A 60,948-nucleotide genomic window follows, 5' to 3' on the forward strand; every position below is an offset into this window, starting at 1 on the left:
TTTCAGGCAAAAGAAATGCTTTTAATGCAGTCTATGATGTAGGGAAATTTACTTCAACGAAAAGATGCGCTTATTGCATTAAAACAGCATCCGGATTAAGTTTGCAAATCCGGAATTTTTGCAAACTTATTTTTTTTATTTTTCACCCAATGTTTTTTATTTTTGTATTTTTAAAATGTGTTAGGTAATACTAATAAGAGATATTTTTTGTTTCCTGAAATTTAATTTAGAAATATGTTTTTTTGGCATTTAAAGTCAACTTTTCCAATGGGAGTCCCATTGGAAAATGGCCTTCCCATTGGAAAAATGGTTTTTCCAATTGGAAAATCAGCCCAACATTTTTTGTTGGAAAATTCTCCCACATTTTCAAAAAAGGAATTAGTGATTAATAACAATCATTATCATTAATGGTTATAATGTTATCTAGAAAAAGTGCGTTTATAGTACTTTTTATCATTTTTTGTAAAAAAAAATCCCGTCGACCATTTTTTCCAATTGGATATTTCCCACAATTCAATATGGGAAAAGTCAGGAAATTGGAAAACTCCAATTGGAACATTGTCCCATTGGAATCTTCCAATTGGTAACATTGGCAATGGGCTTAATCCAATTGGAGGTTCTGGCAATAAATTTTAATGGGAAAATATTTCAACTTTCCTAAATCTCTTAAAAGAACACCTATTTATTTATTTAGGAATATATTTGAAGTTTTGTTTTATTGTTTACCTGTGTCCTGACATTGTATCCATCCAATTCCAAGCTAATACTTCTGTGCTGATATCTTAGCGATAAGATTTAAGCATCTTTTAATGAATTTGAATGCAATAAATCATATCAAAAATTACCTGAAGTATTCTTACTCAACCAGTGACACAAATTCCATTTTTTAAATATCTTTACACTAGTTCATCTCCTCAGACGCCATTTTTAATCGATTAAGTTGTGGTTACAAACGACTAAGAACTTATTCATTTTTTCAAAGCTATACTCACTTTTACGCTTGAAAATGTTATTTCGGTTGTCAGTACCTTTACACAGAAAATGTACCATTTTCTTGATTTTTAATGAAGATGTAATTAATTGATGGAAATCCATATGAAATGTTTTACCTAAGATAATAGTTTATTTCATACACACTGTTCTGCAGGGGAGCAGGACCTTTCAACCCCAAGAGGCTTTTTAACCCTTCTAAAAAAGAACACTTTTCAGTTTTCAACCCTTAGACTTTTAAACCCCTATTTCAAAGACTTTTCAACCCCTACCTGTTTGGACTTTTTAACTCCTATAACAAAGACTTTTCAACCCCTAGTTGAATTATTTTAATAACCATATTAAAGACTTTTTAACTCCTAAACCAAAGACTTTCCAACCCCTATTATTTGGTTTTGAGCTGGTCCAAGCTAAACACCATTAAAAATGCTGCAAGGCATTTTAGAATGTTAACATGCATCATGTGCCAATGCCTTCCTCAAACAGTATTACTAGTATATGTTTTAGAAAAAAATATCGAACTGTACAAACATGTAAGGCTGGTGAATTTTGCATTACAAAATAAACGCTATTAATTGGTAATTAATGCCATGTTGTCACTTTACTACATACCCGGTAGTAGTATATAAGCCAGTCATCCTACAAGATAGTAGTGAAGCAAAAATACACATATGATGATTACTTGTAGATCATCTTGTATATGTGGAAAAAATGAACTTGTTATCTAGCTGATTGTAAAAACACTTTGTCATTCTTAAAGGGACTCGTACCTCATTGGCACCAAATAATCATTTTCCAGGTAATGTGTCTGAAATAATTAGTTAACTCTTTGATACTGAAATTGCAGAACAAAATACAATGAAAGTATGAAAATAAAGTCTTGTTTTAATCAGGGGTGAACCTACGCTTTTTACGTCATGGACAAATAAATAGCATAACCACTCAGCAAAAGGGACTCATACATAATTTATGGATATTTTGATCATGCATACCTTGGAAGCAACACCTTTTATTTCGTATTTAAAACAAATTTGCTAAAGAACCACATTTTACAAACTACGAGCTATAACTTATACAATAAACTCATACCTGGTTGAGCATTTTTGATGTAGAAATGAGGCACCCAAACTGCCAACAAGTACATATATGCATGCATAAATATTGAAGCAATGGTTAACATCGTCGCTTAAGTATATCCCTCACGCATCAAAATTAATTTTGCAATTGCACTAGTGGCCAGAAGGGGGGGGGGTGACCCCCCCCCCCACAACCACAACGTACCGATGTCGTCCAAGTTAACTTTTCGTTTCGAGGCAGGGGATACAGGGTAATCCAGAAGAACTGGAAAAAGGTTGTGAAATTGCGTAAATTTGTTTATTTTTTGTTTAGTGACACTGTTATTCAAAATCAATACATACACATATATAACAAACATCAATTGTGACTGATAAACCTTTAACTACATACTAAATAATGCATTTATTGAAAATATTTATTACTGATAACAAGATTGTAACCGTGTTTTTAATAGCAGAAAGCGCAAAAAATATTTAATGATTGGTAAATGCTAAAAGATTTATTGTGGTCTACTATAGTCTCATAAGGTAGAAATACCGTGTGTAATGCTCATTTCTTTCAAATTTAACTCGATATCCTTCATAAGAACCATTGTTTTCGACATTTATTCATTCTTTTAGGAATATTGAAACAACATTATTAATTGTGGTAAACCTTATCTGGCAGTACTTAAGAGTGCATCTTTGACTTTATTACTCGAGTGAATGCACCTTCAAACCGGTTTAACACCAACATGTCACAGTAATCAATACCATCTGTGTTAAGATGTCGGGAATGTGTTAGACGAATGATTTTGTTTTATGGAGCTTTGAAGAGCGATGAATGGCACTAAAGTGGTGCCAAATGGATATCTCAAACACCCATTGGTAAGTCATTTATTTTTTTCCATTTAATTTTTTGTCTTGATTTTTGAATATATAAACAGTCAATAAGTAGGACATCTCGTTAAGAACGTTCACTTGAAACAGTCCTCTTCTTATCCACACTTCGACAAGGAGTGGGGCTACTCTGCCTAAATAGCCGTCAACGAGTATTTTAAGAAATATCAAAATAATAAAAAATGGTGTCCCAGTGGTTGCACCAGTCAATTGTTACCATGCCCCCCCCCCCATAGTCCACCTAAATGACCGTCAATGGGTCTTTTGACGATTTTAAGACTATGGCAGTTACAGGGATACACATGAAATGTCAAAATAATAAAAAAAGTATCCCTAATTGCTCATTATTGTAGCTACCCCCCCCCCCCCCCCCAGTCTAAAATTATAGACGTGTAATACATTCTTCCAATCCTTACTGGTTGACACATTTCCTAACAGGGCACAAATCCTGAACACCGGCTAAAACACGCGTTTGTTTACCGTGATCGATTATTCGATGATCTAGATAAATACAGAGGCTTGCCTTGGTCACACTTGCAAAGTTTCATCTTGTTTTGTTAAGCATTTTTCTAAAAAATGCCATTTATTTAATATAGCATACTTTTTAATTATAATTGTATGACCATGTATTTTCGCTTTTCAAGTGTTCGGTATTTGTGCCCTCCATAGCGTATTTTGAAGGGTGATTTACTATCCATAAAATTGAACGATTTTCGACATAATATTGACGAGATCGTGAATCTGTACTTTGACAGCTGTTTTCACATGAACCAAAGATGTTTCATACGAAAGTTTAACTTACTACAACATAAACTCTCCAAGATAATTGTAAAAAACATCAGAAAGTGTTCGGATTTGTGACCTTAGCCAGTAACGTCTAAACGGGTTTGTGCAAAAACCGGGGGTGTTTTGAAAAATATTGAAATTGTATTAAGTGAAGTATTTTATGGTTTAAATTGATCATAAAGGTTTATATTCATACTTTACCATGTAAGTGAAAAGTTATTTTGCATTAAAACACATTATTTACCTTTCCAATAAAACAAAAGTTGACTGACACAGACAACAATTATGCCAAGCGGAACAACTCGACCCAATCGTAATAACTCGGCCACCACTGACAAGCTTCTAGATAGACCTCGAAAATACAATCGTAACAACTCAGCCATGGCCGAAATGTTCCAATTGTTTAAAAATTGTGCCCTGAAGCCTTGCAGGTGCCCTTCATGTATATATCGCTATGTTTTGACAGCAAGAAATGAAAAATAAACGTCAAACTCATAATTATTCATAGGATATGACATTTTTATGTATGGAACTGATATAAAATTACATAATCTGGTAATATTTCTTGTTTTATGATATTTTTGAGATATTAAATGCTTTAACCCAGAATCCCGATCGGAATAACTACCCACTTTTGATACTAAACAATTTGTATGTGAAGGATTTGCCATATCAAAAAAGATACAAAAATCCGTAAACGTACAATTCTTTGGCAGGGTTCGACACTAACAGTAGTCCGGTAGTCCGAGACTACCAGATTTATGGTCGGACTACAAGACATTTTAAGTCAATAGTCCGTCGGACTACTAGAAGAAAGTAAATATCACATCAGTTAATTGAGCATAAAATCTTTATTACGCTTAAACTTGCGTAAAACGTGATGTCAAGAAGCCGATTATCACCGGTAAACACTCATTGTAAAGCTTGCCGAAGATGGCCGGGCAGTTCCGGACAACATGGACTGTTAACCGAATTTCGCGCGCATTTCGTATAGCCTTTCGATTAATGTTTAAACCAGTCAGTAGAATGTCTTTATTTAGAAAGGGAAAAAAACATTTTCACACTCTATGGTGTGTTTTAATCGTCAGACATGTGCACCTCTGCTTAAATGTCAGCAAGGTAGATTTGGGTCCAAGTGGCAGATTTTCTAAATCCCTTGCATTTTCAGTCAAAAACAATGAAAGATACGATGCAGATAAACACTTGACGGTTGTAACTATTTTTAGATTTTCTGAAAATACGTCATGATTATTATGGTTTAGGGTATTGTCAAATGTCGGTGTTTATTTAAAGCAAACAGAAGGAATATTATGTCTGGCTTATGCAATCTTTTAAACTGGCTTTTAGAAGAACAGCTGATAAATTAATCATACTGCCAAAACAGGTATAATGCAGTGTAAGTGCAGACGATGACAGAGTTGTGTGCTTTAATTTTCGCGCCAAAATGTAACATTTTATACATTGAAGCTAGGGCCAATAACAATTAACACCACGCCGATAGCGATAAGGCTACACCTACAGTGTCACATGACCTCCGACAAATACCCAGAAGCAGACGATAATAATACAAAAGTTATAAATGACAATCAGATAAAAAATGCATGGAACATGGTAAAACGTAGCAATAAAACCAAGTATAACATTAAATAAGTTCATTATTATTAATTGTATGCAATGTATAATTCAGGTAGAAAAATGTCTAGACTTTAAAATAATTTATTTCTAAATAACATCGGAATTTTGTTACAGTACATTAACAGTCTCTATTTTAAAACTCAAATAAAGGGAAACAAAACATGTATTAATTTCCTATCCGAAAATCAACAAAAAAAGATGTTTGTATAGATCCATTGTCAAAACTCAATGGATTTCGCTGTTTTTCTTCCTTTTTCGATTCAGAATCACCTGTTTTATACAAGTGTAATGCATTATTATCATTATTTATATAACTACCTTATTGTTTCTCTCAATGAATAAATTTCCGTTTTAAATGACATGCAAAACTGTTCTAACAATAAGCATAGAAATTTTGAAACGACCATAGTCATTATACATGCAAAGGTTTTTACTTTGATTTGCGTCATTTTAAAATATGATTTTGTTTTATCTATACGTATATACTTTTTGTGACCTTAAGCTATATATCAGATATTTAATTAAATTTAATAAAAAAATGTAACTCACATAAATTGAGGTGTCTTTTTCACTAATATGTCAAACAAACTTAAATGCAAATGTATATGCCTCGGTTTTAAAACTTTTCGCACAATAAGGAGACAAATTTCAAAATCAAACTAAATCGCAATATATCATCAATATTGTACACTAATTCTCATAATGATATTTCTTATTTTAAGGCTATTAAAACGGAAATATACGTATATTATGTACGTTTACATTAAGACATTTTGAGAATTGAATTAGTCTACTAAACAGTCCCTTGTTATCAATTATAATTTTAGCGGCATAAAGGGAAAATGTCAGTATTTCGGATTTCTTAAACTGTCTTTACTATCTCTCAATTATGAGACATAATTTGTGTTAAATATATATAACAGCGTAATTACACTACTGTTGATATGTGAGGATTGTCGGAGGTCATGGCGGATAGCAACGGCAACTGATAAGCCCTGCCTAATTTGGACGCTAGTTTGAGTGACAGGCAGCGTCATGTTAATTGTTATCTTACTCCCATACAAAAAATAATTAATAACACTTTCGGAATTTATTTCATCATGTTTTTTTAAGTATTATATGATATGTTGTTTAGATTAACAAAGAATACTGAATAGTAGGATGCCAATAATCAAATATTGTTTATCAGTAGGATGTCTGTCATTTGTGCCATAACTTAGCAACGATCTCAGTCGAGGTGTTTTAGTGTCAAGTGATTTATTGCAACATTTTCCTGAAAGTGACAGATTATGGGGTATTTTAGCATGGTTTTTAGATTTTTAATCTGAGGTATTTTAGCATAGTTTTTAGCATTTTTTTTGGTTTTAAAATTAAATTTAATGGCCAAAAATTGTTTTGAAGAATGTGGAAATTTTAAGATTGAAACAGATAAAAATCATGACCAATCAAAGGGTTATACTGACAATGTTCTAAGAAGGCTAAGTCTCACAAAACACTGAAGGAATCCGTTGCAGGCTTGCATTTTTATGGACTACCATAGTTTTTGCTGGACTACCCAGATTTGGGATCCAGTAGTCCGAGGGACTACCTTGTGAAAAATGTTAGTGTCTAACCCTGCTTTGGTCTACTAAGATTTAGCTTGTGAATGTCATTTTACAGCGAAATCAACAAGTTAAAAAAATACTCATGACCTGTTCCTTATCAATATGAAATATCTTTAAACTTTTAGGAACATTATGCAAAAAAAAACAACAGTATGTTTTACCTTCGGTATAAGAAAATAACTATTTTCTAATAAAACTACTGTTGAAAAATGTAAGCTAATGAAATGGAAAATAAAAAGATGCTTCCAAACATGCCATATTTTCTTGAGACCATTCAGGGGGATTAATGTTCAAAAGTCTGAAAATTCAGGGGGATTTTGGTAGTATTCAGGGTTTTTTTTAGCAGGTCTAATTTGACAAAATTTCAAAGTATTTTAAGACGCAAGTACACAAAAACAAATTGCCATAATTTTGAAAGACTCCCGAGGGGATTATGTCCAGAATTTAAGGGGATTTGGGTCACATACCAGAGAATTTTCATCATCGCCATGTAGCATTACGGGCATGACACACGTGCCAATTTACCTTGTCTACCCCTTTTTCCAGCACTTCATCTATATTTTAATGAGACACAGCCATATTGCATAATAAAAGCACTCACTTGCAAAATAGAATACTTCACAGAAAAATATGTTTCAGAGACAATTTAATGGGCTTACCTTCCTCTAAAATTGGATACAAAATCTGCTCATTATGATCATAAATGATGACTTTCAGACTAATAGAGAGAATGGAATGATTTATCAATATTTTTCATTTCAATTCCCAAATAGTCAGATTTGTTTGCTTCTGATAAAAAGCAAATGCATAATTTATTGTTTAAGTTCATAAACATATCATCTTTTGGCATTCATCAAAAAATAAAAAACATCACCACCATAATATTAAAATAAATAAAAGTCATTTCATCCGAATTGTCTACTTTCAGTTTCTCTTCTGGAAGTTCTGTTATTTTCCGATATTTGAGATGAAGGTCATGTCATGTATGTAAACATATTAGTGGGTCATAACAAAGAACAGCATTGTCTATTAGTTATTTTAATCCTTTTCTTTACCAAATAATGTACTGTCACCTTTAAATCATAAATCATTTTGATGACAATGACACATGTTTAAACACTTTAATTTGTTACATCCTCTCTGATTGGATAAAACCTATAGTTTTAACCAATGAAAATCGTCCTTTTATCTGACCAGTCTAATTGACATTTCTTATGCAAATTCTGACAGTTTCAATCAAAACAATGCATGAAATGTGCCCTGCTGACTTATTAAGTGTCACCCAATTGGTGTTGTTAAAACACACCATCAGTTGATAATCCAATTAAGACAAGAAGGGCATTATAACTGCAAACAGGCATATATAATTAAACCCTGTGATAATTTTGCGTAATTTTAAACACACTTTTTTTAATTTCGGGGGATTTTCATCCCCCTCCGGGAGACCGGGGGATGGGTCGAAATTCCGGGGGATTTTTCCCCCTCCGGGGGATATGGCATGTATGTCAGCTTCTGGGTTGCTTTGAAGTTGAACTGCTCACATGAACCCACAAAAGATGTGTAGGTATGTGCTTAACAATAAAGGATAAAACATTAAAATGAAGCATTTCAAGTGGAGGTTTTCATTAGGGTAGTGCTACCTTAAACACACACTTTACAATTATTTTTTTCTCTTTTTTAATCTATTTTCTTTAACCAATGGACTATACAAACAGTAGGGTCAGTCCCAGTATACAGGACAATTATTCAATAAAATGTTTATCCTTTTGATATCATAATTGGTAAAAAAATATCAAAATGTAAAGAAAAAATAACAGAGACCGGGTTCAAACTGTGGTCGCCAAAATTGCAGTCCAGTGTTGTATCCACTGCTATGAAAGTTTACATTTATTTATTTGATTTAATATATACCTAGCTTGGTAACATTAAGTGATAACATCGACTAGCCAATCACACATAAAAATTAATTATACTAGGTATACCCACCTAGTAATCTTTTTTATGGAAAAAAAATGTGAAAAATCAATTAATTGTAAACTATGTGGTACTTCAGTTAGTTAGTTTCAATGCATTGTACACATTGATACCAAATTCATGTCAGTTTTCGACAATTTTCTCTTCTTTCGCTATTTCATCATACGGTGTATAGCCCCTGAATAAAGTTTTACTCTGTTTCATTGAGTATATTTCTTAAAAATCCTTTCTTTGTTCTAATCTGCTAAAAGGTCACAGTCATGTGAGCATCTTTGAGGCCTCTCAGTTATTATAACCAATGCACCAGTCAATTGTACCAATGCACCAGTCAATTGTAACGGTTACTAACCACGCCCCCCCCCCCCCCCCCCCGGTCCGGGGGTATACTGGGAATAGTCGGGAATTGGCCGTGTTTTTACTTTCTATGTGGCCACGCAGGGCCGGGTGACCGCAGTGGTTTTGTCTTTGAGCCAAATTTAGCCGAGATTGGGCCTTATATAGAGTCTCTGGTGTGCAGGGGCATTTGGCCGGGGTTTTACCATCAGTTCGTTCCCGCAGGGGAGGGGATTAGACCCAGGGTTGGCTGGACCGAAAGTCAAAGTCCCCGCTATTCCCTGGACCTGGGGGCGCCAGGGTTACAATTGACTGGTGCACAACATATAAGATATTTATAAAATAAATAAAAGTACAGTTAATCAATATATTTTAATTTTAATGTGGTAAATTAACAAAGAATTAGATAGATGCTTTATGCAAAATCTCACAAAGATGTAAAAAATTACTAAAGAGTTCAGGTTTGCTAGTTTGTAAAAATATTTCATGGAATCATGGTAAATTGTTATATTATATGTCCAATGACAGCCCATATATTTTTTAACTACTTGAACCTTTCTTGTTATAATTCTTATTATTATTTTTTTTAGTTGATGTGTGATGCTGATAATACAGAGACAGCTAGAGTGACAGAGTTTGATGAATAAACTTAAATTAAAAAACAGTGAGTACAATAATCTATTTTAACATGTCTTGTGTGTAAAGTGTGATTCCGAAGCAGTAAATATATATATATATGTATCTTTAAGTTTTGAATCACAAATTTAGATCAAAGATCTATTATCACACAAAACTTAAAGGATATATATGAAAAGTCATGTGAATTGTGCAAGTCATATAATATAAAATTTATATTGATCAAGTCAAGCCATGCCATGTAAAAAAAACTGACATCATATCAAAGATTGTATGAATCATTCTCAGAGCTATTGAAAATATTTAATTGGTTGTAAGCGGACCATGCACGGTAATTTTGAGTAACCCCACCAGCCAATACAATATGGCTAAAAAGGCTTTGATAATATTTTTTATCTAATGTTTATCTTTCCTAAAATATTTATATTTATAAATCTATTTACCAGTATAAATCTGTATTTATTTATTTATTAATGCATTTATTTGCTCACTAATATATACAATACACTTATCGTTGTATAATGTCTAGCTAATACATGTATACAAATATGCATAATATGCATAATTATTGGGGGGGGGGGGGTCATAATTACCTATGGTGTACTGTCTTGTTCTTACGAAGATATGATTTTGACTAAAATCCTTACTGAAAAGGCAGTGCAGACTGGCCTGTTTAAATAATTAATTAAATCTTAATGGGTTTAAATGTATTTTATTTTATTTTTAAAGATATTTTAGAGTTTAAAAGGAAGAGAGTCTGTTTTAAAGACTAAATGATTATATAGTCAGGATAAAAAATAATTATTTTTCAAAATCAAGTTCAAATAATTTTCCATTATTTGGCAAATGGAAAAAAGCTTTATATATTAAGAATGTTTTACTCGATAGAAAGTAGGCCTAGTATCTTTTGCATTGCAACACTAAGAAAGTAAATATTTATTTTTTGTCTTTTACCAATTCCATCAAAGTCTGTGAGTGGCTCATGATGCTTAGGCCTGCCAATTTAATGGTTTTCGAAATCATAAATTGAGACAACTTATAACTTTTGTATAAAATCTTCAAAGCTTTCAATAACTTAACATGTCATCCACCTTATTGTCTCAATTTAAAAATAGTTTTCACTCAACAACTTACTTATTAATCAGGATAATAATTTGATAATGACTATCACTATCATTCTGTAAGATAATGTACTGGTACATAAATTTAATCCCCAATATATCAGATGAGTGTGATAGTATATGCTCTTAATAGTTGTAGCCCAGAATTATACGTAGGAAACAATAGAGTCATTGGACTGTTACACGAATTTCAATAGCTCGAAATTCGCCTTTTATTTGTACCAGCATGGGAAAACCCTGTTATGTTAATACATATAGCCCGGAAGTAACAAATAAAAGGTGAATTTCGAGCTATTGACAGTCCAATGACTCTATTGTTTCCGAAGTAATGTGTGTATATTACAACGGTTTAATTTTGTTTGTACCGGAGGATTAGGTCGGAAAAACTAGAATAGCTATAATTCCGGGCTACAACTATTCCGGGCTATATGTATTAATATATATATATATATAAATGCACGAAATCAATGTGGGATTTTCATTAAGTTTTGGTTAAACCATCTTTGTAACAAATTACAGTTACTTCCAAATTACATCTTATTCTACATAATACAAACTGGAGGACAGTTCTTTTTATTTGGTAATGTTAAGAGACTTGAAGACAAAAAAAATGTTTAAATTCAGAAAACCTTACACAAAGTAGAAACCTTCTATTAATGTCATTATCTTGAAAAAATGAACATGCCTTTTAGCAAAATTTTTGTATCAGTCTGTGAAAATCTACATTTTGCCTTCGACATGTTATACAATTTAAGGATATTTACATGGAAATTAAGTTCAATTCTAAATTGACAGTCATGTATTTCTTCCAAAATTTTCATAGTATAAGGAACATGAATTTTTTATGAATTTAAGTGCATAACTGCAGATAATGATCATTATCTTAAATCAATTACAAGCCAATTCATAGTCATGCATATAGCCGCCTTTTCAAAATATGATAGTGATTGTCTCAAATGACCAGTCTTTCTCTGTGGGGGTGGGGGCTGTCAGTCATAAGGAAACCTTTAAAAGGCATATTCATTCAGCCAATCAGATGTCAGGTTCAGTGAAAGGGGCGATGCCAGGTCAAGTAAAAGGGGTGGAGCTAAAATAAATACTGACATTCAATGAAGATAGATCCCCCTTTGGCCTCACAAATATGTATCAGTCACACTAGGGGGTGTGACAGGGTCAAGCCATAATGGAGCCATAGGCAAGCAGACTTTTATTAACCCAACAACAGGTGTAATTTTTACCAACTGAGGAAAAAACTTTAGAGGTTTTATTATTGCTCATTTTTTTATACAAATTAAATATCTAACAATGACAAATATAAAATATGATAATTCAAGCATAATATTGACACCAAACATGACACATCTTGCAAATGGTCTTGAATAAAATTCCTACACTTTTTATAATGATAATACATGGGACCAATATCAAAACCATTATCCTGTTAAATAGGACAATGGATTTGATATTGGTAATTCGCAGACAATACAATGTAATTAAGTAAAAAAATACACAGTATGCACATCTGGCTTCAAACAAAAATTGTTGCTTAGGCCAAAAAAAAGTATTCATAGTTTCCATTTAAATATCAAAAAAGGTAGGCATACGGTAACTGTTTTTTTTTTAGGACCATGTTTCTTTGGCAAACTGACCTATATCAGGGAATTATTAAGGTCTTTACTAAAAAAGCACATATTGATCAAAACACCAAAAACAAAAAAGGATCAGAAGGATGAAAATAGGGTCAGTTGGGCGGAAACAAAGATTTTTGAATCCTTATTTTGTCAATGATGTCATGTCAGTGATCAAAATGATAACACAATTTAAGCCCTGCATTCTGGAATGTGGGGCTAAATTCTTGATTGTGTTATAGTAGGGCCAAAAATAAAATGATTCGGTTAGGGTTACATCCTTTTTAAAAACAGAAAGAGTAAAAAGTATAAAGGATTACATTTTTAAAATACATAATATATATGCGTTTTCACTTTAAAATACATGCATTGTTACAGTCTTGTTTTCAGTAAGTAACTTTTCCTTAAATGCATTCTTTGGAAAGTAATTTAAGGTTTATTATTCAAAATATATGTTAGTCAACTTGTGTATGTATTGATTTCCAACTTTTTTATTTTTTGTTTAAACTTTATGTATTAGAATTTCTTTGCGTAAATACCTGCTTATGTGATAAAAGACTGCTGACTAAAGATTAGATTTCAGATTTTGATATTTCCATTCCAAATTTAATGTTTTACAGCTTAAACTGCTACTAACAGTTTAAGAAAAATGCATAAAACATCAATTTTGGATGGAAGTATGAAAAGCTGCAATCTGATATTTTGTCAGCAGTCTTTTATCGCTGGTTTGCAGATATTTACGCAAAAATTCGCTTGTTCGAAGACAAAATTTTTAAAAAAAGTTGTCAAAACGTTCAATCTGTGAGGTTGCAGCTTTAATATAAGACTAACATAAATATTAAAAACACATGAGGCCGCTTTAATATTAACATGTCAATATCAAAAAGAAGATGAAAACTGAAAACTATGAGAAAGTGTTTTTATAATTAAAAATAAATTGCTTAAAGCAAATATCTGAAATTAATAATTGTCATGCAAAGCAGCCTGTAATGAATATGAATATTAGATTTTGGCCTTGAACACCTTTTTATGAAGAGTGTTTTGAAGTAAGGATTATCATAATGCTGAACTTAATATTGTACTGTAGCTTTGTAGCAAATCCTTATGATTAAAGTCACTGTGTCTTCCTTATGCTGTGATAAAGATCTCCATAGTAACATTTCTAAACCTAATAAATTAAGTGAAAAAGGGTGTTTATTGGGGGTAATAAAACACATCTTGATAATGGCCAATAATCTTTCAAGTGTTGGTAGGATGGGAGGGGGGTCTTAACTTTTTGAACTGCCAATATTTTCCTGGTTATTTTGTCCACCATGTCAAAATGATCTGGGTTGTTTTGTCAACCCTGTCTAAATGGGTTGGACGTGTTTTGTCCCCTTAGTCAAAAATGACATGGGATGTTTTGTCCTACATTTTTATAAAGGAGTTCAGAATAAATAACACATTAGTTTTCGTGCTTATGTAAAATAAATGCAAATGACTTTCATTATAAGTTTAAAAAATACTCTTAACGCTGCATTCTCACAGATTTACCATTTTTACAACTTTTTTATTTTTGTCTTGGAAAAAAGAGCAAAAAACAGATCTTAGATTTTCATATTTTCGAAAATGTTTTAGAGCTTAAAACCTTACTAACGGTTTAAGAAAAATGCATAAAACATCAATTTATGAACTTAAATATAAAAATCCGCGATCTAATTTTTTGTCAGCAGTCTTATTAACTGGTTTCCATGGATTGTAGCGAAAATTGGCTTGTTCCAAGACAAAAATTAAAAAGTTGTCGAAATGTTTAATCTGTGATAGTGCAGCTTTAATTATGGTAGCTTTTCAGTCATTTGCCTATATATGTCTATTTGATTCAGTAAATACTTCATAATATTAAAGCTAGGCTTATTAGGATATGCTTATTTTTCATTGGGTTCTATTTTTAGCACATAACAGCTTCATTACAAGAATATATTAATTATTATTAAAGCTGCATGCACTCTCACAAATTTACCGTTTTTACAACTTTTTTATTTTTTTTGTCTTGGAAAGAGCAAATTTTTGGGTTTAATAGTATCTGCAAACCAATGATAAAAGACTGCTGACATAGATCATATCGCAGATTTGCATATTTTCGTTTGAAAGCCAATGTTTTGTGGGTTAAACTATTACTAACAGTTAAAGAAAAATGCATGATCTAATTTTTTGTCAGCAGTTTTATATCACTGGTTTTCATGGATTCTTGAAAAAAAAAAATACTTCCTCTGTTGGCCAATTGAGAACAAAATCAAGAGGTTTGGGTTTTGCTGTTTATATGTTCTGGAATTTTTCAAAAGCATTTATTTATAGGACTTATGAATTTTATGTACAGCATTCTGTATATTGTCAAGTGTCCTTTTTTTAAATTATATACAACATGTATAAATTTAATGTTTCAGGAAATAACCACCATCTCTCTCAGAGGTCATCTTTCTCATTATTGTGGGAAACCTCAAAGGGCATCAGGAAAACCTTCATCAACCTCTTTGTGCCCAGTGGCTTGTGCAACAGTGTTTCAGAAGTATAAATACCTTTTTAATTTGTGTATATCAATTGTATAATGACTTGTTTTTATATATTAAATATATATATATATATATGATTTATTATATATATATAGATGGTTAATCTTATGACTTCCTGATAGTATTTAAGTTGTGAAATATTAAATAATCTTATCATAAAAAATGCTTGGAAATGACAATAAAAAAAAGATATTTGTCGAATAGGAAGTTTCACCTGTCCTGTTTATATTACAAATCATTTTAAATCAGACAGAAAATTCAATATACTTGTTGTATCTCACTGTTGATTTGTCTTCACATTTTGTATTGTCACATCAAGCCTGTTTGAACATCCTAGAGAAGATAAGTGTATAGAAGCGGATATGATATAATAAATATGCATATAAATGTGCTTGGGGTTATTTTCAGATTATCATTAAAATGGGGATAATGGATGACTGGCCACACATATGGGGCTATGGACAAGCTTCAGAGCAGGCTGCCAGGTGGTGGTGTTAGTAGTTTATACTCCGGGTCCAGGCGTGAGCACATTGAAGGGTCCCAGAGTGACAGTTCAACCACCCACACCTATCCTGGGCAGAACCAGTACTAGGTGCCTTCACCTCTGCAAGGAACTGACAGTTTCTGTACATGCCAGGTGCAGTGGTACAGTGCGAATGGTCGTAGAAAGGATTTCATAACCAATCACAACAGAGGTCACCTGGTCCGCCCGGGAATCGAACCCGGGATGTCCAATTCAGAGTCCAATGCTCTACCGATTGAGCTGACCGGGCGGACATATTAGCTACATTAGATGACAAGCCATCTATGCTGGACATTCTTCACAATAAAATGTGATGTCACAGGAGCTGTCTATCTCAACAGCTCACACTGTCCGTATTTGACTAAAGGAATGAATGAAGTCACTGCAGAAGTTAGATTGAGGAATGTCCATGTCACTACCCATCATTTGGAAGGAGTTGGATAAAAAAAGTGTGGCCTATGTATTGAAACAGGTCCGATTTCCAGTTACGGACAGTCTTGATTTGTCTGATTACATTTTTGACCAACATAATGGTCTAAAAGAACACTTACTGGTAACTGGTAAAATCATGGCCCAGTTGTTCCAAGAGGCAGGCGAGTGGGAAGTTACTAGACTCCATTTCTTTATGGGTTGATCTGAGGTTCCAGTTCAGTTAAAGTACTGATAGAACACCAAGTGTTTGCCATAATACAGCAACATTTCATTTGTAACTATGTATTTGTTTGAATTGTTGAAACAGTACTGTTTACTAAATAATGTGTATGTATATGAAGAATAATATTATAAATAATTTGTAAGAACCTTTTGATATTAAGTAAAATGTCGATAAGTCTAAATATGTATCTGCGAATCATTTTTGTATATCTGTAAAGATTACATTGCCTATATTCCTCAATTTATATTTTTTTTTAGCCAGTCAATAACTTTGTTAAGTTCTATCTTCAAAATTGTCGGGACAGGGATTATAGCCCTTAATTAACCCAAATATGTAACATTCAATGCAAAATTGGCTGCAATTAGGCAGTTCAGATGCAGGAACAAACATCACTTGGGTCCTTAATAATAGCTTTCCATCTGACATTGAAGATCCAGTAAAAGGAATTTGTCATGTGACTGTTTATTAACTCTCAATTTATTGAAAGTGAAATTACTTACATGATTTGTAAGAACTAAATTATAATGATATCAAATGATTGTTTAAATTAAATAAAATAGATGATTACATACATGAACTATTTTTATTTCTTGTTTGTCAATATGAAGAGTAATGCAATGGCTTTTGAATTTCATAAAAAAGGATGGAAAAATGTATGTTTATTGTTTAAGCAATTAATTAAGTAATAAAAGTTGTTTTTTTTCTTTTTTTCAAATTGTGCTATCTTATAATACAGATCGTTATTTGTTTAATTTTGGTACAAATGAAGTATATAAGGTATGTCTAATGTTACAAATAGCAAAAATTCAAATGCAAATCATGGTGACTTGACTAAATGTGAATGCTAATTGAATCAAAATAGTTAATAAATAATAATGTTCATTTGAAACAATTGAGAGTATAAGTTTGGTTTGTGTATGCCATATATTCCCAGGGGGGAAGGGGGGGGGGGGGAATGAAAAAATGAAAAGTATATTACTATGCGCAGTGCTATAATAATTAATAAGTAAATGTTTTTGTGATCACAATTTGTCCGGCGTCCGTCTGTCGTCCGTCCGTCCGTAAACTTTTACTTTAAATGACATCTCCTCATAAACCGCTTAGCCAATTTCTTCCAAACTTTACAGGAATGTTCCTTGGGTGGTCCCCTTTGAAAATTGTTCAAAGAATGGAATTCCATGCAGAACTCTGGTTGCCATGGCAACGGAAATGGCAACGGAAAGGAAAAACTTTAAAAATCTTATTTTTCAAAACCACAAGGCCTAGAGCCTTAATATTTGGTATATAGCATCATCTAGTGGTCCTCTACCAAAATTGTTAAAACTATCCCCCTGGGGTCAAAAATGGCCCTGCCCCGGGGGTCACTTGTTTTACATAGACTTATATAGGGAAAACTTTAAAAATCTTCTTCTCAAAAACCACAAGGCCTAGAACCTTGAAAATTCTCCTGGGGTCAAAAATGGCCCCGCCCCAGGGGTCACTAGTTTCATTACATAGTGTTATATAGTAAATCTTTAAAAATCTTCTCCGAAACTGTAAGGCCCAGGGCTTAGATATTTGGTATACAGCATCATCTAGTGGACCTCTACCAGATTTGTTCAAATTATTGCCACAGGGTCAAAATTGACCCCGCCTAGGGGGTCCTTGTTTTTACGTAGTGTTATATAGTAAATCTTTAAAAATATTCTTCTCCAGAACCGTAAGGCCAGGAGAATAGATATTTGGTATACAACATCATCTTGTGGACCTCTATCAAAGTTGTTCAAATTATTGCCACAGGGTCAAAATTGGCCCCGCCCTGAAAGTTATTTGTTTTTATATAGTCTTATATAATAAAACTTTAAAAATCCTCTTCTCCAAAATATAAGACCTAGAGCTTTCATATTTGGTATATAGTGTTACCTAGTGGACCTACACCAAAGGTATTCAAATTATTGTCCCGGGGTCAAATTGGCCTTGCTCAGGGGTCATTTGTTTTTACATTGTCTTGTCACTGAACATCTTTTCCTCTGAAAGTAAAGGTCAGAATGACTCCATACTTGATATGTAGCATCCTTACATGGTCCTTTCTCAACTTTGTTCAAATGGTTTTGTTTGGCCCCTTTTAGGGGTCACCAGAGCAAAAAATAGAAAAACCTTTAAACAACTTGATCTTATTAACTGCTTGATGGATCTTCAAGTCTGAAGCATCCTAGCATGGGCCTCTGTCAGGTCTTTTCAAATAATTTTGTTTGGCCCCTTTTAAGGGCCACCAGAGCTAAAATTAGTAAAAAAACATAACATTTTCTTCGCATGAACCCCTTGATAGATCTTCAGCAAATTTGGTTTGAAGTGTCCTTGCATGGACCTCTCTTAAATTTGTTCACATAATTTTGTTTGGCCCGGTTGCCATGGCAACCTAAAGGAAAATGTCAACAATTGGTTATAATCATCTTCTTCTCCTAAACCGCTTTGAAAATTTTGATGAAACTTCATAGGAATGATCCTTGGTTGGTGCTTTTTCAAAATTGTTCAAAGAAATTAATTCCATTTAGAACTCTGGTTGACATGGCAACCTAAAGGAAAAGTGTCAACAATTGGTTACAATCATCTTCTCCTAAACCGCTTGGGCAATTTTGATGAAACCAAGAATGATCCTTGGTTGGTGCTTTTTCAAAATTGTTAAAAAAATTAATTCCTTGCAGAACTCTGGTTGCCATGGCAACCTGAAGGAAATTATAGGCTGTCGTGTCCGCGCTGTGACTTTCTCTTATATGGACAGATTTTAAAATGAAAATGCCATATGTTTTCAACATACCAAGACAATGTGTCGTGTGCAAGACCCATGTCCCTACCTCTAAGGTGAAAGATACACAAAGTGTTTATTCACAATGGAATGCTGAATATGAGGACATAAAGAGTGTTGGCTGTCATTTAGTATGATTGTTGTTTTTTTTGCTCAGAGGCAATTTAATATAACTTGCATTATGTATTTGACACATAAAGGCAAGATAAACTTTTTATACGCCCGAAGGGTCGTATTATGTTATGGCCTCCATCGTCTGTCCGTCTGTCCGTCCGTCTGTCCGTCCGTTAGCAATTCCGTGTCCGGGCCATAACTTGGTAACTAATAAAGCGATTTTCAAATAACTTTATACAAATCATCACTACATTAAAAGGATGTGTCGCGCGCAATTTCCAGGTCCATACCTTAAAGACTAGAATCACCATGGGGGTGCGTTAGCAATTCCGTGTCCGGGCCACAACTTTGTAACTAATAAAGTCATTTTCAAATAACTTTATTCAAAGCATCATTACTTTAAAAGGATGTGTCGCGCGCAATTTCCAGGTCCACACCTCAAAGACTAGAATCACCATGGGGGGGGGGGCGTTACAACTTTGTCTCTAATAAAGTCATTTTCAAATAACTTTATACAAAGCATCATTACATTAAAAGGATGTGTCGCGCGCAATTTCCAGGTCCATACCTCAAAGACCTAGAATCACCATGGGGGGGGGGGTTACAACTTTGTCACTAATAAAGTCATTTTCAAATAACTTTATACAAAGCATCATTACATTAAAAGGATGTGTCGCGCGCAATTTCCAGGTCCATACCTCAAAGACTAGAATCACCATGGGGGGGGGGGTTACAACTTTGTCACTAATAAAGTCATTTTCAAATAACTTTATACAAAGCATCATTACATTAAAAGGATGTGTCGCGCGCAATTTCCAGGTCCATACCTCAAAGACTAGAATCACCATGGGGGGGGGGGTTACAACTTTGTCACTAATAAAGTCATTTTCAAATAACTTTATACAAAGCATCATTACATTAAAAGGATGTGTCGCGCGCAATTTCCAGGTCCATACCTCAAAGACTAGAATCACCATGGGGGGGGGGGGGTTACAACTTTGTCACTAATAAAGTCATTTTCAAATAACTTTATACAAAGCAATCATTACATTAAAAGGATGTGTCGCGCGCAATTTCCAGGTCCATACCTCAAAGACTAGAATCACCATGGGGGGGGTTACAACTTTGTCACTAATAAAGTCATTTTCAAATAACTTTATACAAAGCATCATTACATTAAAAGGATGTGTCGCGCGCAATTTCCAGGTCCATACCTCAAAGACTAGAATCACCATGGGGGGGGGCGTTACAACTTTGTCACTAATAAAGTCATTTTCAAATAACTTTATACAAAGCATCATTACATTAAAAGGATAGGACGCGCAATTTCCAGGTCCATACCTCAAAGACTAGAATCACCATGGGGGGCATTAGCAATTCTGTTTCCGGGCCATAACTTGGTTACTAATAAAGCGATTTTCAAATAACTTTATACAAATCATCACTACATTAAAAGGATGTGTCGCGCGCAATTTCCAGGTCCATACCTCAAAGACTAGAATCACCATGGGGGTGCGTTAGCAAATCCGTGTCCGGGCCACAACTTGGTCACTAATAAAGTCATTTTCAAATAACTTTATACAAAGCATCATTACATTAAAAGGATGTGTCGCGCGCAATTTCCAGGTCCATACCTCAAAGACTAGAATCACCATGGGGGGGGGGGCGTTAGCAATTCTGTGTCTGGGCCACATCCTTGTTACTAATAAAGTGATTTTCAAATAACTTTATACAAATCATCACTACATTAAAAGGATGTCACATGCAATTTCCAGGTCCATACCTCAAAGTCTAGAATCACCATGGGGGGGAAGTTAGCAATTCCATGTCCAGGCCATAACTCAAAGACTAGAATCACCAATGGGGGGGGGCGTTAGCAATTCTGTGTCCTGGCCACATCTTTGTTACTCGTCCGTTAGCAATGGGGGGGACGTTAGCAATTCCATGTCCAGGCCATAAATCAAAGACTAGAATCACCAATGGGGGGCGTTAGCAATTCTGTGTCCTGGCCACATCTTTGTTACTCGTCTGTTAGCAATTCCGTGTCCAAAAGGATGTGTCACGCGCAATTTCCAGGTCCATACCTCAAAGACTAGAATCACCATGGGGGGGCGTTAGCAATTCTGTTTCCGGGCCACATCTTTGTTACTCGTCCGTTAGCAATTCCGTGTCCGGGCCATAACTTGGTAACTAATAAAGCGATTTTCAAATAGCTTTATACAAATCATCACTACATTAAAAGGATGTGTCGCGCGCAATTTCCAGGTCCATACCTCAAAGACTAGAATCACCATGGGGGGGGGGGCGTTAGCATTTCTATGTCTGGGCCACATCTTTGTTACTAATAAAGTGATTTTCAAATAACTTTATACAAATCATCACTACATTAAAAGGATGTCACATGCAATTTCCAGGTCCATACCTCAAAGTCTAGAATCACCATGGGGGGACGTTAGCAATTCCATGTCCAGGCCATAACTCAAAGACTAGAATCACCATGGGGGGGGGGGGCGTTAGCAATTCTGTGTCCGGGCCACATCTTTGTAACTCGTCCGTTAGCAATTCCGTGTCCGGGCCATAACTTGGTAACTAATAAAGCGATTTTCAAATAACTTTATACAAATCATCACTACATTAAAAGGATGTGTTGCGCGCAATTTCCAGGTCCATACCTCAAAGACTAGAATCACCATGGGGGGCATTAGCAATTCTGTGTCCGGGCCACATCTTTGTTACTCGTCCGTTAGCAATTCCATGTCCGGGCCATAACTTGGTAACTAATAAAGCGATTTTCAATTAACTTTATACAAATCATCACTACATTAAAAGGACCTCAAGCCGAATCTTCTTCGGGCGTATAATGCTCCGTTTCGCGGTGCTTTTGTTATGTAGTTGTTCATAGATCAATGTCACATTGGGGGGCATTTGTCACATACTTTGACAGCTCTTGTTCAATATTCTTTGAGAAACAAGCTATATTAATAACAAAGGTTAAACTCTTTTACTCAGGTGAGCGATTTAGGGCCATCATGGCCCTCTTGTTTTATGTATTATTTATTTATCATATGCATTGACAATTGATTATAATATCATAAAATATTATTTATTCTTTTTATTGTATGTATTCTAGATCATTAAATAAATATAAGTAAATATGCATTCAAATTTCTGTATGTAGTCTTAAATAATAAATGTTGATATTGTTAAGACCAAAATCCGCTGGACTTTAGACCAATATTCCCTGGAATTCAGACTAAAATCCACTGCAAAGCCTCTCAAAAGTATGGTAGCATGTATTTGTGTCTGTCTTTTACCTTAAAGGTTGTACCCACCAGGAATACTTTTTGTATCCTCTCAAAATTCAGACTAGGAAACTGACTTGAGGTTGAATATATAAGATTATGTTTTTCATCATCTTCAGACAAATAGAAAATAGCTATCAGCTAAAATCTTATTCAACAATAAATGTTTGAGAATGCTAAATATTAGCAGTACACATGGTATAAATCTTGTGAAACACATAGCAATAACTTGCTAAATAATGCACGTGAATCTAGGTAACTTGTAGTAGTAGAAGTCAAGTATCATCTTGGTTTATTACAGCAGAAGCAGTGATTACGAACTTCGTAATCACAGCCCCAGAAACAGAAGCGTTTTTGTTAAATCTCCCAGGTTGCGGAAACATGGCACATCGCAGGTGCGGATCCAGGAATTGATGTTAGAGGGGTAGTAACTTAGGGGCGCAACTTTTGACATGTGCTCCTCCCTCAGAACCGAAAGTATATGGCATAAACTGTTTTACGGGAATTTGGGGTTACTCCCTCATGTATGTAGTCGGAAATGGTGCATTATGAGCTTATTTTATTACCTTTGTTTCTCCGATATTGATGAAAACAGTAAACTTCGATTATTTTAGAGGTGGCGCACGCCGGGCGCTTAAACCGCTAGCGCTTCGACCAAATTCCTTGAGCTACACAGTCGGTCCAAGGCCAATTCCCCGCTATTTTGGCGCGAACACAAAACCATCGACTGTCCCCCCGGACCTGGGGTGGGGGATGCTTACCATTGACTGGTGCATTACTTTAGCGACAGCGATAGGTTTTCATATTACTTTTTCCCTGTTTGAATGTAATATCTTAATTGTCTGTTAATATGTTCACTGATAAAACTTTTGCGGCCTGGCACATTGCATCTCATTAGTCATGGCAGTATTCTTCAAGTTCAGGCTTCTTTTTTTCAAAATTCAAAATGTTTATTTTCTAACCCATTCATTGATTTATCAACACCATATTCACACATTCTCATTTACAAGAGGTTTGATAGTGATAAATCAAATGTGTAACGCATGGCACCATCACTCTGGTGAACGAGAATAATTTCATATAGCACAATGTACATGAAATAATGACAGTATGGCGAGTCGTTCCTTCACTATTTTTACCCATAAATACCATAAATTAAGCCTTTTCATACAATAGATCTCCATCACCTCTCCGACTCCTTTATAATTTGTGTAAATATATGAACATAATCATGTGGTCTTTAAAAAAGATAGAAGTGTAAAAAAGTTTATATCTTCGACTTCAAAGAACTTCATTAATGCTAATTCTTGACCAAATTTTAGTTGCCTTTAACCTTGAAAATAATCGGTTAAATGGCAAGATGTTTGTAATCAAGCTTAACGACAGCGTTTTTGTGACATTGATAAAAGATGGATTTTTTTGTTTGTCTTTTTTTCAATCGGATAAAAAATTGTACTAGTATCTGATACAGGGTTAATGAAGCAATACGATGGTTAGACGTCATGCTAACCATTGTATAGTATAACAGCGATGAGGAATATGGATAAGTCGACAGTTGACAGGTAAGGACATTGTAAGAAGTGTCATTTTGCTAATTTTTGCTTTAAATATGGCAATATTTTTCTTTATTCCCATTTCCTACATGTTCCCATTACAAAATCTTACCTGTCCTTCCAATTGGAAATTTCCCATTTTAAAACTGAACTTTATTCTCCAATTGGAATTTTCCCATTAACCAAATATTCCAATTGGAATTTTCCAATGTTCATACTTTCCCACTTTGAATGTGGGAATCCTCCAATTGGAAAGATTCACTCATGGGAAGGATTCGCAAACAAATGCCTTAAATGAATCTATCGGTTCTTCATTTTTAATGAATATATTATTTTTCATGTAATGAGTGTAAAATATTCTTAATTAAACAGTCAATTTCAATTTTAAAAATTATGTTCCAAATTCTCCCACAATTTTAATAGAGGCAGTTTTCCAATTGGAAAAGCTTGAAAAAGCCATTTTCCAATGGGGAAGGCCATTTTCCAATGGGACTCCCATTGGAAAAGTTGACTTTAAATGCCAAAAAAACATATTTCTAAATTAAATTTCAGGAAACAAAAAATATCTCTAATTAGTATTACCTAACACATTTTAAAAATACAAAAATAAAAAACATTGGGTGAAAAATAAAAAAAATAAGTTTGCAAAAATTCCGGATTTGCAAACTTAATCCGGATGCTGTTTGTAGTTTTTCATATTTTTGTTAGAAAATGGATGTTTTATGGTAAAAAGTGTTATTAACGCTTAAAGTAAATGAATTTTTGGCGTTCTTTCAAACAATTGAGATTTGTTCTATTGTAATTTACCTTTATATAGATAACCGAATTTAACTGAATTTAAGGCTTTAATGCCAACATGAACTTATTCTGAGACAAAAAAACTTCATATCTGTGTCAAACTGTGAGAGTGCAGCTCTAAAGCCAAACTGATAATACAAATTGAAAGCAATTACCCTGGAAAAAACAATAGCATTATGTGCTCCGAGGCAGCTCCCTACTGAAATATTACAAAATGGTCTGAGAAACTAAACATTTACTACCCCTGTATTGAGCTTAGGAGAAAATACATACATACCTATATAGCATTATACCTATACAACATTTCATGCATTTCTAAAGATACTATTTCAGCAACTGTAAGTATCTTTTATTGACCAATGACACACAGCTGGAACAAAATACCAAGTCTTAAAAAGACGGCAGATAGTCATTATTTAAGTCATTGTTTCCAGGTTGTAGTGATATCATGTTAAAAACTGTTAACAGCGCAATGTAACATCTGCACTGAGCCCAGATCTTGGTGTAATAGGAGATAGTGCCGGTGTATCTCAGACTCACTCTGTGGAACTGTAGTCCACAAGCCTACGCTTCAATATATGACCATCACGAATACTGGTGTTGCCATCCATCACTTCCCTGTAAAGATATGAAAACTGATTTTACAGGTTTATTTTAACCTAGCTACAACTGTACATCCATTTTTAATCTATTAATTAATGCACAATGCACACATGGACATGAAGCATCTGCTTCATAATAAATGTTATGAAAATTAATTTATTGATATTCAACTTTTCAGCAAAAGCTATGGTATATGCCTGTAGACAACTCAAGTATACATGTACAGGCACATACCCTAGCTTTAGACTACCCATTTTCTAATCATTTACTTGTTTCCACGAGTAGACTCAAATCAAACTTACGATCGATCTCTTTTATTACTTATTCCCGATTTTTCTACTATTTTGATATCAAACATTGAACTATTTATGTAAATGTGATACAAGTAAAGTTAATGTTAACATAATATTATTCATTTACAGTTTTAGAAAATATTTTTTTTTTGGTATCAAAACATGACCAAGTCCCTTTAAAAGAATTTTGGCAATTGCAAAGGAAATTGAGATGACACTCATTTCTGAGAGCATGCATAAAAACAAAGCACAAACTACAAAATGTATAAAATATATAATGTTACTTAATAAATATACATGTGTAAATGAACCAAACACAAAATACATGCATGTTTCTACAATTATATAGATTATTATTTAACCGGCGTATTGGTGAACAGCTCTTTTTTTATAAATAAAACATTTTGCACTTCTTACCTGTGAACAGTTTTTGCGTCAAGATCACTGTCAAGGAAACAAGTCAATCCTGTGATGCATATTAAGCCACTTTCCGTTGTCTCATGAAATTTCATATTCGGCTTCGATGGTATGTGTAATTCCAGAACCAGCCTGACCCGAAATAAGCACGCTAAAGTCACTCTTAATGCCAAAGACTTCGCTGTGTTTAACGTTTTCGTTCCAAATGTTACAGTTGTTGACACTTGTACGCGAAACATCTCGCGGGGTTCATGAACCAATGAAATGAGCCGTTATAAAATCTTACTCTGAAACCGGAAGTCAAGGGTGGAAGAAATCTAGGAAAACAGAATAATGGGAATAAAGTAAAAAAATCGTATGATATTAGGCAAATTTCTTCGCGGGCTAAAGTGGAGTGTTTGGAAGATGGATATCATATCCCTAAATTCCGATAACTGAGTAATTAGATGATTACGTGACCCGGGTAGCAAAACGTTCAATACCATGTTAGTATATTATACAGTACAGAGTGCATATGACAAAAATATTTTTTCATATTTTCGGTATTATAACTTTTAGTTCGGAATTATAAGATTTTATTTGAAATTATAAAAAAAAATGATTGAGTTTAAAAATCCGGTGCCAGTGGTATCATTCTGGGGGAACGGTCACCGGATATAGCTCAAAAAATGATAAATCGATAAGCGTTTGATTTTGACACAAGGAAAGTTTTCTATCATATTTTGTATTTTATGGTTATATATTTATCAATATCGAAGAGTTTCAAATAACTTGACCCTGTGCAATACACGACTATGATGGAAATGTGTTTCCTCTTTTGTATAATAGCCCAATTCTCGCCGAAAGTTGCATGATCGCTCACAAATGTTCATTCATGTGGTACGATTTCAAACATTAATCAACAAATTGAAAATAAGAATAAAATTGAATCGAGCGATTTCATTGTTATTACATTATCTAGTAATGTGTAAGATTTCAATACGATATGTTTTGTTGTTACGGAGATATTCATACCTTTTGATGCCCTGGCGGTGTACTGGGGATAGATGAAGCAAATAAATAACTGCACAGGGAATAGCTATTAAGATGACTGAGGATAGTAACGATGTAATTGAAATAACGAGACTGTTATAATGATAACGGCCATTTACCTTTACGCGAGCTCGAGGGGAAATTGTTTGATGTTGTCCATATCGAGGGATGAGAGCAAAAAAAAGTTGCTGTTTTTTGTATCTGTATGCACTTAAAACTGATTCATTAATATAGATTAGTTAACCATGACGTGTTTTTCACAAGCATCAACGTTCGAGTCGCAAATATCTATATCTAAATAATTTAAAATGCCGGTAATCTGATTTATTGTGGAACACAAAACATATGGACGTAGAATTTATGTGGTGCTATTCATATATATATATATTATTGCTTTGTAAATCTAGTAGGTACGTTTTTGCACACAGAAAGTCATCAGTAGGGAATGAGATATGTGATCAAATGTGGAACACGTGAAGCTTTTTTTTAAGCTTGGGTCGATGTTGCTAATACTTAGAACAGAATAATGGTCTCTACTCGTTCACTTCAGTGAGAAAGTATGTATTGTGACCAACCCTGATATTTAAGCAGCTAGCATATACACGTTCATTTAGAAGAGCATGGATCAAACTCATTGTTAACTCAAGTTTGCTCAATAATTTCCCATCAAATTGTACTCTCACTTTGTGCAGATTATTTGAAAGTTCGAAATAGACATACATGTATATTGTATATTAACAGTGTTACTATCAATTGTTGTCCCATTTTACATGTTATCACCAAAAAAACGTTTCTCAACTTTGAAACTATCCTCAGTACATAATACGGCTATCCCCAGTACAGTACTGTGAACATTTCTAAGGCCATATCTTTAACAGTTTAAAAGTTACATTGCCAGTTCTAACAATAAAAATAGTTGAGATTATGCTTGTGAAATCCTTCGATTCGGATTTTTTATTTATTCGATATATTTCCTAAAAAGAACAATACTTGTCAAAACTCTGTAAGTTTTGAGGTGATCATCTCAGATTTGAAGAAACATTTTTCGAGGTCTGCTAAATCGTAAGCACTTTAAAGTATTACATAGGCCAAATTTAGCATTCAGCTATAAGTTCAAACACTTGTTTCATTTGTGGATATGGTAGACAAGCGTTAACACAGAAAGATCTTATCTCTGGTAAAGAGAAACTACTGCATATTTATCTGTTTACTTATCACTTTTTGAGCTATATCCGGTGTCCGTTCCTACACAGTGGGTATAGAAATGCTTCAAAATACCATAGATTCACGCTCAACTACAAACGAACTATCGTGTGTAACAGAATGGAAAGTACTAGCTTGTGAGGTTAAAGAAAACACATGTTTCAGCTGATAAGTATGCATTTTAGCAGTCAAATCCCTTATTTATTGATAAGACTTTAATATAAGAATAATGTTTATTGGAAAATAACAAATGGTTACAAAGTCCCCATAATGAAGATTTTATTTTTTGGTTTTCGAAAAAAAACCTGACATATATTTGTGCAAAATGAAGTCAATGTCAATTTACTTCACTGTTGAAATATAAGGAAATATGTGATGGTTGTATAACAATTAAAACCTGCACTGTTCTGTGATAAACGTTTATCTTCAATGGCTAAACTGACCGTATGATTATGGTCTTAGAATATACATATATTCTTTTGGTTGAGAAAATAATTCATTATGCCTTAATAATAAGAAAAATCATCGTTTTACCTTTAATTACATTAATATACTTACAACATTAAATTCTCATCAAATTCAAAAGGACCTTTTTCTGGCGTCCTAAAGCAAGTTTAGGTCGATGTAAACAGGATGACATTGAATGTACACCGAGCGAGACGTGATACCAGTTTTTAAAAAAGCGTCTAATTATAATTTTCAGTTTACTATATGACCCATTCGTTTAATTCCATATATTGATATACTTGTTGTAGTTATATTGAAACAGAAGCATTACAAATAATCGTAATTTTACAACATGAAGGTAATTGAAATGAAAATAGAATGTATCTGAAATATAATTTGAATTAAACTGTTATTCTGACAGTCAATGACAGCTCACTCAATCGTTATCGTAGTTTTTTAATGTAAAATTTGACTGATAGTATAAATCTTACACAGTCATTTAATGCCAACGTTCAAAATTATCAATATTTGACGCGTGGCAATAATTATTTTATCACTCATACTATTAACTTGAGGTCAAGGTCACAGTAAAGGTTAATCGGCAATCGGCCAAATCGTAAGAACTGTTGACTTCCTGATCCTATCATATTTCTTGAACATTGAACATTGCCGTTTTAAACGGATAGAAAAAAACACCGTTTGCACCACAATGTAGTGCTGTAATGAAATGGCTTATGTGACATGGACGCATCAGTATGATAGAGTAATAGTGTAAACGTCAGACAAGCTGGAAAAAGTCGTTCTAACGCGGCCATATTAATTATTATTAAACTGCTTAATCATTTCCAACACTCAACTGTTAGTGTAAAAGAGCAGCCTGCTTGAAATTCCCATACACTATTTATGTGTAGATTACTATGACAGTTGATGGGATTTTATTTGTATACCACAAAACATATTTATCATGTTTTTTTGAGCGGTGCGTTTTAATTGAGCTTCACTATACAGTTATATTGAACTTAACTTATGATTTGCATGGTTAAATAGACTAGTGAGCATTTTAATTTTATGGCACCCAAAGGGTGAGATATAAAAGTCGCACTGTCCGTCGGTCCCCATTTATTACTCATGTTTGCTCAGATGTAACTTACTCAATTTTATTCGAGATTTACTGAAATGTACAACAGAATAGGAATGTGGTTGTCAATAAATTTTGTGATTTCATCATGTTTTATTTCAATCAATCTTCACACAGACATGTAGAGCACAATTAGAAGTATTTTGTTGAAATATATTTAATTCCAATGAAATAAAAGTTTTTAACTTGTAACTTTTATTAGACAATATAATAATAGCTGTCCATCTAGCATCCCAATATCGGGGACATTTATTTATTTCATAAATGATGACAACCTTGTTACTTTTTACAAAGATTGTACTGATTGTGTTTACTGTGCAGTGTAAATTAGCTTCATTTCATAACACAAGCTAAGTCATCATCCCACCTAATTAATGGTATATCAATGCAAGTAATTGTTCTTATCATATATCGAATTATCAACTTATTCATTACACAAATTGACATGTAAAATTGATAACAAGGGTAAACATTTGTTTTTTTTATTACTTTCTAACAGCATCGAGTACCATAAACATTGTTGGGTGTTATTTCTCATTTCTTATTGTGAAGCATCTTAAACAAAATATAATAATCATTTTCCAGATTTACACCAACAATTGCTGAATTATTACCAGACAAAGTCTCTCACAATGAACGTTCGATTGGACATCGATGCAGCCGTAGAAGACATTTATGAAAAGCCCAAACTTATATTGAAGAACAGGGAAGACAAAGATGGTAAAGTAAAAGATAAAGAGATACCAGAAATAAATGATATGTTTCTGAACAAAAATGGCACGATGGCTAAAACAGTATTCGTGGTGGGCGAACCGGGCCAGGGCAAGTCCTCGCTCTGTAAAAAGATTGTCCATGGCTGGTGCGAACTGCACAAGAACGGAAATAAGAAGAGAAAGAAAGAGAACATCTTAGGCCAGTTTGGGTTCTTATTCTATATAAGGCTACGAGAGGCTGCTGATCATTGCAAAATCAAAGATATGATATTACTCTGTTTGATTGAACGGATTCATTCAGATGATAAAGAGTCAAGAGAATTGTTAACAGAGATTTTGAAATCAGAATGTTGCCTTCTGCTTCTTGATGGCTTAGATGAGTGGACACATTGTAGCAAATGTAACAGTGATGAACGAATTCCTCATGTTGAAACAAGTTGGGTGAACTGTACGACGTTAATAACAACACGACCATACAAACTAACGGAGCTGAAAGTGAAACGCTCACTATTTGGCAACCATGTGCAGTTGGAGGGCGTTCAGTCACCTGAGGAACTTGTTCGGAGAATACTCGAGGAGTTGGAGAAATATCAAGAAAAAAAAACGTCCAAATACCTGCGTTAAAGAGCTAATAGCAAAAGGCCTGTGGCATTTTTAGCGGTATTCCAATCGTGCTTGTTCAAATTGTTTGGCTCTGGTACAGAGACCAGCTAAAGGCAAACATGTCTCTGACTGAAGTTTACAAGAAAATTATAGAAGAAAGGTGGAGTGAAATGAACGACAAGAACAAGATAGAGGAAAACGATATTCCTGAGGAATTTCTTGATTCTTTGAGCAAATTAGCTTTCAATAAACTGTTTTCACCAAATGAGGATGATACCATTGTTTTTGGCATTCCAAAGGATCAGTTAGAGAAAAAGTACCAACGATTGTCTCTTGAATCTGGCATCATGTCCTGTAGTAGTAAAATAGGTGAAAGATTTGTGTCCTTCCAATTTTTGCACAAAACGCTTCAAGAATACTTGTCAGCATTGTATCTGGCGAAAAGCAGCAGATCAGATCTGATCAAGCATTGTCAACACGTCCAGGAAGTGTATAGCCATAGCAGAAGAGAAGGCGTGCTTAGCATGCGTCAGATGTTTCTGTTTCTATGCGGCATGAACATTACTGCTGTCGAAGTGTTTTCGAAGACATTGAATGAAGTATTCACTTACGGCTTTTCAGAAAATAAAGCAGTAGCTTTACAAGATATGATACTGCAAGGCTATGATGAAGCGGAGAGAAGCGGGCACGCCGGAGCGAAACTCTGTCTGCAGCATGTCACCCTCGGTGATTATGGTCAAATTCTTTGGGATGGACGTAAAAAAAATCGATTTAAACAACACAAGCAAATATTGAAACATTGCTTGGATAAAAATAAGCCCACTCTTGTATCATTATTTATGAGAGGCGAAAGCGACATTTCTGATGTGTTGCAGGACAAGAATGATTCAAGTGTTTTAGATTTAGAGACTTGCAAGAATCTTAAATATGTTGTATTAGAGGAGTGTCCATATACAGATATTAACTTATTGAGCTGGAATGGATTATTAAAATGCAAAATACATCTCAACGGTGGACCAGCAAATAAACTGGTAACTTCAATTCTGTCCTCAGATGTGACATGTTTGAAAATACTCTCAATAAAATGGACTGGTTGGGAGCCGAAAGCCCAGGAAATCTTCTCGAAACTTAAACACATTGAACATCTAGACGTCATATGGCGTTACCCTCTACCAAATGATTCGAAATTTGATCTTGATCTTCGACATCTCGAACAACTCAACACACTCTCCTTACAGGGACTTGCTTTCTCAGACGTTGTTATTCTACATATGCTCAATCTTCACAAGTTGAAGGTCAGCTTTAGCACACAAACAAGAGCACCACGGTTAATGGCGGCGTTATTAGCACAAAGCGACGATTCACTCAGTCCAAATCTGGTAAGCAAAGTGACTACAGTTAATATTGAAATTATTTCAAAACACCAATGGAAATAAGATAGGGAGTGACAATTTAATCTCTTACCATTATATTTATTTATTTTAATGATTGGAAATATGAAATTCAAGCATAGCATCTTAAATGAAAAACACACCACGATCAATAGTGTAAGTGATATGTCGGCCCGAGATATTGCAATAACAATCGTTTTAGTATCTGTTCACCTTGATTTAGCAGCACTGCAAGAGAACGGTTTAACATCGGTTTACAACATCAACCTGCAAAATGAAGTTGTCCCTGTAGTTGTCATTGTATTATTAGACCGAATTACTTTTTTAATGTCAAATCCGTTCTGACATAGGTTGAACATCGGTTTACAACATCAAGCCGACATCGGCATGAAGTTGTATCGAAATATTTCCAAACTGAAATTGGTGTCGCCAATATCCGTAATATCTATGGTGCTTTGGTTTGATATACCAGCAATGGATATATAGTCTAGCTGTTTCCCTTATATAATCAGAATATATTCGAAGTGTAAACTTATCATAATGAAACTTTTAAAAGAGAAAAAGTATATCCAGGGGCATGATACCCATCTGACATGGATATATCGACCGACATGATGCTATAAAAATCGGCCCGACATCGGGTAAAACATTGGCTTGAGATCGGATCGTCTTGATTTTGCACACGGTTAAGTTAAATGAAATATTTTGTCGCTGTTTTATTCCTTTTGATGTGTATATATCGATTTATCCAACAAGTCAGGTCAAATGCTATGTTTATATGACAGACATGTTGGGAGTAGATTTGCCCCTATGTAAATGGGGAATATTTTATCAGGGATTGGATAATATACGTTTTCTATTACTATAATACGTTTATATGACAATGTTATTCACTTTTACTTCATGTCACTTCTTTAACTATGAATGCGCTGGAATGATACCGATTAGGCATGTCACGAACAACCCTCATATTATACATGACTTACGCAAATATAATTTTTATAACTCGGGTTAAAAGTTCCTTTACTACTTTAATACTACATTATTTGTTTTCTGCTTTGTTGGAAGTCACAGAAGTACAGCGGTGAAATAGTGTGTTAAAACGAATTACACTACCAACCCACAGCGTCATCGCCGCGTTCATCTGCTGCTATCGCGTACGACTTGAATGCGACGTATCGCCGCCACGGGCTTACCGCGATATGCAAACATTTTAACGGGTAAAGTGGTACAAAAAGAAGATTGTACATGTAAATTTAACCGTGCTCGCTGAGTGTTTTTTCACTCGATTGCGAAGGTAAACATCGCCCAAACTTTAAGATAAAAGTGTCACCTGAATATTGAGTGTTTGTTTAAGTATTTTTAATAAATCAAGTCACTCAATATAGAATTTATTAACAATCACACAAGGTAACGAGGGCATTCGAAATTTATTTGCGACATGATTGGGACAATCTGAATTGCCTGAACTGCCTAAATCATATCATCTGAAACTAATTCAATTGGGCACATTTATAAAAGTATACTCCAAAGCAAACACACCAATATAATCGCTCAGCGGAAGAGCGTCCGCCTTTCTACCAAGAGGTCCCGGGTTCCAACCAAAGTTGGGGCATTAAGCCCTTATGACCTCTCTCATGGACATTCAACACTTGATTTACAACGTATCAACTTAATTTGTTCGGTTGTGTATCAACTTGTTTAGTTAAAACAAATTTACATGTATTACATTAAGTGGACAGTCCGGTGCCCACTTGATGCTTCCGTAAGTATGAAACGTAGTTAATTATATGAATTTGCTTGAACTGATGAGGATTATTTTAAAATATATCTGGCGATTCCATTGCTTATTCTTCTCTGAAAGTTAGCGGTGCTTGTATATCGACATCAAAACTTACAAACTCATCTTAGAAAGGAAATATGCAAGCATTTATAAATGTGATGGCGGAGTTTATCAAGTGATGGCGCTGTGGCGTTGTGGAGTAGTTGTGGTGCTGGCGAATATGATTCGGGGAAGGTTCATATCATATAAAGCCTTTGAATGGTAAAAATAGGGTGCCATTTTAACCATGCATTGTTATGATTGTTTTGCCTATTGTGGAAACAATATACTATGCAAATACCTTTTTACGATACTCAATTGGCAATTTTAATGAAAAGTCTTGCCTACTTATTTATTTGATTGCGCTTTATTGAAATGGATTATATACTTTTCATAAAACATACAATAAAATAAATAAGAAGTGGCGAATTGTTGCGCGTGACTCTTCTTCCATTGAGTTTTAAGACGGGTTTTTTCCAGCACTGGTCACATGACCGGCACCACATTTAGTACGCAAGAATATAAGTATCTTGTGTTTCCGGTATGGATAGAAAAATGTAACCCGAGGGCAGGCGCGTAAGCCGGTTACGAGGCTTACCGGGTTATCTGTAACGCTCCGTGCCCGAGGGTCGGAGTTTTCTATCCGGAACTGAAGAACATGATTGTTCCTTTTTATTATTGCATTACTGAAATTATCCATTTGTGTAAGAATTGACGTAGAAAATGCATTTTCGTATGTTTCGCCAAAAAGCCTGTGCGAATAATTTTATATCACTACTGACGTCAAACATTTCCTCTAATTTCGGGTATTTACGATGGTTTTTTTTTCGATTCTTCTTAAAAGTCTTTCCTAATTATATATTTCATTTAAGTCAGCAGCCTAGCAGCGTAAAATGGCAGCATAGCGGTGTTGCATCGGGGCAGTGTGAAGTTTGCAGCCTAACAGCATGGCAGCCTGGCAGCGTAAATTAGCAGCCTAACAGCATGGCAGCCTGGCAGCCTGGCAGCCTGGCAGCGTTAATTAGCAGCGAAACAGCATGGCAGCCTGGTAGCGTAAATTAGCAGCATGGCAACATAGCAGCCAGGAAGCATGAATTTGGCAGCATAACAGCTTGGCAGCCTGGCAGTGTGAACATAGCAGCATAGCAGCCTGACAACGAGAACATAGCAGCAAAGAAACGTGGCAGTTTGGCTGCGTGAAGTTAAAAGCCCAGCAGCATGGCAGTCTGGCAGCGTCAAAAAGCAGCATACCAGCTTGGCAGCGTGAAGTTAGCAGCCTAGCAGTATGGCAGCATAACAGCTTGGCAGCCTTGCAGTATGAACATAGCAGCATAGCAGCCTGGCAGCTTGAACATAGCAGCACAGCAGCCTGGTCGGAATTACTAGATATTAGGCACCATAAACATTTTCACGAACATCGTGTTAAACTATTGAAACTTTTTTCAATTAAAATTGTGTATATTTTTAAGACGCAGCTATCTTGATCCAACAATCATGAACACTAACTAACACACATATTCTGGTTATGACTTACCCCATTTAATCTATCGCATGCAATGCGTGTTAATGTAGAGTTAATAAAGGTATCCCCAAATCAATGGACTGCAGTATGGCTTGATCAGTTGAGAAGTCATCACGACTTGTGTAAAACGTTCCCACAACTGCAGTCAAATCTAAATATCAGAAGTATTGAAACACTGTTGTTAATATTGTTGCGATATTCGAGCTCTATTTAATAGACCCGTGTAAAGTAGCTGCCCAGTGTATAGTACCGACATGCGTGATATACTTATAACATGGGTAAATACTGAGCACTCGAAACGCACGGTCTTGTTGCGGAACCTTAGTCTTATGGTTACACACTTGACTGTCAATCCAGCGGTCGCAGGTTCAATTCCCCGTCGCACCACTGTAAAAAACTGATCGTCTTCTTGTAGGGACGTTAAAAGGGTGTATGACAGTGCTATACTTTGGTGCACGTTAAAGAAACAGGGTAGCTCTTACCATGGTTACATTTTGTATGTGCACTTTTCTCCAAAATCCTAAATGACGAACAATTTTATCAAGTTTGTACATAAGCGCATTTCACCACGTGGTAATAAATAACCCATTTTGTTTCTGTTAAAGCATTTTACACATTTTAAGCGCATTGTTATAGGTGAGTTATTGTCATCGCCCTATTTTCGGGCTATACTAGAATTAAACAATAGTTTTCATCTCTGGATCCCGAGGTCCAGACTTTTGACACTTTGTGTGAAGCTTCATGAAGTGGTCCTTTACAAAGAATGTTTAAACTATGATCCTGGGGTCAAAAATGATCCCATCAAGGTTTCCCAGGTTTTCTATGCATTTATATAGTAAAACCTTTTAATATCACCGTGTAAACAAATGGCCAAGACTGTAGGTATTTGATTAATATGAAGTTGGTATGATCCAGACTTGTTCAAATTAAGTCCCTAGGGTAAAAAAGGCCTCGCTCCTGGTGTCCGTGATTTCCTATATACTTTAATTTAAATTATATTTTTGAAAATCTTCGCTGAGAATGCATGGTCAAGATCATTTTAGTTTGGTATGTAGCCACATGAAGTGGCCCTACCCTTTTTAAAAAAAAAAAAATGCCCCTGAAATCAAAGCTACCCCCCCACACCCGGACTGATATTCATTAAACTAAGTCCCTTCAATATACAAGGGATTGCATATCACATAACAATAATGAAAAAAGTATCTAAGATATCAGTAAGTTAGTATATCGTTTGACCAGTGAGATACCTAAACTTGCAAAGTGATTTTAGTTGTTTTATGAATACTAGACTCAATGTATATTTATATAATAAAATCTTGGAAAATCTTCTCTGAAACTGCAAGGTCCAGATTCTTAATAATTGGCATATAGATCTGTGTAGTGGTTAGAAACTTCTTCGTCCATTTAAACTAAATGACTTACTTAGCAACCAGTGGCTTCCTTAGCACCCAATGACTTCCTTATCAGCCCTTCACTTACTTAGCATCCAATGATTTCCGTTGCAACCTTAGCAATAACTTTCTTTTTAGTAACCAACGACCTCCTTAGCAACCAATGAATTCCTTAGCGACAAAGGCCCCCCCCCCCGCGGTATCCTTTAACTTACTTAGCAACCACTTACTTCTTTAGCAACCGGTGACTCCCATAGGAACCAGCGACTTCCACAGCAACCACTTACTTCATTAGCATCTACCTGCATCCAAATCTACGAACGCCTTTCTAAGCAAGCAATGACTACTTTAGCAACCAGTCATTCCCGGGCAACCATGATTTACTTATCAACTACCTTCATTCATAGGAACCAATGACTTCCTTTATAAACCAATGACGATCTAAGCATCTCATGACTTACATCCATTGCAAATAATGACTGGCTAAGCAACCTACCTTAGAAACCACTTTCCTCGTTACCAACAAATGCTTTTCATGCAATCAATGTCTTCTGTACCAACTGCCTTCATACATAGCCACCAATGACTTCCTGACGATCTTGTGACTTTTTTAGCAACTAATAATTACTTTAGAAATTACCTTCATCCAGAGCAGCCAATGAGCAACCATAATTTACTGATGTGTCAATGTTAAAGAATAACGTTGACGTGGGATTATTTTAAAATTATGAATACCGACCCGGTTGGTCTCTTTACTTTTTTCAGTGTCTGACTCAATCAATTTTTACATTTGATAGCAAATTTGAAATTCTGATGTTTCATTTGAAAATTATTAAGTGATTGCCACATTTTCTAATGACCAATGAACTTTTGCTCACTTTTTTCATCAAAAGTTTAAAATCTGCTTGTAAATGACTATTTTGTCAGAAAAAATGCTTTGTTTAGCCGAAAAGTGTTTGAAACGCTTTGAACATTTGAATAAGTTGAGGATGGAACGCATGCTTGTGTTTTGGTTGAACATGTTCATCGTTACTGTTTTGAGTTTTGTTTTTAGTTTTTAACCAATGCTTAAACAAATTGTTAGCAGCATAGAATATGTGAGTTTTTTCCTTACTTAAAGTATTTTATTTAATGATAAATTCAAAATATCAGGAAATAGTTATAAATTTTGAAGAAAACTAATCTTAGGACAATTAGAGAATACAACAGTCTGTGGATGGCACATTTCAAAGGTTAAAGCCGTTATTATGTTAAGATATCACTGTCAAACGCAGAAACTGTGTTTTTCGATTACTTTTGGAGTTTATTATAACACTATATACACACAAATAGCAGTTTATAAAAGAAACCATGCTTCAAGCTGATGTAAACACATGGTTTAATTTTACTTAATCTAAGGATGACTTTCGGAGACAAGCCATGGTGCTTATCGAATTCCACTGGTATTTGCACGTTGAATTTTATTGTTTTGGAGTCTACATCTATTGTCAATTTAATCTAAGTGATATAAATTCATTTCTTTCATTGAATTATTATGATCAATAAACAATTTTTAAAATCCGAAACGGATTGTTTAAAATGCCAAAATACAAGGGGAACGAAGTAATTTTGCTGCATGCAAATATTAAATGAGAAAAACGTTTCAGTTCAAACAAAATGGTGTATGGCTGATTTGTAGGTATAAGTACATATTGTGGTACTAAATTGGCCTGTTAGGTAGACTTTCTCTATACATTTTGAAAAAAAAAATGTATATACGTCCATTGCGTGGCGAAAAAAACATATTCTTCGATCGGCATCTTAGTTCTGTACCATAACTTTGAACAGATAAGCAGTTATTGAACAGATTGTGGGTAACAATGCAATGTTTACAAATAAACGTGTTGATTTAATCCACAATATATCGTATTTTCCCGGTAGATATGGCATTTCTGTGCATGTTATAACTGTGCTGTCTTTCTATTTGTCAAACTTGATGGTAATCACTTGTCTGTACAGGCTTCCTGGCCGACCTTTTGTTCCTTGGAGTACCAGGCAAAAGTAGGTACCGGAATCTGTACTTTTCATTACAAATCCGCCATTTTGTTTGCACTGAAACATTTTTCTCACTTAATGAAACGAAAGTAGCCCCCCCCCCCCAAAAAAAAAAAAAGAAAAGAAGAAATTTCAGTTTCTAAACCATCTAAATCATTGTTTTTGTAAAAATGTACTTGTTTCATGTCGAAATAAAGCGTTGCAATACATGCGGATTTGTTGTTGCGTACTTGGTTAACGGACATTATCATGTAAAGTCAAAAAAGGTCACAATATCCTTCACATAATTATATATAACTGCTGGTGGCCTGGTGGTAAAAGTGTTTTTAAAAAATAATCTTGACCTGACCGGCGTGAGTTTGCACCACTTAAACCCTCCAAATTATCTTTTGTGTACTATATTTGTATCTTTTCTGCAATTTCGATATTATAGAGTAAAATGATGATACAATAAATGTTTCAGATGCATTATCGGCAGCAATTTTTGGTGCCTTTAACGCGGAACTGATAAGTGAAAAAGTTAATAAAGAGTATTGACCAAAACGTTGGTACAAAGTCAGTGCAGTTAATGGAGTAAGGGAAGTAACTTAAATTTCTTTAAACTGTTATTTACTTGTGTCAGTTACTTATAAATAAAATCAATAATCAGACACTTCAACTGTATACATGTGGATGTGTTGCGACCTTTAAATATAGGTTTGTTGTATTAATTATTTATTGTTGTTTTGTTCATAACTTTGCTTTTTCATTTTTTCAAACGAGCTGTTGCTTAACACCTTGGTATTTATTGATACAATGATTACATTTGAAGTAAATAGAATTACGAGTTCTTTTTGAGTTCGTGGAGCTGATTTCACTCCTAATTGTGTTATTATTATGTTACTTACTAAGTAAATGATGTAGAATCATTTTTGGTATTTCTTGTATAACTATTTATTTAGTTTTAAACTGTTTGAAGATTCGGGCTGTGGCAATAATATGGGCACATGTATTATCGTCTTAATTCATATTATAACATAACTTACGTCGCAGGAGTGATATAACCCCATGCAATATTTTTCATTTATTATACCTCACCTGACCGGCCCATGTTAATTTCTCATATACGCATCATGGGCAATTTCGTACTGTCACACACTGACAGTACCGTTTTGACCGGGTGACATGATACTGTCACATAGCACGCGCGTCTAAAAAGAGGCATTTTGTGGTTTCCCAAGGCTGAAGTGGTAAGCGCTTATTAAAATGTGTTGTTAATCTGGTTACAACCGGTGTTTGCGTTATTTCTAAACGACATTTGCAACAAATGGACAGCTACTGTAAACAAAAAATAATTACAGAATAAATTGATTAAACTTGAAAGTTGTGTAATGGTAAAAATCTTATATATGTATATAAATGTAACTGTGTATTTTCGCCTCGGGTAACAGTATTTCCCTCATGTTGACAATATGAACTGTCACACTGGAAGCCATGCAATATTTATATAATATAACTAGTGTCATAACTATGCAAATTAGGTAACCGCATCACAGAAAAAAATATTCATACGCGCTGTCAAAAAAACGTAAACAAACATCAGGTAAAATGTTTTAAAAGAAATCCTGTCGATGTCACAGTTACTTGGTATAAGGACAACATTTTTGTCCAGTCGAGCTACCTGAATTGAGCGATTTGGTCCCTGGGGTGATCTCTTGGACTGAGAACTATAAAAAATGTGTTTTAGAACTCTAGAATGTTACACATAATAAACAAATAATCCACTTTTGGTCGTTTATTTTTACATATAAGTGTTTTGAAATTTCAAACAATCTGTATCATTCACAAGTTATGAAGGTTAGCAGATTTCGGATGGAGACATATGTATGGAAACGAGCTCAGATCTACAAGATTCTTTTTGATAAAACAACTGTATACGTCGCATGCATGTTCAGAAAGAAGTCATCTCCAAGGCGCAAAAGCTCAACAAGCACAAACTAGTAGCGTTTTTGCAATTTTCTTTGATAACTCTGCCAAGAATACTGTTTTTTTACCGACTCACACATCCTCGCCAGTAATTTTGACCATGCACAACGGCCGGACCCGGCATGCCGTTTTCAACTTTACGCGCGAACGGGAACCGGGGAAATGTTAACCTCGTGACTGCTACCCATCCGTGCGTAGAGCCAAAAAGCGCATGCCGGGTTCGGCCCTTGTGCGTACTCAAAAGTACTGGAATTGAATCATGAATAAAACAATGTTCCTGCGAACCATATTTTGCAAATATCGGGACACAAGAAGATTGCATCTTTAAACAACCATAGCCACATAAATCCAAAGTAACAAAAGGAAATATCCAGCATCCGAAGGCCTGTTCTCCAGTGAAAATATCTGTACAATGCTCAGTCTATGCACACAGTTCGCCAGCCATGTTCAAGTTCACACAATCACCGATTCCACATGAAATCTCACTTTTCTGTTGGAGTAACCAACACATTTGGTGGTCCAATTCACGGAGATAAAACTCATTGTGCATATCCATCAAATTACAAAAATTAATCATGTCATCTAACAGCTACAAAGCGAATTCGCACTACTGAAAACGACTGTGACGCTGACTTACGGCCTTTTCAAACTTTAACCGCCACATGACATGTACACACTCGCGTGATTACTAATGACGTCACGCATATGACATTGCTATAATTATTGATTTGCTTGATTTAAATGGATTAAGATATGTTCTTTATTGTTTTTACGTGAAACCTTTGAAAATCGGTTGATAATTGAGACATGAATTATGTTTTTTATTGTAAATAAAATGTTTTTATGTCGTATTTTCTTTCCTGCGGATGAGGCATCCTAAAATAAACACTCAATGTAAATTCTTCGCTCTAGGACATGAGAATGTGTATTAAAGAAACTTTGACCTAGATTTTAACCATAATTAGTCGGCGCCTTCTGGGCGCCGACTATATTTGATATTACTTTAGAAATATTCCAACTAAGGGACCAATTCATAAATTGCAGAACAATGCTTTCAATAGTTTCCACGTTGAATAATAATAAAATATAAAGTTAAGTGTGATTTATAAAACTGTACACTTTAATTGATAATGAAACCTTAAATTATAATAGTCCTGCTTATTATTTTTGATTTTAAATACCAACTCAATCATAACAACTCGGCCATCTCCGAGATAGATACAGGCCGAGGTGTTCCTAATGATACCAACTTCCGCCCAAATAGATGAAGGTTACACGGTACTATTACAATATCCTTTATGTTTGTAAACCTCCTACGCAGTAATCTCCCTTGGCGACAACAAAAATGCCGAGTTTTGAAAAAAATAACATTGAGCTTAATTGTTTGTTTTGAAAACGTCATTCGAAGGAATAAACACCAGATAATTCCCTCTTTATGTATTTTTTATACCCGTTCTATATACTCATATGAGTGAAATGTGTTACAAAAACTTCTAAAATATATATAAAAGGGAATTCACATAATATGCCAGTACAAATAAAAGGTGAATTTCATGCTTTTAAAATCTATGAATTAGACCATTGACTTCGGAGTATTTGCTTGAACCCCCCCCCCCCCCACCCAAAAAAAATAAATAAAAAATAAAAAAAAATAATAATAAAAATATATATATAATTTCGGGCTTAAACTATTGTAACAATATTATTAACCATAATGTCCTTCGAGCATATGTACACCCAACATAAGAAATATTATCATTGAAACAATAACCATTTTTGGTTATCTGCATGCACGTTTTTCTTCTAATTTCATTGCGCCGACTTGATGCTATGCATCAATTTTTTCTTGTTGAGTTATGTTATAAATAAAATCTCAAATTCATGATTATTTTGTATAAAATTTATTAAATTCGTCATTTAAAAACGATGACAACTCGGCAGTGTCTCGTTTTTATCGTTTTAAAATGAAATCGTTTGATAAATTCGATACAAAACAAACACTCATTTGAGATCCTCTCAATATATATATACATACATATATATACATACTAAGGGTCAATATTTACTTCCTGTCAGTCTATTATTGCAGTTTATGCAAATCTTTGAATTATTGCTTTTGTTAACAAATGCGGATTGGGATCGGGGTGTGTGTGTATGAAACCGCCCCCCCCCCACTAAAAATTCCAAGTACACTTTAAAATTTGATATACACGTACGAGAAAAAAGTAATAAAATACATATATGCTAAAATTTGCATCATGTCGGACTAGATATTGTTAACTGTCAGTCACGAATTTAAACAAAATACACTTCGGTTCTGAGGGAGGGGCGCAAGTCAAAAGGATACGCACCCTCTAACATTGAATCTTCTATCTACCCTTATTATCTTTATGTTCAGTGAGTGTACGTACAATCACACTGTATCTTGTAAATGCACTGAGGATGTATTTGTTTTACATGTCATCCGAGTATTTCTCATAGTTTAACTTGTATTGTTTAAGCTGTACGATTCCAGGTCATTTATTTATCCTGACGTATCAAGTTTTATTATACATGTAATAAGTGCGTTCTATGTAATTTTTACTGAGTTAGTTTTAACGTTTTATTTTTATTTTTACTGTACAGCGACTGTGAAGAAGTTGTATACACCTATGCTAAGTCACTCTCGTCCGCATATAACAATTGGGTTTACGTAAGCTGTGTGACACCTTTAGATGCCCACTGTCAAATTACGCGCCATTAAGATATTTGATTTTGTATATCCAATGTCCAATGTTTTGCCGACACGTCATTCATTTTGATCATGTCCAAAATTCAATGTTGTGCCAGCGGGCCTTTCATTTTTAATGTCTTATGTCCAATGTCGTATTTTCCTTGTTTTACATGTATATGCTTTTGACCTTGCCTTTGAATAATTGTCTCCGTGAGTCTCTGAAAGGTCGTTTGATTTCTTTGGGACATCTCTTAAGGAGTTTGTATCTTTACGGTTTGCGTCATACATGAGGGTGTTATTTTCATGATTTTTAAAAAAAGTATTAATTTCGTAATCTTCGATTTTTTAATCAAAATAATATGATTTCTGTTATCTATGAAAGTTCTTTGTTTCATTGTGCTGGGATTCATACCATTTGATGTAAGTGAAGTTTGAAAATAAGATGTTGATAATCGCGTCAGAGTGAGCCCTTATGCATAAAAGCAGTAAATATATCATTGTTTTAGAAGAAAAGGCATGTATGCATGCTTTGAAATAGGATGCCATTTAAGGCCGCTAGGCCGCTACGTCTCTTAAGTGCTTGATTAACCTTTTACAAAAAAAAATGTTGAAAATCGCTTCAGATTGATAACTTGTGCCTTAAAACAGTAAATTTATCAACAAACATGCTCTGAAATAGAAACCAATTTAGGCCGCTATGTTAATGCATGAATAAAAAACATTGATTTACCTTTTTTTCCCCAAGAAATTGCACGAACTATTCCTTCGAAATAAAGAAAGAAATTTGGGCCGCTAGGCCGTCAAGTTCACGCCTCTAGGCTCTAGACTGCCAAGACGCGAACTATACGCCGCTAGGCCTCCAGTCCGCTAACATCACGCCACTAGGTCGCTAGGCCGCTAACTTTACGCCGCTAGGCCGCCGGGCCGCTAACTTCACGCCGCTAGGCCACCAGGCCGCTGTACGGCTAACTTTACACCGCTAGACCGCTAACTTCACGCCGCTAGGCCGCTTACTTCACGCCGCTAGGCCAGTTACTTCACGTACATTACCATATGTGAAAAAACAACTTTTTTTATAAAACGGCAAAGTAAATAGGTGTGTTTATGATTACTGTTAACAAATGAAACACATTTAATACCTTTAGTTGGCCTATTCATATTATCGTTCTGGCAATCATATTATTCATCGATGCATGAATTCAAATATTGTGGGCAGATGACTCGTGTAATGTTATAACATCTAAACAATTGTATACAGCGTGATAACTATTCTCCAGAAATGTGTGTTCCCTTTCGTATCTGAGAAAGCCTGGTCTTTTTCACATACCAAATATTGCACATTTATTTCGTCATTTACTCGAACGACAAACGAACAAACGTATTTGTTACTTAGATATGTACTTACATTGTTAACATGACATTTCAGGACGGGACGCCTTCTACCCTTACGGATGTTGAATTGGGAAACATGATCTTATCAGCAGGAGCGTACAGACGTCTCGTTAGATTTGTGATACAGTCGGGACATTATGTGAATTGTAAGTTATCGTTGTGTAAATTAGAGCTTGAAGAGGACATGAGACAGCTGCAGGTGGGGATTGAGAACCAGTCCGCTCTTCAGTTGGTTGCTCCACAGCCCGTCTCATCTGACTATACAACATACATTTCTTCAAGTTGTATGGTCATATCAGTAGGAGAGTTCAGACGTCTCGTTAGTATTGTGACACAGTCGGGACATTCTGTTAACTGTGAGTTCTCTTACTGTACAATAAAGCTAGAAGAGGACGTGAGACAGCTGCAGGTGGGGATTGAGAACCAGTCCGCTCTTCAGATGGTTGCTCTACAGCCCGTCACAGCTGACTATACAACATACATTTCTTTAAGTGGTATGGTCATATCAGTAGGAGAGTTCAGACGTCTCGTTAGTATTGTGACACAGTCGGGACATTCTGTGAATTGTAAGTTATCGGTGTGTATATTAGAGCTTGAAGAGGACATGAGACAGCTGCAGGTGGGGATTGAGAACCAGTCCGCTCTTCAGTTGGTTGCTCTACAGCCCGCCACAGCTGACTATACAACAAACATTTCTTTAATTGATATGGTCATACCAGTAGGAGAGTTCAGACGTCTCGTTAGTATTGTGACACAGTCGGGAAATTATGTGATTTGTAAGTTATCTTGCTGTACAATAGAGCCTGAAGAGGACGTGAGACAGCTGCAGGTGGAGATGGAGAACCAGTCCGTCGTGAAACTTGTGACGCCCTTTCATCTTGAATTTTGCGATGAATATTTGGTTGAGTTCCACGTAAACGTAAAAGGTAGGTGACATTCTCACAATTGCGTGATATATTTGAATGATGAAAAGATCTAAACTGAAACTGGCTGAATGATGAAAAGATCTAATCTGAAACTGCGGGAATGATGAAAAGATCTAAACTGAAACTGGCTGAATGATAAAAAGATCTAAACTGAAACTGACTGAATGATGACAAGATCTAAACTGAAACTTGCTGAATGATAAAAAGATTTAAACTGAAACTGGCTGAATAATGAAAAGATCTAAACTGAAACTGCGGGAATGATGAAAAGATCTAAACTGAAACTGGCTGAATGATGAAAAGATCTAAATCTAAACTGGCTGAATGATGAAAAGATCTAAACTAAAACTGGCTGAATGATGAAAAGATCTAAACTAAAACTGGCTGAATGATGAAAAGATCTAAACTGAAACTGGCTGAATGATGAAAAGATCTAAATCTAAACTGGCTGAATGATGAAAAGATCTAAACTAAAACTGGCTGAATGATGAAAAGATCTAAACTAAAACTGGCTGAATGATGAAAAGATCTAAACTGAACTTGGCTGAATGATGAAAAGATCTAAACTGAAACTGCGGGAATGATGAAAAGATCTAAACTGAAACTGACTGAATGATGAAAAGATCTAAACTGAAACTGGCTAAATGATGAAAAGATCTAAACTGAAACTGGCTGAATGATGAAAAGATCTAAACTGAAACTAGCTGAGTGATGAAAAGATCTAAACTGAAACTGGTTGAATGATGAAAAGATCTAAATCTCAACTGGCTGAATGATGAAAAGATCTAAACTAAAACTGGCTGAATGATGAAAAGATCTAAACTGAAACTTGCTGAATGATGAAAAGATCTAAACTGAAACTGGCTGAGTGATGAAAAGATCTAAACTGAAACTGGCTGAATGATGAAAAGATCTAAACTAAAACTGGCTGAATGATGAAAAGGTCTAAACTGAAACTGGCCGAATGATGAAAAGATCTAAACTGAAACTGGCTGAATGATGAAAAGATCTAAACTAAAACTGGCTGAATGATGAAAAGATCTAAACTTAAACTGGCTGAATGATGAAAAGATCTAAACTGAAACTAGCTGAATGATGAAAAGAACTAAACTAAAACTTGCTGAATGATGAAAAGATCTAAACTAAAACTGGCTGAATGATGAAAAGATCTAAACTGAAACTTGCTGAATGATGAAAAGATCTAAACCTAAACTGGCTGAATGATGAAAAGATCTAAACTAAAACTTGCTATGATAAATAAATATATTCTGCTAAAATTTAGATTTTCTTTATAAAGTCATTTTTGTGTTAATCTGCAAATCATTTCTATTTGCAGTTATCATGTTTGAAAAAAATCAAATTAAATTATTGTTCACAATTGTTTTAAATCAAATTATGATGTTTTATATATATATATATATATATATATATATATATATATATATATTGGACTAACTGAATAGGTGTATTTTGTGGGCAAAAGTTGTAAATGTATGTATTTCATTAACACGTATTAACTGCACGTATCAATCAATAATATTCTATATTGTGTCCGTTTTATAATTAACTAATAATTTAATGCCAATTTCTCGAAACTTCCTAAGCTAAACAGGCTTAAGTAGCTTAGTTCAATTAACTGAAATACATATCTAAATATATTTTGATAAAAAGAAGAAGAAAAATTTCTCATTTTGAATATCATAAAGATAAACTATTATTTAACTTTATAAAATCTTCAGATAACATATAACCCCTTTTTATAAAATATCAGGTAATTGCTGCCACTGAAAATAAACGTTTATATGATGTATATATGTTAGGCTTTCATATACAATACGTGATTTCCTTACGCTAGTTTCAAGTTGTTGTGCATATATCATAGATTTCTTATATTCAAGTAACAAGTTTCCAATCATCAAAGTAACATCATTTTTACACGAGCGTTAAGCACGAGTTATGTATACTTTAAGACACGAGGGTAATGGGTGCAGTACATGTTTTTATCCTACTGTCCGAAAAAAATGTCAAATAAATGACCTGCGTATAGTGGAATAGCGCTCGAGTTTATCATAATATAGGTTTTGCTCAGTTTTACAGGTTCTTAGATCATAATTTATGCATAAATGGAAGCAGCGAAAACTCTACCAATATTGTACAAGTAGCATGAATGATTTATTAATCAACTTGAAATCGTGATACATGAATGCGGCACGCCAAACTGATTATAAGATTACCGTCATCGGGAGGGTATGTTGTGAGCTCTAATAATAATGACAAATACTGGTCGGGTATCTCTAAAAGGCCACGTTTGCATGTCTTTCTTCATTTTTAACTGAGGCCACACCAAATTGATATTTCGTTCCTCGGATTTACCGCTCCTATTTTTTTGAAAATGTAAATTGTTTTTTTTATTTTTTTGTGCGCCCGCACCTCCATTTTGATCGCCAAACAGATTTTTTTCAGGTAATAATTTATTAAAAGGCTAAAAATAATCAAGTATAATTTTTCTACGCTAGTTTTCGTGTTTTTGTAAAGGGAAGTTACCGATGCGTAGTGTTTTTATACTGTATCTCGATCGGTTTAGCATGGATTTCAAGAAATTCAATCAAAATGGCGGCTTCCGGTATAAACAATGTGGGCTCGAAGTTTGGAAATTAAATCTTATTTTTGACAATAAATATGTTTTGAGCATGCTTGAAGTCATTGTTGATCGTCTCATGCACTAAAGGATCATTATTTAAAGAAATCATTATGCAAAAAAGCATGTGTATCTGAGACTGGTAGCGATTATATTGCGTAATTAAGTGACTCGTTTTGAATGGAAATCGGAATGATCAACTTAGTTCTGTACTGTTTTGTTCAAGTCATAATACAAGGGACCAAAATTTTACCTCGTTACGACGATGCTGAAGATGATATGGAACATGGATCATTGTTTGGTCCAGATTGATGCATCAAGCTCATTTTTTAATCAAATTCTTACAAAACAACAGTTTTGAACAAGTATCTTTTCACAAATAGCGATATAAACACTGGTCTGGATATAACTCAACATAAGTAAGCGTAAGTTTATCACCTTATATTTTGTTTTTATTTGCAGCATAATCCGGGATTGTAATGCACTTGTCAATTGTAACCACTGCCCCGCCCACCCATCGCCCTTGTTCCAGGGGTATACCGGGGACAGCAGAGGCAACTGGCTGTGTTTTTACCTTACAGGTGGCCCCGCAGTGCCTAGTGAATGTGGTTTTGTCTTCATATTGAAAATAGTCTGGAATGGGCCTCACATAGGTATTCGGGGTTGCGGGGCCATTTGGCAGGGATTTTACCAGCACTGTGTCCTTGCAGGTCGGGTATTTTACCCGGGTTTTGAGAGACCGGAAGTCAAAGTCTCCGCTATTCCGGACTTAGGGGGGGGGGGGGGGAGGGGGCATATACAATTGGCTGGTGCATAAAAACATCTAAATAACCAAAAAAAGTACTCTTAAAAATATCCTTCTATTCGTTTTAATAAGCACATATCATTGCATTTCCTGTGATAATAAAAACAAAATTTAGTCTATGTTAAATGGAGTCTGATGTTTGATGATGCCTGTGTAAGTGATTATTTTTTACGTTATGTCTAAATACAGTTGCATATGATGTTAAACTGATTCAAGTAGATTTATATAAGTCGTTTCAAACTTTTTACTAAAAGCAGGGTTATTTATTATTATGAATGTTCGTCATATTAAAGTACATTTTAATTATATAAGAAATTATATTTATCCATATAATGTTTGTACTAAACACGGATGAATAAGTAGTGTGTATTCCGACATTTTCCCAATGTCCATTAGAGGTTCAGTTCAAGATGGCATTAAAATGGGTTTAAGGGCAATTATTTTGAACAATCCTTATTTATATTGAATATAAGGAAACATATATTTTTTGCTCTTCGCTCGCTTCGGTTTTAATGAAAACTGACAATTTTTTTTTTTCGCTCGCTCGCTCCATTTTTGGGGCAAAAATCCGAGGAACTAAACATTATTTTGGTGTGGCCTGAATGTCGACTTCATGGAATATTGGCTGGAACAGTGTTTTGGTACATAGCAACAATAAAGATAAAATAATAATATTCACACGACAACTACTGAGACGACGACGACTAAGATGATAAATAAATAATGATCATTATGCGACGACGACGACTAAGATGATAAATAAATAATGATCATTATGCGATGACTACGACTAAGATGATAATAATGATCATTATGCGACGACGACGACTAAGATGATAATAATAAGTTTAATAATTCGACGACGACGACAATGATAATAATAATAATAAAGTTGATAATTCGACCAAAACGACAATGATGATGATAATTATAATGTTGATAATTCGACCATAACAACAATGATGATGATAATAATAAAGTTGATAATTCGACCAAAACGACAATGCTGGTGATAATTATAATGTTGTTAATTCAATCACGACGACAATGATGATGATAATAATAATGTTGATGATTCGACCACGACGACAATGATGATGCAAGGATGAAAACTAATATGATGAAAATAATTATGATGATGCGACGACGACAACGACAATGATGATAGTACTTATAAAGAGCATGCAACGACGACAACAAAGTTGATGAAAATGCAACTAATTACAAAGCGACAATGACGACTATAACGATGACGATGCGTTGTTGTTGATGTAGTTGTTGATAATGATGATGATGAAAATGATGTAAAATAACATTGAGTTAATTGTAATGTATGGCTTCCGGCCCATATAACAGGGACTTTTGCAAGTATTTTTAACAACATAAAAAATAATTCAATGATGAACAAGACATATTAAGTTATGATCAAATATTTTATTAAAATAATTTCACTTATGTTCTAATTTAAGTTATATTTATAAAATATACTTGTACATCGATATTGCACACAAAGTCATCCGAAATAGAAATATATTGTCATAGAAAACAGGCTGTTATTCAATAATAAGAATTCGCAAATTGACTTAACTGCTATATAAGTATTAAACAAGAGCAACGCTCGTCTCTACAACAAATAGTAGGCCAAAATAGTTGCTGCAGATTTTCATAGGGGTAGTTTGTATAGAGTTGCTTGCATTTATCTAAATTTACCATTTATATCATGTTTTGACCTACATTGGAATATAATATTCAAATAACAAGCTGTGGATGATGAAAGTAATGATGAAAGTAATCAACTCCCCCTTGACATCGTCTAAATTAACCTTTTATCTCAATTTCGGAGGAATTAGGCTATAACATACGCTCAAAATGCATCATTTCGGATTTGAATTGTTTAACAATTTCATGAGGTAATGCCCCACCTGTTAAGGACTCGTTTGTTGTTGTTTTTGTTTATTTAAAATACAACCACATGTATCTGTTCATTTATTCAGAGTCAACGGAACCGGAAGTGCCCCTCCAGGCTTCCGGAAGTAGCCCCCCTTGCTCCGACAGTAAGTGACCGTGATTTGATTTTAAAAACCTATTGCTGGGTTGGACTTAAATCTGCACTCTTTAAGATATACCATTTTTCCAACTTTGTTTTTCTTGGAATGAGCTAATTTTTGCGTAAATATCTGCAAACCAATGATATAAACTTGCTGACAAAAAAACAACAGATCGTAGATTTTAAAATTTCCGTTCGAAAATGAATGTTTTATGGCTTAAACCGTTACTAACGGTTTCAGAAATATGCATAAGACATCAATTTTTGAACTTAAATATAGAAATCTGTGATCTAATTTTTGTTAGCAGTCTTATAAAACCGGTTCTCATGGATTTTTGCACAAAATGGCTTGTTTCAAGACAAAAAATAAAGAACTTTTCGAAACGTTCAATCTGTGAGAGCACATCTTTTAGAATAAAAATGAGAAAAAATGGTAATAATTTTGATGCTTGATTATGTTGATGTTGTTGTAATTGTTGTTGTTGTATCATCATCGTGGTGGTGGTCGTGATGCTGATGATACTGCTGCTGCTGCTGCTGCTACTGCCGCTGCTGCTGATAATGATAATGATGATGATGACGACGACGACGATGATGATGATGGTGGTGATAGTTTGTTTTATTTTCATATATTTGAAATAATAATACATGCATCTTTTCCATAATTCAGCGTCCACGCAACCAGAAGTAGCCCTACAGGCTTTCGGAATTAACTCCCCTTGCTCCGCCGGTAAGTGTCCGTGATATTATTTTAACAACATATTGCTGGCTTGGACTAAAGAATCAAAATGAGAAAATAACTAAGGATAGGTAATAATGTTGATGCTTGATTAAGTTATTGTTGTTTTTTGTTTTAGCATCATCTTTGTGGTGGTGGTGGTGGTTGTGGTGGTGGTGGAGGTGGTGGTGGTGGTGATGATGATGATGATGATGATGATGATGATGATGATGATGATGATGATGGTGGTGGTGGAAGTGTTGGTGGTGGTGGTGGTGGTTGTGGTTTGTTATATTTTCATATATTTGAAATATGACTACATGCACCTGTTCCATTTCTTAGCGTCCACGAAACCGGAATTGTCCGACCAGGCATCCAGAAATAACGCCCCTTGCTCCGTCGGTAAGTGTCAGTTAATTGATTTTATCAACACATTGCTTGCTTGGTTAAAAATAATAAAATAATTAAACCGGAAACAAGATAAAGCATGTAATAAATAGTTTATTGACCTGTAAATTAAGGAATTTTCTTTGCAAAGTTTTATTTTCATAAATTTGAAATATAACCGCATGCATCTGTTCCATTTTTCAGCGTCAACGGAACCGGAAGTGTCCCTTCAGGCTTCCGGAAGTAACTCCCCTTGCTCTGTCGGTAAGTGTCCCGAACAACACATTGCTGGCTTGGATTTTAGAATAAAATGAGAAAATAATTAACAAATGGTGATAATATTTGTGCTTGACAATGTTGTTGTTGTTGTTGCTGTTGTATTAACATCGTGTTGGTGGTGGTGGTTATGGTGGTGACGGGTGGTTATGATGGTGGAGGTGATGATGATGATGATGATGATGATGATGATGATGATGATGGTGGTGTTGGTGGTGGTGGTGGTGGTTTGTTCTATTTTTATATATTTGAAATACAGCTACATGAATCTGTTCCATTTTTTAGCCTCCACGGAACCGCAGGTGTCCGTCCAGGCTTCTCCGTCGGTAAGTGTCAGTGAATTGATTTTAACAACACATTCCTTGCTTGATCTTGAGACTAAAAATAAGAAAATAATTGAACCGGAAACAAGGTATAGCATGTAATAAAATGTATATTCACCTTTTTGTTAACATTTTAAGGACTTTTTCTTTGCATTCTATTATTTTCATAAATTTGAAATACAACGGCATGCATCTGTTCCATTATTCAGCGTCAACGGAAACGGAAGAGTCCCTTCAGGCTTCCGGGGGAAACTCCCCTTGATTTGTCGGTAAGCAAAATATTTGTGCTTTATGATGATGATGATGTTGTTGTTGTTTTTGTTGTATGAACAGCATGGTGGTGATGATTGTGGTAGTGATGATGATGATAATGATGATGATGACTCAGACCATATTGCGACGTGAACAAATAATGCCGGACACAACTTAAGTAATATAAATCCCGACCTAGCTAACATTTAATTATCTTTTGGATTGAAATCTGAAACAAACAATTAATGTGTGTACCCATAATGATACAGAAGTCCAGAAATGATGCATTTTCGGGTCATAATTTGAAAAGTGCATTATAAGTTAATGTTGTTTTATCACTTATGAGTTGAATTATTTTATTATTGATATAAAATATTCGAGAATTACCTCCTATGAGCATGCTCTTCATACGTATTGTCATTATCAATTGTGTGTTTCATTGCAGTTATTTTTGTTCCAGGTTCCGAAAAAGCTAAGCTGACGCGTTTTCAGGAAGCACGAGTTTTTTTTAAAGCTTTGGAAGCAAAAAATCAAAGTAAACCTAAATTCTAAGGAACGATGTGTTTTATAGTTTTGTACAAGTTTATTTTCCGAAGAAGAATTCTTCAAAAACGGTGTAAGTTGCTGATTTATGAGAAACAAAATTAATGTGTTGCTGGAAATGTTAACACTTCATGTCATTCTGTTCATTGCCTTATTGAAAAATAATGGTAAATATATCGTGATAAACTCACCGTTTGAATCCGTAAATTTATCTAAATGTCTTCAGTGTTTTTCTCAGGTTAGCTTGTTTAACACTAAAATATAGAAACGTATGCCCAAATAGTTGGAAAGAAAAAGCAATGACGTAATGTTAGCTTAAATATCAATTGCTTAATATTTTGAATGGAGTTTAAGCTTTTCTTTCATGTTGTTTGCCTGTGGTTATTGAAAAATAACGATGACTTATATCACTGATTATCTCATGTCCGATTAACTGTTATAAATTGAATGTTAACGCACACAGTGCTATGATGAAAAAACAACAATGACGTCATTTCCGGTATGAAATCGTTTTGCTAACATTTGGCGATATTTTTAAAGTAAAGATCAGATCATTATTATTTCTCATAAAAGGTCAGCATTAAATAAAGAGAATGTGTGTGATTTTCAGTGTAAGATTGTTATATAGTTCACCTCGTTCACAACAATGTAAATAATTTGCTTTTGGTGTTCACTCAAGTAATATATAACTGTCGTACACTAAAAACAAACAAGTACCCTCTGTACGTATTGTATGTGAAACTGATTCTAAAGTGTGTGGTTGCTGTATATATGTTTGTTTTTGCCTTGCACGTTAAAGCTGCACTCTCACAAATATACCGTTTTAACAACTTTTTTTATTTTTTGTCTTGGAAAGAGCAAATTTTTGCGTAAATATCTGCAAACCAATGATAAAAGATTGCTGACAAAAGATCAGATAGCAGATTTTCATATTTCCATTCAAAAATGAATGTTTTATAAGTAACGGTTTAAGAAAAAATAAAACATCATTTTTTGAACTTAAATATAAAAATATGCGATCTTATTTTTGTCAGCTGTCTTGTTTAACAGGTTCCCATGCATTTTCGCAAAATTTTGCTCGTTCTAAGACAAAAAGACAAAGCTTTTAAAACGTTCAATCTCTGAGAGTGCAGCTGTAAAGTGATATCAGGGTACTGTACAACTGTAAATATAGTTTGATTTCTCAACATTGTCATAATGATTCTAAAGAGTGTTATTGCTGTGTAGAGAGTATGATAGTGTTGTTATATGCATTGCAAGTTATAATGATTTCAGAGTAGATTATTATTCTAAATAAAATACTATTTTTATTTCCTTACATTGTCATAATGATTCTAAGGTGGGTTGTTGCTGTGTAGAGAGTATGATAGTGTTGTTATATGCCTCGCAAGTTATAATGATTTCAGAGTAGATTATTATTCTAAATAAAATAATATTTTTATTTCCTTACATTGTCATAATGATTCTAAGGTGGGTTGTTGCTGTGTAGAGAGTATGATAGTGTTGTTATATGCCTCGCAAGTTATAATGATTTCAGAGTAGATTATTATTCTAAATAAAATACTATTTTTATTTCCTAGCATTGTCATAATGATTCTCATGTGTGCTGTTTCTGTGTAGAGAGTTTGATGTGTTGTTATATACCTTGCACGCTATAGTGATTTCAGAGAACATTATTACTGTAAATATAGTTGCATTTCTTAACATTGTCATAATGATTTACTGTAAATAGAGTTGCCTTTCTTGACATTGTCATAACTATTCTAAAGTGTGTTGTTGCTGCATATTGAGTTCAGTCTGTTTAATGTGATTTTATGCCTTACAAGTTCATGTGATTTCAGAGTAAATTATTACTGTAAACAGACCTTGATTTGTTTACATACACGTGCATGTTTTGTACGTAAAAGTGGTTTTTCAAGGAACTCGTTCACATTTTTTAAGTCCAAAAATTCAAAATAAATAGTTCTTTTGAACTGTGAACAAAATGCTAGAAACATAGATTAAACACCGTCATAAACATCATATAAGATCTCTATCTTGCATATGTATACTTGCCATTGTCAAATATCTGGATATTTTTTTCCGAATTGCACTGGTACCACTGTTGTAAACTGAATTATTTTCGACTTGGATTCACAAAAGTCTGCTCAAGTGAGTATCTACCAATGGCTTTTTTGTGTTTGTTCAACAAAGGAAGTCAAATAACTGAATTTCAAGTTTGAGAAAACTGTTGCCAACATAAAAGCTGTGAGTGAGTCCCTTTAATGTCCATTAATGCTGTTAAAATAGTTGTGTTTGTGTAGATATATATTGTACGGTATAGTGGTTCCAGAATACATTCAATGACTGTTAATATAGTTTTATTTGTATAAATGTGTGGAAATGTGCATCCTATTGATTTGTCTGATAATTCTGCGTCTAGTTAATGTTTGAGCTGTTTTTGCATCATACATTTATGCTAGAGTTCATCGTCACTGTTAGTATACTTCCATTTGTTTTAATCTGTCTTGTAAATAATGCCGATTCTAGAGTTCATCGTCACTGTTAGTATACTTCCATTTGTTTTAATCTGTCTGGTAGATAATGCCGATTCTAGATTTCATCGTTACTGTTAGTATACTTCCATTTGTTTTAATCTGTCTGGTAAATAATGTTGATTCTAGAGTTCATCGTTACTGTTAGTATACTTCCAATTGTTTTTATCTGTCTTGTTAATAATGCCGATTCTAGAATTCATCGTCACTACAAATAAAGGGTTCTCTTGGGGTAAGGCTTGAAGCGTTTTCACGAGAAATAGTGTTAACCGTATTGTCATACAATTTTATACGTGTTCAGGAAATGTGTTTATGAATGAGTCTTTAGCGAGTTTTTAAAAATATGTCTTAAATGAATAGAATAAAAATGTGCGCTATTTGATAACGAGTGTCCGATTAGTATGATCACATGCTTTATAAACCGGTAACAATAAAAAAAAGATCGCACTTATAACTTAATACATTCGATACTGATGATATACTTCATTTGACGCTAATCACATGCTTTATTTGACAGTGTTGACATACAACATTTGTTACTGATGACTTACTTCATTTGTTACTAATGACATACTTCATTTGCAACTGATGATATACTTTATTTGCAACTGATGACAAACTTCATTTGACACGGATAACATACTAGTTTCACTTGACGCTGATGACATACTTCATTTGTCAGTGATGACTTACTACATTTGTTACTTATGACATACTTCCTTTGCAACTGATGATATACTTCATTTGACACGGAGTACACACTTCATTTGACACTGATGACATACTTCATTTGTCAGTTATGACTTACTACATTTGTTACTGATGACATACTTCACTTCATAGTGATGACATATGACATTTGTTACTGACGACATACTTCATTTTACACGGATTACATTCTTAATTTGACACTGATTACATACGTCATTTGACACGAATAACATACTTTATTTGACACGGATTTCATACTACATTTGACACTGATGACATACTTCATTTGACACAGATTACATACTTCATTTGACACTGATGACATACTTCATTTGACACGGATTACATACTTCATTTGACACGGATTACATTCTACATTTAACACTGATGACTTATAACATTTGACACTCATGATATATTTCATCTGACAAGGATTGCATATTTCATTTGACACTGATGACATATTACATTTAACACTTACTTCATACTTCATTTTACACAATTGCTTACTTCAATTGATTTCATCTGCTATATATCGAAACATTTCATTATTCCCTCTTCACGAAAATGGAAACTATAGGAAAATAATTGATTTAGCTTTACTGGCCTCCTCATGATTGATCGATAATTAAAATCTTATTCCATCAATGCACATGTACATTCATTTAGATGGCTAGAATGCATTGGTATTTGTACATATGTTATGGTTAGCATTGTTTTGCTTTATTTCATGACAGTTCACATTTTCTTGTTAATCCCATTGTATACATGTATATATCCTGTATTTTATGCCCTAATTATATTCTGCATGTCATTTTTCCGGTGTTTGTTTAACATATTGTACGCCCCAGTAACATTTTGTTTATTATAGCATAACCATTTTATTTTGAAGAATGACTTTTAATGTTATTTATACATATATGAATTAGAAAAAAAGTGAATGATAAAAATGGTATTTTACGGTAAAATAGGAAATTTTGAAATGATAACCCATTTCCAGAACATCATTTTTATAGAGGTAAATGTAATTGAAAAACATTATTAATAAATAAGAAATGTGAATTTTGACGACTCAAGTTATTAAAACAAGCAGTATATATTGACAAAGACGGTACTTGTGGTATGCTACTAGTGTCTGCAATTTATTACCTTTTCCTATGTTAATAGTTATAATATTCAATTACTGAACTTAGATAGCACATGAACGTAAGTTAATTGTGTCTGCATTGTTTTTGCTTTCCCATTGTAATTATTATAATGTTCATTTATTGAAATAAGTACATGGTACATAATCGTAAGTTAATGGTGTCTGAACTATATTTTCTTCTCCCATGTTAATAATTATGATGTTAATTATGGAGCTAAGTAGACGGTACATGAACATAAGTTAATGGTGTCTGCACTTTATTTACTTTTCCCGTGTTAATAATTATATTGTTTACTATTGAGTTAATTAGACGGTACATGAACATAAGTTAATGGTGTCTGCACTTTATTTACTTTTCGCGTTTTAATAATACTGATGATTATTATCGAGCTAAGTAGACGGTACATGAACATAAGTTCATGGTGTCTGCACTTTACTTACTTTTCGCGTTTTGATAATTATGTTGTTTACTTTTGAACTAAGTAGACGGTACATGAACATAAGCTAATGGCGTTTGCAATTTATTTACTTGCCAATAGTAATAATCATAATGTTCATTTATTGAATTAGGTAGACGGTACATTAACATAAGTAAATGGTGTCTGCAATTTATTTACTTTTCCCGTGGTAGTAAATATATTGTTTACTATTGAACTAAGTAGACTGTACATGAACCTCAGGTTATGGTGTATGCACTTTCTTTACTTTCCAATATTTACAATTATAATGTGTATTTATTGACCTAAGTAGAAGGTACATGAGCATAAAGAATGGTGTCTGCAATTTATTTTCTTTCGAAAAGTAACAATTATAATGTTCATTTACTGAACTAAGTTGACGGTACATTCACATGAGTACATGGTGCCTTCACTTTATTAACTTTTCCCATGTTTAGTTTATGTTGTTTATTATCGAGCTAAGTAGACAGTTCAAGAACGTAAGGTAATAGTTTCTGCAATGTATTAACATTCGCCTGTTGATAAATTACGTTGTTCAATATTGAACTATGTAGACGGTACAAGAACATAAGTTAATGGTGTCTGCACTTTTATTTACTTGCTAATAGTAATAACTATAATGTTCACTAACTGAACTTAGTAGACAGAACATGAACCTAAGTTAATGGTGTCTGCACTTTATTTACTTTTCAATAGTAACAATTATAATGTTCATTTAGTGAACTATGAATACGGTTCATGAACATAAGTTAATGGTGTCTGCAATTTATTTACTTTCCAATAGTTATACTCATAATGTTCATTTATTGAATTAAGTAGACGGTACATGAACACAATGTACAGGGGTCTGCAATTAATCTACTTTTCCCGTGGTAATAAATATATTGTTTACTATTGAACTAAGTAGACTGTACATGAACCTCAGGTTATGGTGTATGCACTTTCTTTACTTTCCAATATTTACAATTATAATGTGTATTTATTGACCTAAGTAGAAGGTACATGAGCATAAAGAATGGTGTCTGCACTTTATTTTCTTTCGAAAAGTAACAATTATAATGTTCATTTTCTGAACTCAGTTGACGGTATATTCACATAAGTAAATGGTGTCTGCAATTTATTTACTTCTCACATGTAATATATTATGTTGTTTACTATCGAGCTATGTAGACGGAACATGAACTTAAGTTAAAAGTGTCTGCAATGTATTTACATTCGCGTGTTGATAAATATATTGTTAACTATTGAACTAAGATGACGGTACATGAACATAAGTTAATGGTGTCTGCAATTTATTACTTTTCCCGTGTTAATATTTATATTGTTTACTATTGAACTATGTAGACGGTACATGAACGTAAGTTAATGGTGTCTGCAATTTATTTACATTGGTGTGTTGATAATTATATTGTTTACTATTGAACTAAGTAGACGGTACATGAACATAAGTTAATGGTGTCTGCAATGTATTTACATTCGCGTGTTAATAATTATATTGTTTACTATTGAACTAAGTAGACGGTACATGAACATAAGTTAATGGTGTCTGCACTTTATTTACTT

At 34.2% G+C, this 60,948-nt stretch overlaps 1 protein-coding gene and 1 long non-coding RNA gene across 2 annotated transcripts; both read left to right on the top strand.

Moving 5' to 3' along the window:
• The first annotated feature begins 2,665 nt into the window (after positions 1 to 2,665).
• On the top strand, positions 2,666 to 16,535 carry LOC128205690 (uncharacterized). Its single transcript, XR_008256307.1, has 4 exons — positions 2,666 to 2,933; positions 9,868 to 9,941; positions 15,086 to 15,207; positions 15,620 to 16,535. It is a non-coding gene; the product is annotated as an uncharacterized LOC128205690 (long non-coding RNA).
• Positions 16,536 to 31,481: 14,946 nt separating this feature from the next.
• On the top strand, positions 31,482 to 55,487 carry LOC128205684 (uncharacterized). Its single transcript, XM_052907537.1, has 9 exons — positions 31,482 to 32,769; positions 45,655 to 46,546; positions 51,984 to 52,043; positions 52,707 to 52,766; positions 53,097 to 53,156; positions 53,346 to 53,405; positions 53,703 to 53,743; positions 53,950 to 54,009; positions 54,453 to 55,487. The coding sequence occupies exons 1-9, from the start codon at positions 31,510 to 31,512 to the stop codon at positions 54,471 to 54,473; spliced, it is 2,514 nt and encodes an 837-aa protein (XP_052763497.1). The 5' UTR covers positions 31,482 to 31,509; the 3' UTR covers positions 54,474 to 55,487.
• Positions 55,488 to 60,948: the final 5,461 nt, after the last annotated feature.

Source organism: Mya arenaria, chromosome 10, assembly GCF_026914265.1.
Source record: "Mya arenaria isolate MELC-2E11 chromosome 10, ASM2691426v1".
In the NCBI taxonomy this organism is placed as follows: domain Eukaryota; kingdom Metazoa; phylum Mollusca; class Bivalvia; order Myida; family Myidae; genus Mya; species Mya arenaria.

Coding starts and splice junctions, on each gene's coding strand:
- LOC128205684 (XM_052907537.1), top strand. CDS start 31,510: ATGTCTCTGACTGAAGTTTACAAGAAAATTATAGAAGAAAGGTGGAGT. Junction 53,406..53,702: donor TAACTCCCCTTGCTCTGTCG/GTAAGTGTCCCG, acceptor TCCATTTTTTAG/CCTCCACGGAACCGCAGGTG. Junction 54,010..54,452: donor AAACTCCCCTTGATTTGTCG/GTAAGCAAAATA, acceptor TTTTTGTTCCAG/GTTCCGAAAAAGCTAAGCTG.